Consider the following 65519-nt stretch of genomic DNA (forward strand, 5'->3'; position numbering starts at 1 on the left):
TTAAATTGTTCAATAGCATGTTTATATAGTTACATATTGTTGTCTTTCATGCATTTTGGACATGGAAATGGAGAGAAAATGATGATCAAGGAAATGAACATAAGGTAGAAAACAGACTATTATAACATTAACTTACTAATGTAAGAAAATGATAGAAAACTACCAAGTCCTTTGCTATTCAACACTTGAATCTTCTTTCTTGGAATCTTAGTTCTTCAAGTGAACTTGAAGAATATTAAAATGTGATCCACACAAGTCAAGGAAGAGAGAGCTGTTAGGGCCAAAAATTGTCCTCGGCCCAAATAGGATAACGCGTCTGACAATGAGGAAAAGTCCAACCCCAATCCCGATGTGGCCCAGGCCAAAACTTCCCGAATAAGACCCATTCGGTACGAAGTACAGTCGATCAAAACCATCTGGACATAGACCTCCTAATCCCAGTACACTTCCTGGACCTATGGTCGAATTCAGAGCCCACGGTTACATACGGATTACATTCCTACTCGAACTCTGATAAGGTAGTCCACTACCTTACCAATTCCTCAAAGGTTCGTGTCAGAGTCATACTTGGACTCCTTTTCACGCCAGGATAAGGGGGCCAAAGGATGTATCCCTGGAGGAAACAGATTACTATGAGAACTCCCAATCCCACCAAGATTGGGAGACCAGACAATCACTATTTAAATAGAGGCCAGCCCTCTCACGTAGGGAGGAGATTACACCTTCAGACCCCAGAGTTCCCGCTTAAGAACTTCACATTGCAGCCGTAGTCACAGTCCCTAACTAGACTTCTGGTAACCTCTTTACTCCCTAGCCCTCACTAAATCAACCTCTTTCAACCTTGCTGAGTTAAGCGTTGGAGTACCTACGGCAAACACCACCCTAGTGTTTTTTGTCGCTTCACGTTTGTTTCTCTATGTGTGTAGGTACAGCAGATCGCTAGTGGCCCCAACCTCACGGGATCAGTCCCTCCTTCCGTATATGTAGATTTTTACGTCTACACATATCAACTCAAACCACCTTCACATCACAATCTCCAGCACACCTATCACAAAAGGCCTCACGCTCCCCGCTGTTTGCAAACTTTCCACTCCCCACTGCAACTCAGCACCATTAAACAACACGAGTAGTCCACTCAAGGATATTTGGGTCTGCACATACAATATCAATGTGTCCATTCGGTTCAGCCCAAAAGTGAATCACGTGCCCACTCAAGTTCAACTAGTTCAGCTTTGGCATGGAAAGTAACACGCCTTCTCCACTTGGTCCAGCAAGCATGGGTAGCAATACTTGAATGGGAAAGGTATGTGTCATTATCTCCTTTTAACTACCACTCTATTTAATTAAATCTTTCTCTATTCGGCCCATTACTTAAATACATGCAGCCCATTTTTCCATTTAACTCACTCTTTATTCAGTCCATAACACATGCACATCATGCATATTGCTCTCCATTCGGCTCTTTGCTTAAAACATTCATGCCATACATGTCACTGCTCCAACTTCAATCAAATGTTCTCAACTACAAAGTCGGTCATGCCGACTGGGCCACGTAGCCCTCAAAGGTTTCAACTACAAGTCGGTCACGCCGACTCAACTGCAAGCTCCATACAAGCTCCACTTAGCATACACCTTTAATCGTGGAAGACCAATTCACGACTTTACACCTTTGATCGGCCCAGCCCGATTCACGAGTTTACACCTTCGAATCGATCATAACCGATTCACGAGTTTACACCTTCGGATCGGCTTTGCCTGTCCGATTCACGACTATATACCTTCGAATCGGCCCTACTCGATTCATGAGTTTACACCTTCAATCGGCTCAGCCCCATTCAGGAGTTTACACCTTTAGATCGGCCTTGCCCGATTCACGAGTTACAACTTCGAATCAACCTTGCCCGATTCACGACTCTACACCTTCGAATCGGCCGTGCCCGATTCATGAGTTTACATCTTTGGATCGGCCCTACCTGATTCACGAGTTACAGCTTCGAATCGGCCCTGCCTGATTCACGAGTTTACACCTTCAAATCGGCCTTGTCCGATTCATAACTCTACACCTTCGAATCGGCCCTGCCTGATTCACGAGTTACACCTTCGAATCAGCCATGCCCAATTCACGGGTTTACACCTTCGGATCGGCTCTGCCCGATTCATGAGTTACACCTTCGAATCGGCCCTACTCGATTCATGAGTTTACACCTTCGTATCGGCCCTACTCGATTCACAACTCTACACCTTCGGATCGACCGTGCCCGATTCACAAGTTACATCTTCGAATCGGCCCTGCTCGATTCATGAGTTGCACCTTCGAATTGGCGATGCCCGATTTACGAGTTTACACCCTTCGATCGGCCCAGCCCGATTCATGAGTTTACACATTCGATTAAACCTACTTTCTAAGCTAAATACTCTTTAACTTAGAGAGTGGGGGGCTAACTGTTAGGGCCAAAAATCATCTTGGGCTTGACGAGACCCAATAACGAAATAAACATGTCGCAGCCCAAGGCCTCAACCCAATCCGGATCGGGCCTACGCTTAAAATCACCTTGTGAACTACCCACTCTACTAGTTGGGCTATCCTATAAGTTAAGCTAAATTGGGTTTTAGCCCATTAGCTTGCAACAGTCCATAAATAGGAAATCAGAATCTCATTCTATTTCCTCTTCTACTAAGATTCCAAATGTTACTTAAACTATTAAACTTAATCTGATAAAGCCAAGAAATCATATTTCTTTCTTGATAGGGATTATCTCCCAAAAAAGAGGACTCAATGTCCTACTAGGATTCCAGCCCCTTGGGTTCACTATAAAAACAGAGGTTTGCCCTCTCATTAGGCATGCAATCTCCCATAGTCAATCTACACTACTCAAAACCATCTATTTGCTCCTAAAGTTCTTGCTTCCAAGAACCCAACGCCTCCGTCGTAGTCCTAGCTTCCGACAAGACTCCTGGTAATTCTTCATCTCTTTAATTCTTATCAAATAATCTCTTTCAGCCTTGCTGACTTGAGCGTCAAAGTGCCTACGGCAAACACCACCACGGTTTTTTCCGGAAGCTTCACGCTTGCCCTTTCATATGTGCAAGTCCAACGAATTGTCAGTTGTCTCAACCTCACCGAATTAGACCCTATTTTTATGACAGCGGATTTTTTGTATCTGCAGTTTGGCGCCCATTGTGGGGTCCTGACAATCATCTGCCAACGACAATTTACAATATGGGAGGTGACACGGAACTCCTTTTGACTGACAATGTTAATCAGAAAATCCCATCACGATAAGAATTTTTTTCTTTATTTTTCTTTGTTTGTTTTATCTATTCACATTCCATATTATATCTATTCGGCATATCGTAATTTATTTTATATTATATCGATTCAACGGGTCGAGTATAAGACCTTGAAGCTCATATTATTGTTCTAAATTAATATCGTAATTTTTTTTAGGTATTCTAAGGTTACGTGCTAATCTTATTTTTATTACATTTTTATTCCTTATTAATAAAATTTTAGGACAGTAATGTCTTTATTATTAAAACAATTTACAAGAATTTTTATGGACAATTTTAGCCTTATACACAAGATTTGTAAGACATTATTACCCTTGTACTTCCACAAAATTACTCAAGACCACAACTGACCACCAACAACCACAGCTGTCGGCTGTCGCCAGAATGGCACACGACCGATCGGATTTAGCAGGCCGTGCATTGATCGTGCTAGATCTGGGCTATTTTTTGGTTAGATATGGGCTTTTTTTCCTCTATGCAGCCGCTGGTATTAAGCTTGATCTAGGCTGATTCCGACATCAACATCGGCCCAACCACCACCATCTTACTCCCCTCGTTTTCCTCTTCAAATCCCACTAGTCACCGAAGCTGCCTCAAATCGCCGGTGAAGCCCACTGCTTATTTGCGAGATTTCCCTTTTTCTCAATCCTTTTGTTATCCAACAATAGTTTAATTCATATTTTTGTAGATAAAGATTAGAATTTATATCTCTCTAATTTTCACTATTATATTTGAAAATACTGTGTTGTTTTCAAGATTTTTTTATAATATTTTGAATTATTTTACCGTCATCTTTGCTAGTACATCGATCAACTAAAAATTTAAAATTTGATTTTATCTTTGCAAGTACATCAAGGGAAAATATGAACTAAACTAGTGTTGGATAACAAAAAGTCGAATAGCAGATAATTAACATTGAATTCAAAAACTAAAACTTGATCTAACCTTCTTTAATTTTCTCTATACAATCTCAAGAGCACCAATATCAAACTTTACTCTACTCAAGCTAACCAAAATTTCAGTTTTTATATCCGAAAATGAAAAGAGTATTCATTGCCATCTTGTTTGTCGTTCCTGCCTTCTCTAGAGCCAATGCCCCTAGATTGAGTGCCGTTGATGCAGCCACTTCAACAAAAAGTCCAGTTTGGTGGTGGCCCCCCCACCCAATTGCGCCTTTCTCGTCCCGAGATCCTAACGTTCAGAAATGTTTGGGTGATCTTCTTGGTGTAAGATCATGTTTTCATCAAATTTATGAGTCATATGACACCAAACAATTTCTGTCAATTCAGAATGTTGCATGGCTGTGCAACAAGTGAGTGCTGATGGCTCTTCGATGCTTTCTTTCAAGCTCCAGAGTCTCTTTTTTCAATATGTATTAAAGCAATGTTCTACAACTACAACTTAATCTTGATAATATTTATGTTAAATATATATTTTTTAATGATTAGCAAAAAAATGTTTTCTTAGTTTCCTGGCAAGGCTCAACATCTTGTGTTTACAGATTTAATAAAATAATTAAAGATTTTTTTTTTTTTAATGTTGGTAGTGCCTAATTTTTTATGTTTTCTTTGATGTATTGTTCTCTTTTGTTATGCCTCAAAAGTTACGCGTATATCAGCCCAATAAATGTCTTTTTGTATTAGCTGTCAAACCCATATTTGCTTAAAGATATTCATACCATCCCTATCTCATTTCAAGAGATGAATGGACGATAGCCTTCGATATGTTAAGATAACTTGCAAAACACTCATTACATTGAGTTCAAAGGTGTATAAATTGGCACTTCTATTCCCGAAAAGGAAGGTTGGGCACATGAGAGCTAAAGCATAAATTTAAGCTCAATTCTTTCTCTCTTTAAACACTGTATTTCTTCATCTTTGTATGCCTTATGGGCAATATTATAGAAATAGTCAAGGATCAATAAAATAACAGTGGATGTAAGAGTCACTTGTTTGAGCATCCGAACCACTATAAAAATCTCTCTTATTAGCCTATTATTTATGTTTTCTGCAACATATATGATCTCAGCTCCATATTCAAATCTCATGGATCCATCACGTGCAATTTCTAAGGCTCTCTTAGCACTTTGCACGTGCGAGTCGTTGGCATCCAAAATCAAATGTCAACAGTTTGGTGGCCCATGTAGGTCTCAAATCTACATCCAAGTTCCCTGATGGCGTGCTTAGATCTCAAACCTACGTTAAAATTCTCTAATCACGTGGCCAAATCACAGATCGCACACATTAGAATTCCCCAATCGCGTGGCCAGATCATATGTATTAGAGTTCTCTGATCGCGTGGCCAGATCACAGATTGCACGGGTTAGAATTCCCCAATCGCGTGGCCAGATCGTAGATCGTACGAGTCAAAATTCTCCAATCGCGTGGCCAGATCGCAGGTCGCACGCGTTAGAGTTCTCCGATCGCATGGCCAGATCGCAGATCACACACTCAGGTCGTCCTGATCCTCAGCTTCAGATCGCTGATCTTTAGCTTCAAATCTTGTGTTCAGATCACTGATCACACGCTGAGATCACTGATCTTTTGTGCTCTTAGGTTGAGCTCGTTATGACCTCTCAGGTCGAGCTCGTTATGTCCTCTCAGGTCGAGCTCGTTATGACCTTTTAGCTAGAGCTCGTTATGACCTTTCAGGTCGAGCTCGTTATGCTCTGAGGTCGACCACGTTATGCTCAGGTAGAACTCTATATGACCTTTCAGTTAAAGCTCGTTATGACCTTTTAGGTCGAGCTCGTTATGCTTAGGTAGAGCTCCTTTTAACCTCTCAGGTTGAGCTCGTTTGCTCTGAGGTTGAGCTCATTATGCTCAAGTAGAGCTCGTCATGATCTATCAGGTAGAGCTCGTTATGCTCTAAGGTCGAGCTCGTTATGCTCAGGTAGAGCTCATTATGACCTTTCAAGTCGAGCTCGTTATGCTCAGATAGAGCTCGTTATGACCTCTCAAGTCGAGCTCGTTATGCTCAAGTAAGCTCGTTATGCTTTGAGGTCGAGCTCGTTATGCTCAAGTAGAGCTCGTTATGACCTCTCAGGTCCAATTCGTTATGACCTTTCAGGTTGAGCTCGTTATACTCAGGTAGGGCTCATTGTGACCTTTCAGGTCAAGCTCGTTATGACCTCTCAGGTTGAGCTCGTTATGACCTCTCAGGTAGAGCTTCTTTTGACCTTTTAGGTCGAGATCATTATGCTCTGAGGAAGAGCTTGTTATGCTCAGGTAGAACTCGTTATGACCTCTCAGGTAGAGCTTGTTATGACCTTTCAGGTAGAGCCCGTTATGCTTTCAGGTCGAGCTTCTAACAGATTGCAATCAGCTCCTAGCTCTCAACACTATATCGCACCAGGAATAGTTCGAGACTGCAGCCTATAGTACAATAGCCATTCAGATCAAAGATTTGAGTTTCTGAAAAGCGATTATGCCCTCCAAAATTGGGGGGCTTCTGTAATGCCTCAAAAGTCACGTTGATATCAGTACAATAAATGTCTTTTTGTACTAACTGCCAAGCCCATATCTGCTCAAAGATATTCATATCAACCCTATCTCATTTCAAGAGATGAATGGACGAGAGCCTTCCATGTGTCAAGACAACTTGCAAAACACTCATTACATTGAGTTCAAAGGTATATAAATTGACACTTCTCTTCCCGAAATGGAAGGCTGGGCACATGAGAGCTAAAACATAGATTTAAGCTTAATTCTTTCTCTCTGTAAACACTGTATTTCTTCATTTTTGTATGCCTTATGGGTAATATCATAGAAATAGTCAGAGATCAATAAAATAACAGTGGATGTAGAAGTCGCTTGTTTGAGCATCTAAACTACTATAAAAACCTCTCTTGTTAGCCTATTATTTATATTTTCTACAACATATATGATCTCAGATCTATATTCAAATCTCATGAATCCATCACGTGCAATTTCTAAGGCTTACTTAGCACTTTGCACGTGCGAGTCGCTGGCATCCAAAATCAAGCGTCAACATCTTTGATCGCTGAGAATGCTATCCAAAGTTTTATTTGACCATCCCCAATCAGTTTGCGGTTAAGTTGCTACATACGTAAAATTATTAATTTCATGGTTGAAGACATTGTCTGAGCTGCAAAGAGAGCATGCTACCATGGTTATAGTATGTTGCAAAAAAAAAGTATTAGATATAGCATTCAAGGCATATAAAATTATTAATGGAACTGGTTGTAGACTTATGAGAAAGATTATTTTGATTCATTGATAGAAATGTGACCAAATTAGGCAGTGTTTGTTTGAGCTTATTAGCTGGTTACACCAAACTAGCTTATAAGCTCTAAAATTAAGCTGATCTGTTTATTTATAGCTTTTTTAGACTTATAAATTGGACGTATAAGAAAAAAAAAGTTAGGGGTACCAACCTTTTTTTTTTTTTTTTTTTTTTTTTTTTTTTTTTGCTTATGAGCTACTTTGACTCAGTATATTACCACATTACCTTTATTTAATTTTAAAATTTCATCATATAACTTTATTTTTTATTTGATAAAATAATTTAGTATCATTTTTAGTTATTTTAATAATAAAATGTATTTATGAGTGATATTTTACCAACAACGTACGTCTAATTACTTATCAGTTACTTATAAGTACTTTAACCAAACATGTAACTGCTTAAATTTCAAATGCTTATGAACTCAAATTACCTTATAAGCGTAACTATTTATAAGTTAATTTTCATAAGCTCAACCAAACAGACTCTTAGTAAATATGTATTAGCTTACATCAAGACCTTTGATAAAAGATTTTTTTTATTATTATTATTTGACATTTTTTCAAGGGTTAAATTATAAACTACTCCACTTCTAAATGCGTTGCGATTTGTAAATTAAACCCTTCGGCCTTATTTACTCGGTCTTAGTTAAAATGCATTTAGGATTTTTTTTTTTTTTTTTTTTCATTTTGACCCCATGACAAGCGGTCAAATTTCAGGGTCAAATAAGGTTTTGGGTTTTGGGTAACCACTCTTGGGCTGTAGTGTTTATTCAGAGAACCCAGCTTTTATAAGATACAATAAGGCCCATTTTTAATTTTAGGCTTAAACAAGATCCAAAAACAAGATATACATAAAAATGAACCATCAATGAAAATTAAAAAAAAAAATTGCTTATAAGAAACAATAAGGCCCATTCTGGATCTTAGGCTTAAATACGAGCCGAAAACAAGATATACATAAAAATGAACTATCAAATGAAAATTTAAAAAAAAAAAAAAATTGCTTAAATTATTCAATAGCATGCTTATATATTTCTTAGAATCCTATATTAGTGCCTAAACATATCACTTTAAATTGATAAGAAAATAAAAGAGAAAGAAATTTGAAGGAGGATCGATTAAAAATGAAATAGATTACATCAACTTAACTTTGCGACTTATTTAAATTTTGACCTTTTGTTTTTATTTTTTACTTTTACTCTTTGATCCATTTCATTTCAACGTCTATACATAAAAGATAATTTATAAGAAATCATTATTCTTATACAGTTTTGAACAATTTTTAGACTATTAGATTGCAGTAAACTGATAGTTATGAACCCGTTAAAAATCTAGAGAGAATGTTATTTTCAATAAATGATAGTTTCATGGATTACTATAACATATATATATTTTTTGGTCCCCTGGTGAAAATAACCTCATTCCAATTGCCCATTTGGGAGAATATTGACTCCATTTGATCTTGTCTTTAGCTATGTCTACTCTCATTTGCTTTTGGAATCCACATTTGTTTCTGTTTCTCAATCCAAAACTTTGCCACCTCAATTAAATAAAATTTTCTTTTTAATACATAAACTAATTTTAAAAGTTACAAAAAGCCGGCATATACAATAAAAAAAATTCTTCTAATAGGTCATACAACATCCTTCTCAAAACAAGTCGGTGCAAGCAACGACTCTATTCTTCACTTTTTCTTTCACTCTCTTAAAAAAATGATAAATTCTTTTATTTTATTTTCTTTTTAAATTTCCCTACTTCGTTTTAATATAATTTATTCTTTTAAGATATAAAAGAACATAAGATAAGTATCAGATAATGAAAATAATAGAAATAAATATCTTTGAACAATTTAAATACTTAGGAAAATAGTCTATGAAGAACAAAATTCTTTTCTTTTTTTTTTATTAATAAAATTTCCTATAATATCAATTTCGTCATAGATAAATTAATTATTGCGCATGTATAATGCAAGTAGAATATTAAATGAATAATATTCCAAATCATTTTTTCAACAACAAACATTCTCAAACACTTTTTAAATCTACTTTGGTTCATTCGGGTCAAATTAATTTAATATTTCAACGTGCGAGGGCCTAATGACTAGGAAGCATCCTGAATAATGCATTGATGTTGATGACCCAATTCCATGAATAATTAAACAGAAAAAACAGTTCTGTATTTAAATTCCTAGCTCTGGACGGTGTGCCCTATAGTTTTCTATAGCTTTATGTATAACTTTGCCTCTTGGATATGTCCAAGGACGTGTGTCTAAAGGGGTGTTCTTCTGTTATTTCTTGTTCTTTTTCAATACAATTACTGGGCTTATCCGAAAAAAAAAAAAGGATGGTGACTTGCGTATAATTTATTAATTCAAAAGGAATTTTACCCAATAAAATATTTCAAAAATTTATTCGTAAACAAAATCAATGAAGCTAAGCTCGAGAAAGACTGCAATCTTTGATGAAGTCACGTACATAGCTTAATATAAGAGGCTGAAGCTGCAAAGAGAACCCAACAAGCTACAAAGGAGAAAAGATCAAACACTTTTGCGGATTTGCTTCAAATCAGCAACAAGAGACAGATACTCTCCAAGTAAGTAGTAATGCTGGCCTAGCTTGATTTATTTTCCGAAGAAAGTTTTGCATTATTAGTTTCTTAAGATTTTTATTCTTATCTACTTGTGCTATTTATGGGTCAGGAGTAACCAATATTAATGGATGTGCCATAGATTCAGCATGTGTAGTTTTCCAATAAGAATGGATATCGAAAAAAAAATTAACCAGGTATATTCCAAAAAGCCTAGTTAGTAAATATGGGTACGGCAAAGAAAGGGTACGGAAATTTTACGGGTATAATATAGTAAACGGTGAAAAATACGTTTATAAAAATTCGTTCATAAAATTCAGATACGAGAAAAATAAGGCACGGGTATATACGGATTTAATACGGTGTATTTTTAATAATATGTTTTGAAAAATACGGTCATATCAATCTTAGTTTTAGCACTTTTATGGACTACCTGTTTAAAATCAATATAGTATTTCAAATGCAAAGTATTCAATTAACTAATAACCACAAATACACAACATATAATTGATATTCAAATTATAATTTCTAGACTCAAACACAATATTTAGCCTAAATTCAACTATAGTATCAAACCAAACATATAAGTCATAACAAAACCAAAATTAAAAAAAGTTCTTAAACCGGTTTGGATGTAATATGTATAAGGAAATATTAGATAATTTCTTTTTATAATTTACTTTTTTAGACTTTTACGAAATTGATAAAATTAAAAAGTGATATGAAAATATATATCTGATCATCTCAAAACTTGATTAAATTCATATGATCTTGATATAATTATCTTTAATAATCATTAAGATTACACGTCATTAACTTAGATCCAAACATTGAACTTCATAAAATAGCCAAAGCCAATCGGTCCACTAAACACAAAAACGACACCGTTAGTCCGAAGTTAGAAACAAAAGCACCACTATAAAATATAAATTCCTGGCAAAGTATTTCTCTCTCCTCTCCCCTCCTTCGTGGCACACTCATCACAGCTTCAACCATCTTCTATCGGAGGATTCAGATCTGGTCCTTGTACAGCCTTCGTCCACTGTTCAATTTTTATTTTTCTGTTTCAACTTCCCAGTCAAAACATTTTCACAAACTCTAGCGAGTCATAAGACAGATCTGGTAATTAATAGCTGTGTTTTTAGTTATATTTCGTCATTAGTTTTTTCATCTTTATCTAGTACGCGTTTTGACTGTGTTTTTATCATCTTTAAATTCGAAATCTTATGGTGGATACATGTCGTTTTGGGGGTGAGATTGTGTTTTTTTTTTATCAATAATTTCCGAATTATTCACGAATTATATGGGAAGTCTTATTATACGCGAATTATACGACAAATTTTACAAAATATATATATGTTTTATACGCGAATTATATGACTGTCCGTACAATTTGCGTATAATATGCGTTTTTACTAACTAGGCCAAAAAGCAGAAAGAAGAGAAAATGTTCAGACGTTGTAAATTTCTTCATTTTGATTTCTGCACATGAATACGCACAATTAAAATTGTACTTGCACATAAATTGGCATCATTTTTTTTTTTTTTTTTTTTTTTTAAACTGGATTTGCAACTTTATGTAGAAGTTTCAAAACGCTTTTCAATATTCAATCTTATAGTGAATGCCCTTCTTGTTTCAAGTTAGTTTAGTCATAAACATTCATTCAACAGTAAGCTGTTACTTAACTTATGAATAATAGTTATGACTTACAGAAAAATAAGTTCTAAGAAAACTCTTCTTGTTTCAGGAAAAGCTCCAGGATAATTTCTTTTCCTTCTAAAAGATATAAGAATAAGAAAATGAGTAATATTACACATACAACATTATATGGATTGGGTGAAAGTTTATTTTTAATTTAAAATCTGTTAATCATCTTTTTCTACATCATGTTATGTAAGAAATATTGTATGTGAAGTATTATGTAAGAAAAATCTATCTAAAGATTCTTCCCATGGATCTAGAAGGAACCTTGGAAAAAAAAAAAAAAAATAGTCATCAAAAGTTTAGGTCTTTATCAGTAAAAGAATGAACAACAATTTAATCATAACCATATATATTTAAAAATATATACGTCATTAGATTTTTAAATGCTTAGGCGAGGATCTTAATGCTTTTTCGTAAGGGTTGATGGCATAAACTTAAAATCAGGTAGAAAGAGTGAGATTCTAGCAACACAATTGTATCGATAAAAAGGTGGATCTAATGGGACCATTCTACTCTTACTAATTCAATAAGCAAACTAGCAGGGAGAGAGAGAGAGAGAGAGAGAAATCAGGTTACAGAATATGAAAAATTAAAAGAGTATTTTACCCTTCTTTATTTAAGAGGGTTGGACGGAGTTAGAAATTTAGGGATTGGTTGATTCTTTCTCATCAACATCTTGGATTTTTTCCTTGATTAAAATTGGTATAATTCACACCCATCTAACACTTTTCCAACTGTACAGGGGCTGTTGGTAAAAGTCAGAATACCAACTTCAGCAAGTAATGCAAGCTTCAGCAAGTAATGCAAGTCTCATTTGAGGGAAGATGTTGGTAAAAGTCAGAATAACAACTTCAGCAAATAATGCAGTCTCGTTTAAGGGAAAGTGTTGAATAAAAGTTAGTGCTTGAATTAGTTTATTACTATAGTTAAGATCAGCAATTAGTTAGTTATAACTCCGGTAGCACTATATAAGTGTTTCTACTGTGTACTTTTCTCTCTCAAGCAAAATAAGCTCAATAACAATAATTCCCAGAATCGTCTTCTTCTTTCTTTTTCTTTATTTTCTCAGTTTTTGCTCAAATCTCTCATGGTATTAGAGCCATCGACTAGTGTCTAGTATGGTTGACCTGACACAATTCTCTTCTTCACAAGACAACTCAAACACCAAATTGATCACTGAATCAGTCAATTTTGTAAATCCACAGTCAATGTCATCTTCATCTCTCCCTGTTATTTCTCCCAAATTAACTAGGGATAACTATAGATTTTGGAAGTCTCAAATCCTCTTTGCGGTTGGATCTCATGATTTAGAGGAACATCTCATTGGATTGATTGCATGTCCAGCTCCAGTTGTCAAAATTCAAGCTGAAGGAGCTGATGGTTCAATGGAGAAGAAACCTAATCCGCAATACAATCAATGGAAGAAGACCGACAAATACTGGTAAGCTAGCTCCTGAGATCAATTTTCGAATCTATGTTCAGTGTAATCTCAAAATGTCAGTACTCTGCTGATATATGGTTGACTCTAGAAAAGGAATTTATCATAGAATCAAGAACAAGAATGTTGCATGTTAAAACCTTACTGCAAAACATAAAAAAGACAACCTCAGTATCCATGAATATTTTGTCAAAATGAAAAGCTTTGCTGAGAATTTGACAGCAAATGGGATAACAGTTACTCACGAAGAGTTGATAAACTATAATCTGGATGATCTCAATTCGGAATATGATGCTACAGTTGTAAATATCACCACACGTCTAAAGTCTAAACTTGTCCCCCTTACAGTACAAGAAGCTCAGATAACTTTACAAAAATTTGAGCTCCGGTTGGAAAAAGCAAATCTTCTGATGAACTCAGTCATCAACAATGAATTTCATGGAAGTTCAGTTCATCTTGCAAATGTATCACCTGATCTGAACAACAAAAATTATTAGCATGACACAACTCAACTCAAAACTGGACAGCCTCCTACTGGACACTCTCCATTTGCTATACAGCCCCCTGAATTTTCAACCATAAGTTATGCTTCTCCATAGTCCATTACTGGACCACCTTAGTTTGCCTCACAAAATCAGTTTTATCTAGCTCAATATACTGGTGGCAGAGGAAGAGGCAGGAGAGTAGGTAAAGGAAAGTTCATTTGTCAAGTCTGTGGCAAGACTGGACACTTGGCATTGAACTGCTATCATAGATTTGATGTCAATTTTACCAGGGGAAGCACTTCATTTGGCAGAACCAACTTTGTGTAAAATTATCCTAGACCTCCAGCATCGTTTCAACCTCAAGCATCATTTCAAGGAACAAATTTCCCTTTTCAGTATTTCCCACAGATCTCTACTGACATATGAATTCCCCAAATAATGCACCAGGCTTTTCAACCTCGTCTTATTCTAATACTGGACCTCAGCATACTTCCCAGAATGTTTTCTCTACAACATTTGCTTCAACCTCGGGATAACCTCAGTCACATTTAGGAGCTCAAGGTGGTACATCTGGTGTTAACAATCAGGTGTTTCTGTCTCAGGCACAAACTCAAAATTATCCAACTCATAGAGCTAACTATACTGCCACACCATGGGGCAGTTTACTCAAAGGACATCTCAAGTTTGCATTTAATTAAAAGGCTATCAAGTTTTAAAGTGTTAACTAAATAGCCATATTAGTGATTAAGGGTAATTAGTGCTTAATTAGGATTAATGAAGTATTATGTAATCTTTTCAAAATTATACTATATTCCCACAAACCCGAAATTGTTGCAAACAAACCCAAACATCTTCCCGCCATTAACGCATCTCTACCTCTACATCTTCTTCTCTTCTTCTTAGCTTCGTCTACATCTTCTTCTTCCTCTGCATCTTCTTCTTCTTCCTCTTTCCTCTGCATCTTCTTCTTCTTCCTCATTCCTCTACATCTTCTTCTTCCTCATTCCTCTATATCTTCTTGTTCCTCCGCCATTAACACTTTATTCTTCCTCCACCATTAACATCTTCTTCGCCAAAGATCCCCCTCCTCCTCCTCCTCCTGACATTTCCTCTAAGTATGTTTATGTCATTTTTATATTTTATATTTAGATTTACAAAGATTTAATAATGGATGGGGTTTGGGTTATGATTTTGATTTAGTTGTTTAGGTTGTTGGGTTGTGTTTGATGTAATGCAAGTTGAAAGGAGTGAAATTTGTTGAAAATTTGTTCTGGGTATGTGTTCTGGGTATGATGGAATCGATTGTAGGTGGAGATGACTGAAAATGTGTTCTGGGTATGATGGATCGCTTAAGCGATCTGGTATATCGCTTAAGCGAGCTGGTAGGTCTGCTAATGCAGCAGATAGATCGCTTAAGCGATCAGGTATGCAGCAGATAGATCGCTTAAGCGATCTGGTAAAAATCTGGTGTATAGGAGCAGATCGCTTAAGCGATCAGTAAATGGCATAAGATCGCTTAAGCGATCATAGTTATTTATACTGGATCGCTTAAGCGATCAATTATATCGCTTAAGCGATCCAGTGTAAATAACCATGATCGCTTAAGCGATACAACATACCATATAAGCACTGTGCAGATTCTTTTTAAAATATTTGAACCCTTAGCACAACATTTAAGAATTTTTTTTTCTTGCATTACAGGTAGTTGGCTATTATTACACATGGGACAAGTTGTTTTGGGTGTTGAATATTTTGGTGAGTGGGTGGAGGAAGCGCGTAGCTGGCAATGGATTAGGAAGAGCATAGAAGCTATACCAATTGTTGTGAGCACAGAGGTTAGTTTTGATGAGTTGATTGATGAAATAATTAGAAGAGGTAATTTGAGTTGCTCGTTTAGTGATATAGTTGTGAAGTATCTTTTAAGCAGAGTTCCTGAAAATTATAAGGTACCTCCTGTTATATTAAAGTCAGATGAAAGTGTGAAGTTATATATGATTGATGTGGTCGATAATGGTTCGAGGCCAATTTTAAGGGCTTCTCTTATAGAGAAACTGTTCGAAGTTGGTTCAAAGGAGGGGATAACGATGAAGTAGGCGGAGATTTGCCTAGTTTTAATTTGAACTACGAGGTCAATGATTTGTTAGTTGAAAAATCAAGAGTAGACGGTCAATTGGGTGGTGAGGAGGACACTGTAGAAGAGGTTGGTGATGGGGGGAAAAATGAAAATGTTGAGGAGGAGGACCCCGTAGATGTTCCCACAGATATAGAGATTCCTTTAAATACAGATTATGCAGAAGGCGTAGATTGTGAGGAAGAGAACATTATGGTTGTTTATGCAGGTTCAGAAAGGGCAATTGGAGGTAATAGTGAATCAGCTCATGTTTTTACGGATGGATCGGAGTTGCACATAGGGTATTTATTTGACAACAAAGAGGAAGTGGTGAGGAAGTTAAAACTTGTTGCCATGAGAGGTAATTTTGAGTTCATCACCAAAAAGTCAAATTCATTGGCTGTGACGGTTGCATGTCGTGACCGAAAGTGCAAGTGACAGATTTATCGTAGAAGGTTGGCGGAGTCGAAAAAATTTATGCTTAGCACATATACCTGTGAGCACACTTGTGGTTTGGGACATATTTCAGGTGAGCATCGACAAGCGTCTGCTGATGTTATTGGACAATTTATCAAAAGTCGGTTCGTTGAAGGGAAAAGTCCATCTCCTAAAGACATTCAGAGACTTGTGCGCATAGAGTTGGGATGTGCTGTTAGTTACTGGAAATGCTGGAAAGGGAGACAACATGCACAAGATTTTGTTTATTTTTTTGAAACTGGATTGCAACTTTATGTAGAAGTTTCAAAACGCTTTTCAATATTCAATCTTATAGTGAATGCCCTTCTTGTTTCAAGTTAGTTTAGTCATAAACATTCATTCAACAGTAAGCTGTTACTTAACTTATGAATAATAGTTATGACTTACAGAAAAATAAGTTCTAAGAAAACTCTTCTTGTTTCAGGAAAAGCTCCAGGATAATTCTTTTCCTTCTAAAAGATATAAGAATAAGAAAATGAGTAATATTACACATACAACATTATATGGATTGGGTGAAAGTTTATTTAATTTAAAATCTGTTAATCATCTTTTTCTACATCATGTTATGTAAGAAATATGTATGTGAAGTATTATGTAAGAAAAATCTATCTAAAGATTCTTCCCATGGATCTAGAAGGAACCTTGGAAAAAAAAAAAAAAAAATAGTCATCAAAAGTTAGGTCTTTATCAGTAAAAGAATGAACAACAATTTAATCATAACCATATATATTTAAAAATATATACGTCATTAGATTTTTAAATGCTTAGGCGAGGATCTTAATGCTTTTCGTAAGGGTTGATGGCATAAACTTAAAATCAGGTAGAAGAGTGAGATTCTAGCAACACAATTGTATCGATAAAAAGGTGGATCTAATGGGACCATTCTACTCTTAATAATCAATAAGCAAACTAGCAGGGGAGAGAGAGAGAGAGAGAGAAATCAGGTTACAGAATATGAAAAATTAAAAGAGTATTTTACCCTTCTTTATTTAAGAGGGTTGGACGGAGGTAGAAATTTAGGGATGGTTGATTCTTTCTCATCAACATCTTGGATTTTTTCCTTGATTAAAATTGGTATAATTCACACCCATCTAACACTTTTCCAACTGTACAGGGGCTGTTGGTAAAAGTCAGAATACCCACTTCAGCAAGTAATGCAAGCTTCAGCAAGTAATGCAAGTCTCATTTGAGGGAAGATGTTGGTAAAAGTCAGAATAACAACTTCAGCAAATAATGCACTCGTTTAAGGGAAGTGTTGAATAAAAGTTAGTGCTTGAATTAGTTTATTACTATAGTTAAGATCAGCAATTAGGTAGTTATAACTCCGGTAGCACTATATAAGTGTTTCTACTGTGTACTTTCTCTCTCAAGCAAAATAAGCTCAATAACAATAATTCCCAGAATCGTTCTTTTCTTCTTTCTTTATTTTCTCAGTTTTTGCTCAAATCTCTCATGGTATTAGAGCCATCGACTAGTGTCTAGTATGGTTGCCTGACACAATCTCTTCTTCACAAGACAACTCAAACACCAAATTGATCACTGAATCAGTCAATTTTGTAAAACCACAGTCAATGTCATCTTCATCTCTCCCTGTTATTTCTCCAAATTAACTAGGGATAACTATGATTTTGGAAGTCTCAAATCCTCTTGCGGTTGGATCTCATGATTTAGAGGAACATCTCATTGGATTGATTGCTGTCCAGCTCCAGTTGTCAAAATTCAAGCTGAAGGAGCTGATGGGTCAATGGAGAAGAAACCTAATCCGCAATACAATCAATGGAAGAAGACCGACAAATACTGGAAGCTAGCTCTGAGATCAATTTTCGAATCTATGTTCAGTGTAATCTCAAAATGTCAGTACTCTGCTGATATATGGTTGACTCTAGAAAAGGAATTTATCATGAATCAAGAACAAGAAAGTTGCATGTTAAAACCTTACTGCAAACTAAAAAAAAAGACAACCTCAGTATCCATGAATATTTTGTCAAAATGAAAAGCTTTGCTGAGAATTTGACAGCAAATGGGATAACAGTTCTACGAAGAGTTGATAAACTATAATCTGGATGATCTCAATCGGAATATGATGCTACAGTTGTAAATATCACCACACGTCTAAAGTCTAAACTTGTCCCCCTTACAGTACAAGAAGCTCAGATAACTTTACAAAAATTTGAGCTCCGGTTGGAAAAAGCAAATCTCTGATGAACTCAGTCTCAACAATGAATTTCATGGAAGTTCAGTTCATCTTGCAAATGTATCACCTGATCTGAACAACAAAAATTATTAGCATGACACAACTCAACTCAAAACTGGACAGCCTCCTACTGGACACTCTCCATTTGATACAGCCCCCTGAATTTTCAACCATAAGTTATGCTTCTCCATAGTCCATTACTGGACCACCTTAGTTTGCCTCACAAAATCAGTTATCTAGCTCAATATACTGGTGGCAGAGGAAGAGGCAGGAGAGTAGGTAAAGGAAAGTTCATTGTCAAGTCTGTGGCAAGACTGGACACTTGGCATTGAACTGCTATCATAGATTTGATGTCAATTTACCAGGGGAAGCACTTCATTTGGGCAGGAAAACCAAACGCACTAAACACAAAAACGACACCGTTAGTCCGAAATCAGAAACAAAAGCAGCACTATAAAATATAAATTCCTGGCAAAGTAATTCGCTCTCCTCTCCCCTCCTTCGTGGCACACTCATCACAACTTCAACCATCTTCTCTCGGAGGATTCAGATATGGTCCTTGTACAGCCTTCGTCCACCGTTCAATTTTTATTTTTCTGTTTCAATTTCCCAGTCAAAACATTTTCACAAACCCTAGCGAGTCATAAGACAGATCTGGTAATTAATAGCTGTGTTTTCAGTTATATTTCGTCATTAGTTTTTTTTGATCTTTAATTATTACGCGTTTTGACTGTGTTTTTATCATCTTTAAATTCGAAATCTTATGGGGGATACATGTCGTTTTGGGGGTGAGATTTTGTTTTGTTTTTTTTTTTTTTTTTTTTCAATAATTTGTGAATAGTTCGCGAATTATACAGGAAGCCTTCTTATACGCGAATTATAAGATAGATTTTACAAAATATGTATACGTGCGTTTTATAAGCGAATTATACAGCTGTCCGTATAATTTGCGTGTAATATACGTTTTTACTAACTAGGCCTATACCTTCTTTGAGGTTTCAGTTTAGAGCAATGTTACAGTTACTGAAAAAATATATCGAATTCATTCATTGAATAGACGTGACATCATCCGTTTTTTTTTTTTTAAAACACAATTCATAATTAATCAATGGTCATGATGGTGTCACGTTTATCGATGCATGAATTTGATATCCCTTTGTGAGTGACTGCATCACTTACCTTCGGTTTAAGACTTTAAGTTATTCACACCCCAAAAGGTATGAAGAATTAACCATGACCTGCCCTCATATTTGAAGAATTATCCAATAACTCCCCTCAAGCCATTAGTTAACAGATTCTATTTTCAGGGTATTTCATTTACCCTCCTCTGAGATCAATTAGCTCATAGATTTGTGCCGAAAAGATTAAAAACACCCCTGTTTTTAGTGACATGTTGGTTTCATCCAATTTCAAAATTAAAAGTCTACTTTACCCCTTCCCATGACTTACCAACTTAACAAATTTCTTAAATTCTTCACTCAATAGATATCCCAATCCACAAAATGAACCTTGAACTTATAATTATACTATCCCAAGCAATGTTATACATTTAGTTGATTTTTAGATAAAAGAAAACATATGATAATTCCTCAAAGGGATAAAGTAACTAAATAATTAATGATAATTATAAAAAAAGAAGATTAATATGAATGAAATAATTTAAACCTGATTAAATAAATAAGAGATGTTGAAATACTGATTTATCAACTTTAAAAATAATTATATTTTAATCAAAACATTAAAAAGTTTATATGTTACTAAAACTAGCCATTTAAAAAGGGAAAATAATTAGATAGCCAACAATAATTATTTAAAATGATTTTTTATTTTAATCAAATGTTTTAAATTTATATTATGAGATAAACAAAGGCTAGATTATTTATAACTCATCTTAAAGTAATATTAATTGAGAAAAAAATCAAAATAATGGTATTGGTAAAACTAATGTTTTTTGTTAAAAAATAATTAAAATAAAATTATTTATAAAAATAATAAGGAATATAAAAAAAATATATTTTTAAGTTGGTAAGTCATGGGAAGGGGGAAAGAAGACTTCTGAAATTTGATGGAACCCTAACATATCACTAATGGTAATGGTGTTTTTAATATTTTCGAAACGAAGTGGATGACTTGGATATTAATTGATCTTAAGGGGGTAAATAATACTAGATGACTGAATCTGTCAAGTGTCAACCAACGGTTTAAAACTTAAAAGGGAGGTATTGGATAATTTTTCAAATGTGAGGGGACCTTAAGTAATTTTTCATACCTTTGGGGTGTGATCATTAAACTGAAACCTCAGGGGAGGTGTGGATAATCGTTCTTAAAATTTTAAAGTAAATAAAAGAGTTATTATCCCTCACTTCCCCTGAGGTTTGTGTTTTTCTTAAGTTTAAAATAGCATCACTTACCTCTCCTAAGATTTAAAAAATTCTTTCAAAACCTCCATTTTCCACCGCTTGCTAACAAAAACTGTTAGGCTTATTGTATTTTCTTAATGGAAAATTATCAAACCTCCTATGTATATCTATATACCAAAAAGCCTCTTAGATATTGGAAATTATTTTTAAACCCCTACCAATAAAACCAAGTTTCTCTCAACTCCAAAACCAGTTAAATACCTTATTATTGGTCTAATATATGTTGAACCTACTAGCTTAAGTTTTTAGGTGAGATTCAGATGATAGTTTAATATAGTATCAGAGTTAAAGGACTTAAGTTTGAAACCTCACATACAAACTGGATTAAAAAAAAAAAAAAATCCAAGTTGATGTGAGAGGGTCTATTAGTCTAATATATGTTGAGTCCTCACCTATAAGTTTAAGTTTTTAGGTTGGATGACAATTTAACATTTATTTATCCCTAATTCCATTAAAATAAAAAAAATTAATAAATACAACTTACTTTTAATTTTTATAAAGAAAAAAACAATGAACCTATATACTTGAGGTGTTTTTTAAATAATCTTTATACTTAGGGGGAGTTTAAAAACCGACTCCGTTAGTGAACGTTGAAGAGGGGAGGTTAGGGATGCTACTTTAAACTTGTGGGCTGTCACTAGGAAAAACGCAAACCTTAGCTTAGGTGAGGGTTAATAAGCTTCAATAAAACCAAATTTATCATCTCCGTTTTTGTTTATCAACCTAAATTCAATATCATTTCTTCACATTTAACAAACGCATATATTTAATCTTTGGATTGTATTGCATGCCTGATATGCTTTCTTCTCCGCAAATTAAACTATGAACCCTAAAACTACTTTGAAGAGTTGGAGTTGCTCTCTTTTGCCTGGCCATTATTTATTTTTTCCATGGAAATTGCATGCTCTCAATCTCTCCGAAAGTATCAACTTTTTCAGTAATTAATTCTTTTTCATGCATGTCTGTCCTCGTACACATTGGTGGTTCAACTGTCTCGCTAAAATCCGTCTACATTTCCTGTCTCACACATTTTTCACTAAAGAAATGTTTCCGAAGATGTCAATGTACTCTCATATTAATATTGGCCTCGATCAAAACGATTTTTCATTGGTGGGACTCACTCCAACTGTATTCTTTACCAATATGCATCGGTTTTCCTCATATTCTTTTACTTAATGGAATACTCTCGATTTCCATGTGTTTTTTAATTTTAATTCTTCGTTTTCAGATGAATAAAGTATCTCTGTAGATAAGACAACGTCCTTGTCTGGAGCTTCGCTACGTAAAAGAAGAAAAAAAATATGATCCTTAATTAAAAAATCTATGGGAAAGATAAGATTTATACTTGAATGCAAAGAGATTCAATTTTTGGGTTATTAAGAAACAGTTTAGGGTTTGTTATATTAAAACACAATAATTTATTTCTTAAGTTAATAATCTGTGTTTGGTACGTTTCAGTACTGGTGATGAAATGTGAAGTAGATTATGAAATAATACATTATTGAAGATACAGTCACTTATCACTTACAGCAGCAATATACTACAACTCAGCTCTCAGCTCAACTTAATCACTGCTCAACTTAATCAATTAGTGTTGTTTAGTTAAATGTAACTATGGTTAATCAAATTGTAATTGTGATTAACTGAATTAGTTGAGTTGGTTGAGTTATGTTTTTGTAGAACTTACTTACTTAGTTTATCTTTATACTTTATTAACTAACCTTGTGTTCATATGTGTTATTTATTTATTTTCTGTATGTTTGCTCTTGCAAATCTGTAGGTTTGATTACTTGATTAAACATGTTTGCACTTGATCTTATTTATGTTCTTTGTTCATAAGTTTGACAAAAGGGGAGAATGTGGAATATTCATATTTGTCAAACTTATGAGTGTTGTGTGTGTGCACAACAGTTATATGTACACACTTATTGTCAATCTTATGATTCGGCTTGTTTCCTTTGTTGTATGTGTGCACATAAGTTCTATGTACACACAAATTGCCAAACTTGAGTCTCGGCTTGTTTTGTTTAGAGTGTGTGTGCACACCAGTTTGTGCTTTCACTCTTGCTTCAGATATTTGCAACCCAACACGAGTTGCATGTCTAAAAAGGTGAAAAAGATATTGTTTATCTTTGTCTGTCACTTTTTAGGACCTTTCTACATGTTTCATAACACCCTTAAGTTGTCCTAAGGAATAAAGTTATTTTCTCGATTTGTTTTGTGGTCCAAACCAAAAGAAGGAAAACTTTCCTTATTTGGACAAATATTGGTTAGTCCCTTGTTTGCTGACTTGGCATTATATTGTTGAAAAAGAAATCCTTCATTATATAATACTCCTTCTTGCGTGTATGAATCTAACCTTTTGACACTTTGTTTCATTATACCCTGATTCTCTTAGAGTATTTTTCTATCTTAAGGTTCAAGGTTCATTTCCATATTTTGTGCCAAAACCTCACCATATCAAACATGTTATTGATGGCTTTTGGAATGTCCTTTGTTAATGTTGGTGTGTGGCGTTGGTGGTTGAAGCTTGGTGGTTCACAAGCTGTTCATGGGTGTGTTCCTAGTGTGAAGAAGATCCAAAAGAGTTGCTACACGTTAAGGATTTAGAGTGTGGTGCTAAGTGTAAAGTTGAACTGGGAGTTCTTTTTGCTGTAACTTAGATCAGTTTTGAACTATATCTTGTAATGTATTTTTAACTTAGTGGATTGCTTCGATCTAGACAAGGTCCCATGGATGTAGGCTAAAAGTGGATTAAGCCAAACCATGTATATGACTATGTTTTTTATTTTTTGCACTTGTGTTTGATGTGTTCAAATTGGAAATGTTTAATCTACTAGGTAAATATTCCACTACACTTAAAATGGGTAACCACACTCTCTAATGTGAGTTAAATCTCCAATCCTCTCCCCAACACGATACAATGATGGCTGATCAAACAAATAATTATCATGTTGGAACTAAGTTAGTATTAACAATATGGGCGTATCACAAGCTTTGACATTATTCATAAGAGCTTTAACAAGCAAATCAATAAGATATTTTTGCTGAGTCAAATTTATACCAGTAGCTGTTCTTTTGGCTTCAAAGCTAAGGAAATAACTCACAGATCCTAGAGTTTTGAGAGAAAAATCTTATTTATATTAGTAATAACTTGTTGCACACTAGAGACGTTACAACCAGTGATGAGAATATCATTAACACAGACTAACAAGTAAACTTGAACAACATCTTAATTGAAAACGAACAAACTACTATCAAAAGCAGAATTAGTGAAAACCCATTTTAGTAAAGCACACTTAAGCTTGTCATACCAGGCCTTTAGAGCCTGTTTGAGGCCATAGAGAGCTTTTAGAAGCTTGCAAACATGTGATGGAAATTTGGAATCAACAAAACCTTTTGGTTGTTGCATAAAATCTTGTTCTTGAAGATCCCCATTAAGAAAAACATTGTTGATATCGATAAGTTGTATCCCATCATTTTGAAACTGCAATTAACAAAATACTCTAATTGTACACGCCTTCACCACAGGACTGAAGCTGTCAAAGTAATCTAGGCCAAGGGTTTTCTAAAACCCTTTAGCAACCAACTTGACCTTGTATTGTTGCAAAGTGTCATCTGTATGAAATTTAACTCTGAAAACCCACTTATTCTCAACAATATTCATAGATTCTTTATACGAAACTAACTGCCAAGCGTGATTCTTTTACAAAGCTTCAAATTTAGCTTGCATAACTTGATACCAACTAGGATCACCACAAGACTGAAGCTATCAAAGTAATCTAGGCCAAGGGTTTTCTAAAACCCTTTAGCAACCAACTTGACCTTGTATTTTTGCAAAGTGTCATCTGTATGAAATTTAACTCTGAAAACCCACTTATTCTCAACAATATTCATAGATTCTTTATACGAGACTAATTGCCAAGCGTGATTCTTTTAAAAGCTTCAAATTTAGCTTGCATAACTTGATACCAATTAGGATCATGCAAAGGTCGAGAAACTGATTTTGGTTCTCATGATCAAACCTATGGTAACACTGCAATGATTAGTGACCTCCTTTATGACACACTTGACATATCAATTTTGGTCGAAAATAACCTCTGCCTCTTCTTATACTACACACCATTTGAGAGTACACTTAATACTGATTAAATGGAGTAAAGCCATCACTAGTGGCTAGATACTGTGAGTATTTTTGTTATTGTAGGGACTAAAATCAGGTCTAGAGAATCCTGGTTTGCATTATTTCCAGGAAACTGATGAATGATAGAACTCTGTTGTGGAGTAACATATTGATTTTGTTGAGTAATGTTGGGAATTGATTATGGATGAGCAGTTTGAGTGTAGGTTTTGGGATTATTGACATCAAACATGTGAGGATTAATTTGGTGTGAAGTAGTCGAAGAGTCATTCTGACCTTGCTTTGAGACCATAAGAGCTTCATGAAAATTAGTAAAGGAAATATGCTATCTTTCTAGTCTAATTTCATGTTTATGGAGTAAGAATTAAGCCTCCTGCAGTGTAGTTTGACTACTATTTGAGGTCAAGTTAGCTACTACTGCATCATATTCAGGCCCAAGGCCACCTAAAATATACAATAAGAGCTCCTCACCAATTATGTTGACACCGCTAGCAATTAATTCATCCGCTAATTCTTTCATCCTCAACACATATTCACTAACAATACTAGCATCTTTCTTGGTGGTTGCAACAAATTCCTTAGGTGTAAGGTTTTAACTTTAGAAACAAAATGAAAATAAAGTTCTCAAGTGTTTTAAATCTCATAGACAGTGATACATTTAGCTACATGATGAAACATTGTTTCTGAGGTAGTAGAGTAAAGCCAACTAACCACAAATTGATCAATTTTCTTCCAAGCAAAATAGTTAGGGTTTGGCTTCTTAACTGTCTATCCAAGACCATCTGACTACTCAAGTACAAACATCGGGGGACACATTCTTTCTCCAATCATGAACACTTCAATTCCATACGAGGTTAGTGTTGGTAGAATTTGTGACCTACAAAACCAGTAATTTCTTTCCAACAATTTCACAGAAATGGTGGGCAAAGTAGGTGGATTGCTCAGGATAGTGAAATTCGTACTTTCAGTATTCATTTCTACTGATTTTGAGTTAGAATTTTATGACTCAAAGCTAAGGATTACCATAGACGTTTGTCTAGGGCTCTGATACCATGAAGATTTTAGACAAGATAAAGAAAAATGAAGAATTGACTTTGAGATAGTTCTAGAATTCTTATTAACTGAACTGTAACAAAAATGGGCGGCTACTTTATACTTGGCCATTTTACATATTGGTTGCTTTTTACATATTGCACTCACGACATAATAGTTGTAAACATTACAAACTAAACCAAGCATCATACTTGTAAACATTACAAACTAAACCCAACATATACAAATTACTCAACATCTTCCCTTAATCTAAAACACCTTACTTCTTCCATCAGCAACTATTTACTTTACTCAATAAGTAGAAACTAGAGCTTCAAATTGAGCTATGAGAGCATGAGGTTTAGTTTGAGATTTAGTAGCCATGCGATGGAGTCTAATTAGAGGGATAAAACTAGGAGGATCCATAGACTTATGTGAAGAAATAAGTAAATAAACATAAATGTCGATACCAGAGATATAAGAGTTTATAGTTGGTAGAGAAGAAAAACTTTGAAGACCTATTTTGGTAGCTATTGTGGAAGCTAAACCGATGGTTCCTTGAAATTTGGAACCTGAATCGTTCCGGTTCCTAGGTACCCAGGGTTCTGGTTCCGGTTCCTAGGTACCCAGAACTGGAAGCTGTAACAACGGTTCTAGTTTTGGTTCTAGGTAATCTATATTACCCCCCAAAGGTTTTTAAAATGGCAAAAAAACCCTTAAAAACTTACAAATATAAAATTATAAATTATAAATTATAAATTACAAATTACAAACTCCATTACTTTGTAAAGGTAGATTCTCAAAAGTCAAACCAACTTACTTTAAATTTTATGAAATATAAATATAAATGTACTCACATTACTTTTTTTACAAAAGTTTTTATTAACCCCCGTACTCTTTAATTTTATTTTATATTAGTCTCGGTTCCCGCTTTCGGTTCCAAAAAATTGGAACTAGAACCTACCCGTTGATGGCCGGTTCCGGGTAGGAACCTTAACCAAACCCTGGGTACCCGTCGATTCCGGTTCTGGTTCCAATCGGTTATTTTGAACACCCCTAGTGGAAGCTGTTTTAGAACTAGTAGCAATATTTTTAGAACTTGTAGAAGATGGTAATAAGAAAGTATTCGCATGGTTATCAGTTGAAGAGGATAATTTGACAAGAAGTATTAGCATGGTTATAAGTTGAAGAGGATAATTTGACAAGATATTGAGCAACATCAGATAGTATGACAAGAGGAGAGCAAGGAACCAAAAATGAAGAAGTACAAGTAGAATTAATAGGATCATTTTTAGGGATAGAAAGTTGTGTGGAAAAAAGCAAACTCATGTTCATTAAAAATGACACCTTTGGCAATATAAACTCTGCCAGTAAAACTCAAGCACAAATATCCCTAGTAACAAAAACTATAACCAATGTAGGTACACTTAATAGTGTGAAAATTAAACTTAGCATGATCATAGGGCCTAATATAAGGAAAAAAGGCACAACTAAACACTTTAAGCATAGTGAAATCTGTTGCAGCATGAAATAAGGCTTTAAAATGAGAAATATTATGCAAAAGAGGTATAGGTAACCTATTGATGAAAAAGCACTAGTGTAAAAGCATTCCATCAGTATTTTAAGGGCTTGGAGGCTTAAGACAAAAGAGTTAAGCCAACCTCCACAATGTATCTATGCTTCCTCAATAGTGCCATTTTGAGCAAGAGTGTATGGACAAGAAAATCTAGAAACAATGCTTCGCTATTCTAGATAAGGAATAATAACTTTGAACTCACCTCCATTAATTATTTGTTTGTAAAGCCTTAATTGTGGTGGAAAATTGATTTTCAACTAAGGCAACAAACTTTGGGAAACAATCTTAACTTCACTTTTATTCTTGACAGGATAAATCCAAGTGTATTGAGTGAAGCCATCCACAAAATGCACATAATATACGTAACCATCAATTGAACTACTAGAGAAATGGGTGTAGGACCCCATATCTGAATGAAAAATTTGGAAAGGTACAATAGTTTTATTTAGAGAACTAGGAAATGAAACTTGGCAAAGTTTTCCAAATCGACAATCATCACAAAAATTCAGCTTGGAAACTAATCCACTGTTACAACTAGGAACAGTTTTTAACACTTTCACAAGTACTTGTTGATGGGGATGTCCAAGTCTTTTGTGCCATAAGTCAGATGAAACTTTTGAACCACTGGTTGTGATAGAATAAACATATTTCTTTTTTGTTATGATCATTAGAGAGTGAAGAATGTGAAACTTGTAGCTGATACAAGCCTTCTTTGAGTGTGCCTTTCAAGAGAATCTCTTGAGTAACTATGTCCTTTATAAAACAAGAGTTATCATAAAATTCTGCCACAACACTGTTATTTTTAGTGAACTCAGAGATAGTAACAAGATTTTTGGTGATAGATGGAACATGTAGTTCTTTATTAAGATGTAGAGATCTATTATTTAGAGGAGAAACAAAACTAATAAGAACTTCAATATAATCAGTAATTCAAATGAACCAAACACTCACAATCACTCAAACATAGCAACTAGGAAATTATAAGTAGTATATTGAGATGGATTATATTGATAAAAGACTAACAAAAGCAAGAACATTCAAAGGAAAAAGTAATAAGTAGGAAAAGAAAACATAGAAACTAGCATTTTGAGGAGCTGGTAGCCTCCCGACAGTATTCTCTTTAGAAAACAACCTAACCCTTTTTCACGATATTGGTTCACTTTATATGCACACTTAATTGCCCACTAATAATCTCTAAATCCAGGTGTTAGGGCCAAAAATTGTCCTTGGCCCAACTACGAAAACGGCCCGATAGTGAGGAAAAAGCCAAGCCCAATCTGGATTAGGCCTATTTGGTACAAGATACAGCCGGCCCAAACCATCCAGGCACAAGCCTCATAATCCCAGTTCACTTCCTGGATCCATGAGCGAATCCAGAGCCCACGGCCCCCCTCAGATCACTTTTCTATTCCTGATCAATCTCCTATTTGAGGCCACTTTCCTGTTCAGATCACTTTCTTACTCGAAGTTACTTTCCTGATCGAGATCACCTTCCTATCCAGACACTGATAAGACAGCTCACCACTGCCCTAACTCTTATAGGGTTTGCATCAAAGTCACGCTAGGACTCCTACTCCCACCAGGATTGGGAGATCAGACAGTCACTATATAAGCAGAGGCCAGCCCTCTCATAAGGCAGATGACATTACACCTTCACACTTGAAGCTCCTACTTGAGAGCTTCACTTCACTTCACTGCTGTAGTCACAGTCTCCGACTAGACTTCCAGTAACCTCTCTACTCTCTAGCCCTCACTATACTAGCCTTTTTCAGCCTTGCTGACTTAAGCGTCGGAGTGCCTATGGCAAACACCACCCCGGTGTTTTTTGTTCGCTTCACGCTTGTTTCTCTATGTGTGCAGGTGCAGCGGATCGCTAGTGGCCTCAACCTCATGGGATCAGACCCCCCTTCCGTACAGGTAGATTTTTACATCTACAGTTTGACACCCACTGTGGGGCCTCTAGCAATCATTCGGCTCAACGAACCTTGTTACGTAGAGGAACTTTCCATGGCTGACAACTCCGACAATGCTAACCCCGGCCTCGAGGCCAAATTGGAGGCTCTGACTGCCCTCATGCAGCAGAACTCGGACAATGTAGTTGCACTGGAAGCCGAGAACAATGCAATCCGGACTGAAAACGCATCCATCAGGGTAGAAAACCAGTCTCTTAAAGAGAAGGTGAGTCAATTCTATGATCTAGAGTTTATGCCTGGCCAGGTACCTCCCAATTGGTTCCGCACCCCTGTTCCATCCACGCAACCTCTCCACACACCAGAGCACCAACCCTCGGTCTTCGGTAAAAGGCCGCATCCATTAAGCTCATCGGCGGTCGACGATACTGTCCTGACTCATGGAGGAAAAGATATGCCAATAGAACCCCATTCAACTGACCCATCTCAGTCTCGAGATCAAGAAGCCCTAGTGAGAGAGCCCGCACTTGCAAGACCCGTCCCTTCTTGTCATCCAGCCTCACCTCCAATCAACCATCTCAACACAAGCGCCATTCGACTCCGCTCACCCTCACGGGTTGAATGGCCAAACCAAAAAAACCACAACACTCGAGCCCATCCATCCTGATGGTCTGAGTGACTATCAGACGACTCTCCTGACTATTCGTGTAGGGCGAAACACCAGAACAGTCATCATGGGAGTCATCCAACCGGAAGGAATGACCGAAGATCCATGCTACCAGGGAGTGCAAGAAGGAATGACCCATCAGATTACCCCACGAGGGATGACCGAACGGAATGTGTCGAAGACGAATGCAAGGGCAAACCTAGTCAGACTGGATGACTTAGTAGTATCCCCCTCTCCTATGGAATAGATACTGGCTAAGAGGTTGGCCAATGTGGAGGCAGTGATGAGACGCATCCCAAGAATGTCAGTCCTAACCAAGAAGAGTAGGCTCCACTGCTATGCGGATTCACCCTTTATGGATGAGATCGCCCTAGCCGACATGCCCCAGAAGTTTACCATCCCCAACATGATACTGTACAACGGCATAACTGATCTGGACAATCACATAGCCTCGTACAAGCAGCGGATGTTCATTGTCTCAATACCCTAACCGCTAAGGGAAGCCTGCATGTGCAAAAGTTTCGGTTCGAGTTTATTCAGCCCGACACTCCAATGGTACATGAATCTCCCGAACGGATGCATCGACTCATTCGCTCAGCTCACCGACACCTTCGTGGAACAGTTCGCCAGCAGTAAGAAGCTCGAGAAGTTGTTGGCCGACCTATACAGTGTATACCAGAGAAAAGGAGAGCCACTGAGAGAGTATGTCAGCAGGTTCAACAAAAAGAAGACCTGCATCCCTTCATGGAACCCCGAGATAGCAGTAGATGCCTTCAGGAAGGGTCTCCTCCCAAATGGAGAACTATACAAAGAACTGATGAAGCTGAGTTGTACCACGATAGAAGACGTTTTGGCCCAAGTAGTGATCCAGATAAGGTGGGAGGAAGATGAGATAAACCGAGCAACTCACGCCAGATATGACTGAATGCAAAATGACAGGAGGCCAAAGCTCAGATCGATTGTAGGCCCTACAAGATCACCAAAGCAGGGAAAGGCGCCTACCGACTCCAAACTCCCAAAGGCAAAGACATCAGCAATAGTTAGAATGCAATCCATCCCACATGCTACTACTTTTAGATGAAGTCAATCTAAATATTTGTTGTCTTTTCATTTTTTATTTAAAAAGGATGAGTGAGCCCATCCACCTCCTTTATAGACAGTCGGTCTCATGGCCTGAATTCAATGAAGCATTATTCAACAACACCTTCGAATCAGCCTTGACCGATTCATGGGTTTTCACACTTCGAATCGACCTTGCTCGATCAAATGTTTGTTACACCTACGGATTGACCCTACTCGATCCACGGAATTACACCTTCAGGTCGACCCTGCTCGATCCACGGATATACATCTTCAAAATCAACCCTACTCTATCAAAAGTTAATTACACCTTCGGATCGACCTTGCTCGATCCACGGATTTACACCTTCAGATCAACCCTACTCGATCCACGGATTTGCATCTTCAGATCGACCCTACTCGATCAAATGTTAATTATACCTTCGAATCAGTCCTACCCGATCCACGAACTTACACCATCATACTCGATCCACGAAATCACACGACCTTGGTCGATCCGCGGAGTTACACCTTTGGATCGGTCCCACTCAATCTAAGAATCCACACCATCGGGTCGACCCCGCTCAGTCCGCGAAGCCACATACTCAGTCAACCAGACCGAGCGAAAGGCTCTTGTACCTTCGATCAGGAAATATAACCAACAGAGCCCAACAAAAGGCACACATGCCTTAGTCACTAGGCCACATTAAAGCCACAAACTCTACACAGAACATCAACAAGTAGAGAAGCAATCAACAACTCATCCATCTATCAAGAAAGCATCAAAAGTAAGAACAGCAAGTATAATACATACAGCCTCAAACGGCCCAGTTCAGAGTATAATAAAAGGCACACATGCCAAGAAAAAGGGCATCGCAAGCCCCAAAATACATGAACAAACAGAAATAAAGCTAAGTGTCGTCGATACAAGTCGTCCCTCCTATCTCCGACTCGGTCGCTTCATCACTAGCACCAGCACCCATCCCTACAGCCTAGTTGCTCGCATCCCTAATAACTGACGACCCCGACAGACTAGCAAAATCGAGCATCTACTCATCAATTTGTTCCTCCGTATGCTCAACTCCCTCCTCCAACATCTCCTGCATGAGTTGGATGTCTTCATCTAGATTCCAGTGGGAAGTATTCCCAGCTTTATACTTGAGCATGAGCTCTCACCGGGCCCTGATAATGGCATCATCTACAATAAAGAGGCACTACTCCTTGAGGGACTCGACCTCTGTGATCTTCTCGGCCAACTCACCCCTCAGTCTCTCCAACTAGCGCTCAATGTCCCTCAGACGCTGTTGACTCTCTTGCTCGACCTTCTGGGCAGCTGCCTCTCTCTGGCACAAACTAGTGTTCGCCTTGGACACATCTTGTATTCTCTTCTTCTGTGCCACCATAGACTTCCTCAGATGAAGACTGTTAGTGAACACCTGTATAACAAAATATTGTCATCAAAATGAAATTCAGGAACAAAGATAATGAAAACTACTACCATACCTGAAAGGCGCAGGCTACCCCCCTATCAGCCGTAGCAACTGCCCCCATCTGATTCAAACGTGCCTCGTCCGCTGGGAACAAAAATGAGTCAGTCAGCTTGCTCATGGAAGTCACGTCAGAGTAGGTCAACGTGGTAGCTGGAATCTGGAATGTAATCGTCCTGGTATCCTCATCCACAACCACGGTCTGGGGTGACCCAAATCCCATCACAGGCTGTTAACTCGACAACGTTTCTAACACGTCCTCCACTCTCCTATCTTCCCTAGCCAAGGATTTCCTCATTCTCTTTTCCCAACGCTGGGCGATGGACTCGCTCGCGCTGGGGACGGTCAATTTCTTCATCAGTGTCTCTGCAAGCGCAAACTCTCTAACAATTAGTGAATTCACCCTGGACTCAACAAAAATGATATGATTGGAGTACCGACTCAGAAGCATATCCCAAGTCTGCTTCAGCAAGGGGAAGGGAGTAGGCCTAGAGAATGCTGGCCCTCAAGTTGGACTCTGCTAGCACCACTCGCCAATCCCTCTGCTCCGACGGGATGGCTAACACCTTCTGCGTCGCAACGTCCAAGCCGTCTCCGCTCTGCCCAACCCGATTGCACTCAAGCTCTGCAAACAAAAAACACAATCAAGATTTAGTAATCAAAGTACAAAAGAAACAACAAAGTTCTCACCGGTAGCTCGCCAGCCGCTCGGGATCTCGCCCTGTCCCCTCTCTCCAAAGATAGCCTAACTCCTAATGAAGAAGTATCAGTCCTTCTAATTTTTGTCGCTGGACCGCAGGTCGGTCACCAGGTGAGACTGATCATGCCTCAAGTTTATCAGATACCAACCCTTCTCCTTGTCATTCTCCTTTAGGAAGTACAAGTATAATAGCTCGTGCAGCCCAAACCTCACCTGATTTCGAACACAGAGGTCCCCCAGAGCCATCGACAATCTCTTACCATTCGACATGAGTTGAGACGGGGTAATCATGAAGTGGTTCAACACCTCCCAGACGAGGCAAGGAACGGGTAGCCTCAATCCATCATGAAACCATTTCTCGTAAACACTAACCCAGCCATGTGCCTCCCAGTTGACCCGCTCGTATGACCGTAGTGCCCAGATCTCAACTGAATTCGGAATATGATACAGAGTCTGGATACGCCACACATTATTTTCCTTCAGCACGGGCGGATAATCCCTGGTCAAAATCCCACTGTTCTGTTGGCTCGGCTCTTCCTCAAAGCTTCTACTAGACGAGGATGGACTACCGGCCCCTTCGGAGTCTTCCCCACTTCTCCCATGCCTGCCCGAACCACTCGGGCTAGCCGCACTCGTCCTTGGGGTATCACTCTAACTCCAGTCGGTACGCCCATCGGAAGGCCCCCTTCGTGCATCATCACTATGGTGGGGGCACGCTCATACTCATCCCCAGCGTCTACCGCAATTCTGCTTGAACTAGCTAATTCAGAGTTTGACATGTTGGCCCAATCGTCCAGCCCGACTGACTGGAACTCACGACCTGGGCTCCCAAAAATCCAAGTGTCAAATAGCCACTCGCCCTACCTAACCGACCCAATGAACCTCACTACTTGGGCACCCAAAAGTCTAAGTGTTAAGTGACCGTTCACCCCGATCGACCTACCCGGCAACAACTTGTCAAAGCCTAAGCTCCGATCGACCCTCTCAGCCGATTGACCCAATCCAAAGTCAACAACCTCTCCTCGCTCGCCCCAAGCAACTGACTTACCTTCAAGCTCACCCCTTTGAGCCTACTCGCCCATGGCCACTGACTCACTAGTCCAAACACTCACTCACCGATCCACCCATTCGGTCTAGACGACCGATCCCTTACTCGATTTCACCCTTCTCACAATCCACTCACACTCGGTCGGACAGACCAAACGACCTATCTATCCCACTTACCTACCACTTAAAGCCCAGGAGATCATCCCTACTGGTCGACCAACCTGGAATGGCCAGATCCAAACTCTCCAGATAAAAAGGCAAGAGGCCTCGCCCGTTTATCCTTCCATAGCGGACGAATGGGCAACCAGTGGTCGAAGTTCAAATATTTCTTCCACTCGATCACCCGAACATCCCGACCAAACGAACATTCAGTTTAATGTAATCCCTAACTTAGTCGACCCGGCATGTCAAGCGGACACCCCGGCTATAGAATTGTAGCTCACCTCTAGTCGGTCGGATGTATCGAACGAGCGCGTGAGCCCCCGAAGCCTAGTTCTCATTCCCTTCGGCCCTTCACACTGATCAGGCACACCACTTTGCGATGATGGCATACTCCGGATCAGTAATTGATACCAAACGACATCCAACCAAGAGTCACCTGCAACGATCGAATCATCCACGCCAACAATCGGTCATACTGGAAGGGAGACCGATCGTGCCTCAATCGCATCCTACTCTCTGACTTAAGAAAATCTTAACTCAGAGAGTGGGGGGCAAACTGTTAGGGCCAAAAATCGTCCTTGACCCAAATAGGAAAACGGGCCCGACAGTGAGGAAGAAGCCAAGCCCAATCCCGATGCAACCCAATCTGGATTAGGCCCATTTGGTACAAGATACAGCTGGCCCAAACCATCCGGGCACAAGCCTTATAATCCCAGTTCACTTCTTGGATCCATGAGCGAATCCAGAGCCCACGGCCCCCCTCAGATCACTTTCCTATTCCTGATCAATCTCCTGTTCGAGGTCACCTTCCTGTTCAGATCACTTTCCTACTTGAAGTTACTTTCCTAATCGAGATCACCTTCCTATCCGGACACTGGTAAGACAGCTCACCACCGCCCTAACTCTTATAGGGTTTGCAACAAAGTCACACTAGGACTCCTACTCCCACCAGGATTGGGAGAACAGACAGTCACTATATAAGCAGAGGCCAGCCCTCTCATAAGGTAGATGACATTACACCTTCACACCCGAAGCTCCTACTTGAGAGCTTCACTTCACTATCATAGTCACAGTCCTCGATTAGACTTCCGGTAACCTCTCTACTCCCTAGTCCTTACTATACTAGCCTCTTTCAGCCTTACTGACTTCAGCGTCGGAGTGCCTATGGCAAACACCAGCGCAATGTTTTCCGTTCGCTTCACGCTTGTTTCTCTACGTGTGTAGGTGTAGTGGCCTCAACCTCACGGGATCAGACCCCCCTTCTGTACAGGTAGATTTTTACGTCTACACTAGGGCACGTGTATTATTCCCCTAACCAATTCTTATTGCCCTTCTACCCACTAATGCCCTTTCTACTCTTCTTTAGATACATCTTAGTAATGGGTGGTCTATAAAAAACTTGTAGTACCAATATGCTTAATAGAAAGAGAGTTGCAATTACTTATAGTAAGGCTTTCATTACCTTGATAATTGAACTATAATGAAAGATTTTGTATATTAGAGCTAATATGATCAATGGTGCCGCAATCGATTTACCATGTTAGGTCCTAAATAGTAACTGGAGTTGCTACAAATGCTTGTGAACCAGAGGAACCATTAGTAGAAGCAGTGGCATAATTTGAGCTAGCAGGATTAATTAGTAGTGTTGTTTTGAGAAAAGTAGACAAAAGTAAAGTTTTAGTAAAAGATGAATAAACCAAAGGTAAGGTAACAGGGTTTTGTGACATATTTGGTGCTAATCCAAAAGGAAAACGTTGAGGTTGCACATATCCAGCGAAATGTTGATTTCCAACACTACCAAAAGGTTGTTGCTAATTAGAATGACCAAAATTCTGAGAGCTAGAACAACCAATATTCCCAATATTCTGACTAACACTTGGCAGTGATTATGCATATATTGGTTACCAAATTGGTCTAAGAAGATGAATTACCACATTGACCATTAGAGTTAGAACCACCTTGAAAATTCACATTGAAACATGATAGCACTGTAGGGCTATGTGACCTGCCTTATTACAAACTTGACATATAGGTTTACCTCTTCCATAAGACCTTCCTCGACCTCTTCCTTGATTATGATTGTTAAAATCCCCTGTAGCAGAAAATTGTGCTAGGAATGCCTCAAGAAAAGAAACAAACTCAAAAAATTTGGTGCACACGATTGAGAGCTCACACCAATACTTCCTACTGTCACCAAATTTTCCAAAGGAGGAGTACCAGTGTGTGCATCAATATTGCTAATACGACTGGCTTTTTCTAGTTGAGATTCATAGCTTTGCAACAGAAACTGTGTTTTTTGGAAGGAAATTGTATCAATTTGAGATTCTAAATTCATTATGGTTGGATCAAAATAAGAACTTAATCCTCCCAAAATTGACAAAATAAGTTCTCCAATCGTAACTATGTGAATGTGACCAGCAGTACCAAGTGAATCAACTATATCTTTCATCCTGAGAATATATTCACCAATTTTCCATCTTTGACGTTGGTCAAAGCCTCTGATACCAACTTGGACAGAGAGAAAAACTTTGAGAATTGTTTCTACTGAATTAGAAACTTAGTTACAAGAATAGGTAGTTAGCTCCTTTATATACTTAATTAACCTGAGCTACTTTAACTAACAACAAAACTAACTACAAAATTCAACCAAGTCTGGGAACATTTGAGCTGGAGCAACATATTAGATGTCTCTTAAGGGGTTTAACGTATCCTAGATTCTATAGATCCCAGATTCTCTGTAAGAGAACTCTCAATGCAATCTCATTAAAAAGCGAGAATGTGTGTATAGCTTGAAGAACAAGGAAACAGATTAATTATATAATTTTGTTTTTTTATTTATAGACACGCAACTGATCTATGTTCATTTTTTAAATTTTATTTGTAATATCTTTTTCATCGTAGCTTCCTTCTGATGAAATATGAATGCCACATTTGTGGCTAATCACTAAGATTATGCCAATCATCCAAAACCACTCAATCAATCAATTCTCTAATTGAGTGTAGTTACATTATTGTGATTGGCAATCACCCAAAATCAATCAATCAATTAATTCCCTGATTGAGTGTAATTACATTATTTTGTTTCCTTATAGCCTCCTTAGACATTTATCATATTGTTGACATAATTTTCCTAGACATGCATATATCCATATAAATAGCTACTCACTATCCTAAACTTGGAGGCTTTGATACAGGGACAGAATTGAGAGTGCAAGAGAGGCAATTTGAAAAAATCCAGAGTATGCTTGAGATATATCTTTAGATGAAAATTCAATTGTATCGTATGGAATTGTATTGAGTTGTTGTTAATTGTATGTGAATACACAACCTATTTATACGAAAGTGTGATGGCTATGTAAGGATAGAACATATTTCAATAATAATGCAGTCTCTCGATAAAGGAAAGAGAATAACATCTAAAATACAATAGGAATGAGAATAATGTCATATATTCTCATTCCAAATACGCATGTGGACACTTTCTCATTAGCTATATCTTTTTCTTTATTCTTCTTAATTTACTAAAAGAGTTAATTCTTCACAGTTAGGTTTGATAGCAAGAGCCGGAAAATTTTATCTGAGGGGGCAAAGTGTAGTTTTCAACTGACAGGGTTAGAGTACAAAAAATAAATTTGGAAAGTTGCATTACGGGTTAAAATGTCAAGTTCAGCAAACGATGGNACCATTAGAGTTAGAACCACCTTGAAAATTCACATTGAAACATGATAGCACTGTAGGGCTATGTGACCTGCCTTATTACAAACTTGACATATAGGTTTACCTCTTCCATAAGACCTTCCTCGACCTCTTCCTTGATTATGATTGTTAAAATCCCCTGTAGCAGAAAATTGTGCTAGGAATGCCTCAAGAAAAGAAACAAACTCAAAAAATTTGGTGCACACGATTGAGAGCTCACACCAATACTTCCTACTGTCACCAAATTTTCCAAAGGAGGAGTACCAGTGTGTGCATCAATATTGCTAATACGACTGGCTTTTTCTAGTTGAGATTCATAGCTTTGCAACAGAAACTGTGTTTTTTGGAAGGAAATTGTATCAATTTGAGATTCTAAATTCATTATGGTTGGATCAAAATAAGAACTTAATCCTCCCAAAATTGACAAAATAAGTTCTCCAATCGTAACTATGTGAATGTGACCAGCAGTACCAAGTGAATCAACTATATCTTTCATCCTGAGAATATATTCACCAATTTTCCATCTTTGACGTTGGTCAAAGCCTCTGATACCAACTTGGACAGAGAGAAAAACTTTGAGAATTGTTTCTACTGAATTAGAAACTTAGTTACAAGAATAGGTAGTTAGCTCCTTTATATACTTAATTAACCTGAGCTACTTTAACTAACAACAAAACTAACTACAAAATTCAACCAAGTCTGGGAACATTTGAGCTGGAGCAACATATTAGATGTCTCTTAAGGGGTTTAACGTATCCTAGATTCTATAGATCCCAGATTCTCTGTAAGAGAACTCTCAATGCAATCTCATTAAAAAGCGAGAATGTGTGTATAGCTTGAAGAACAAGGAAACAGATTAATTATATAATTTTGTTTTTTTATTTATAGACACGCAACTGATCTATGTTCATTTTTTAAATTTTATTTGTAATATCTTTTTCATCGTAGCTTCCTTCTGATGAAATATGAATGCCACATTTGTGGCTAATCACTAAGATTATGCCAATCATCCAAAACCACTCAATCAATCAATTCTCTAATTGAGTGTAGTTACATTATTGTGATTGGCAATCACCCAAAATCAATCAATCAATTAATTCCCTGATTGAGTGTAATTACATTATTTTGTTTCCTTATAGCCTCCTTAGACATTTATCATATTGTTGACATAATTTTCCTAGACATGCATATATCCATATAAATAGCTACTCACTATCCTAAACTTGGAGGCTTTGATACAGGGACAGAATTGAGAGTGCAAGAGAGGCAATTTGAAAAAATCCAGAGTATGCTTGAGATATATCTTTAGATGAAAATTCAATTGTATCGTATGGAATTGTATTGAGTTGTTGTTAATTGTATGTGAATACACAACCTATTTATACGAAAGTGTGATGGCTATGTAAGGATAGAACATATTTCAATAATAATGCAGTCTCTCGATAAAGGAAAGAGAATAACATCTAAAATACAATAGGAATGAGAATAATGTCATATATTCTCATTCCAAATACGCATGTGGACACTTTCTCATTAGCTATATCTTTTTCTTTATTCTTCTTAATTTACTAAAAGAGTTAATTCTTCACAGTTAGGTTTGATAGCAAGAGCCGGAAAATTTTATCTGAGGGGGCAAAGTGTAGTTTTCAACTGACAGGGTTAGAGTACAAAAAATAAATTTGGAAAGTTGCATTACGGGTTAAAATGTCAAGTTCAGCAAACGATGGGCCCAACAAACGGCTGAATATTTAGGAGTAAAAAAAGTTATTCTTCAATGTAAAAATTAAAAAAAAAAATTGTGGGACCTGCGGTGGCCATGGCCAGCCCAGGCCAATGGAGCGCCCATGGTAGTACAAATCTTAATCTCTTCATCAAGGATTAGATTTTTTGGAAACCATCAAAGTTTCGAAAAACCCCCAAAAATTATTAAAATTACCCTTGAGATGTGCATGGAGGATTTTTAATGGTTTCCGAAAATCTTGAATGCGTTAAAATTAAACATTCCTACAACAGGTATGTGACATATACCGTAAAAAAGTTACTAAACTATGCTAAATCAACATTTAGAAGCATCTATGACCCCAAACGGACCCTCTATGACGATTGACCGGTAATGGTTAAATAATAGACTGAGATCAAGTTAATCGACATAAATGAATAATTAATCAAGTTCTTTTTAGCTCATATTAAACGTGGTACTTTGATGCTATGAACAATTAATTAATTGTTTGTAGCTGTCAAATCTCGAAAATGGTTTATGATCTCTATAAATCATTGTCGTAGTGTCCCACCCAAGACAAACATATCTATTAAACAAAATATTTCCACGCATTATTGGTTTCACAATCCTGAATTAATTAAGTCTACAAGCTAACAATTTCTGACCAAAACAAATGTTTGCCTTAATTTTTTATGTTGCTTAAATCTAGAGAAGATATTTCACGTGTAGGCTTAATCGTAGTACTTATCTTAATCTCTTCATCAACTATATTATTAGTGGTAGACTTGCTGATAATTCTCATCAGTAGCAAAATCTTTAGTATTGTCTCATTTTCTTGGTGCTCAAACTGAAGATGGGTGCTAAACAAGTTTCTTCAAGCTTGGTACTTCTGGCTTTGATCTCTATACTAGTTGTTTCCGTATCAGCTAAAATACGAGACAGTACCCTGAAGAAAATCAAAGAAATAAACTCCAACGGGCCGTATCTTGGCCTCCTCACTGTGTATCCACCTGAAGAGGCAGCTTTTAATGCAAGTAAAATTTTTGTGGAAAAATCTCACGTGGATCTGTCAAGTAATTATCCATTATATCTCCAGGAATATTAATTTCTTGTCTAGTAATCTTAGATCCATGGTGATTGTTTTTCTTGCAAGCTAAAATGCCCCGGTAAAATGTTGCAGGCAGACGATTTCGGGTGGGAACGGTGAATGACGTGAAAAGTACTCTATGTTAGGTGTGGAGTTGGAATGGTGAGTTGTTTTTTTTTTTTTTTTTGTTTAAATCTCTATTAAAGAAATGATAATAATTTTATATATTTCTTGACAAAACTTATTTGGTGTGGTGTTGGTTGATTAGGTGAACGCGGCGGCTCAGCCACACAACAACTGGCAGATTTTTTAACGTTAGGGGAATTGTCCATTTGGCATTGCTGGAAGTTTGGACCCCAATAAGCTATGGAGATGTTGCTGTAATAAACGAGTTGCTAACACGGCCGTTTACGATATGCTGGTATATATATATAAGCTCCATAAATTTTAACTTTTATTTAGTAGTGTCTTTTGTTACTCACCTTCCAAGGAATTTTCATAATTGGCAGAACCCAAATGCCACAAACAACCCATTCCCATGTAACTAAGGATGATTGATCATCGGGGAATACCATAACCCAAAGCAGAGAATGAGAGCTCCAATAGATTGGGACGTGTCGCATTCCGTGGTGAAAGATTTTTCCCCCCGAAGGGGGAGCCAAACGTTGATATTCAGAAACATGGTTTAATTCCACCAAGAAGTGGGTTGACCCGCTTTTCAATTAGTGGATAAGGTTAGATACCTACCTAATTATGCTGATAATTCATTAATTGTTCTAGTACTTCTTGTCAAGTTGCATTTATTGGATGAGGAGTCAAGCCCACCTCAAATTTTAACAAAAATAATTACCTATCCTAATCTACTTGAGCTGATTAAATAAGTATTAGGATGGTCGTTGGAATTTTTGTGATATTTTGTAACTAAAAATCGATAGCTTTATTTATTCAGGTAAAAGTTCGTATCGGGAGAAGATATACTACTTTTTGAGTATTCCCTGTAAATGTTAAAAACTTTATATAGTTTCTCTCTCATTTATTCTGAGATCAGTGTTTTTTTTTTTTTTCACTTAATGTTTTAGGTGGAATTGAATGAAACGGGACTCCCACAAAAGCCGAAGGTAGTAGTCGGAGTTAACGGCTCCACGGCCGATATATCTCTGGAGAATTTAGCTTACAGGACCTTCCTGTATGACGAATTTAAAGTTTCAGTCCACGACGCGGAGAGTTCAGCTGTTGTAATGGTAAGGTTTCAATCTAATAATATTCTGCAGTCTGTTCCATTTCTCCACAGGTTTAAACTATATCAATGTCCTCAATTAAATATTTATCTGCTAAAGAAACTGATTAATATTATTAAATTTTATAGACAAGCTCGTCAAATGGGTACAAAGTAATTGCCATCCGCGGGCTATCAGATTTATCTGGAGCTGATAAAGCAGGTACTCCGAGTTATCGGGACATTACAGCTAACAATACTGTCGCAGTTCTTCGCGATTTTATCCAAATTCTACATGAGAATAACGAAGCTTAAGTTGAATGCTTTTAAGTAATTGGATTAGAGCCAAAATAAGTTGATAATAGAGGACACGTTTTGTACTATGGTTATGCAATAATATTTATAGTAAAAAAGTGCTCCTTGTTCTATTTTACAAAATTGAACTGCATATAGATGTTGAAGGTCATTAATTTTTTACTAATTGCCACTATATTTTTCATGTGTTCAAGTATAATATTTTGCATGTTATTTACACATAAGTTTATATTACAAAAAAATTCCACTGACGTTACTCTTTCAAACGAGTTGATTACATATAGCATATTGTGATCAGAGAGCGACTATTAAAATGAATTAAATATATGATGAAAGTACAACCGATGTGATGACAAATCAAATTTGTTGAAGATATATTCTTTAGCAAACAAGTTGGTCGTTAAGAAGACGACAGATATGGTGACAAATCAAGAAACAACCGAGGTGGATCTAGATCTAAATCTAGGGTGATGAAAGGTAAACTAAATCTAGTCGGATATGTAAACCAAATTCAATTAGGATATTAAATCATAATCCTATATCAAAGTTTTTTTTTTTTTTTTTTTTTTTTCTAATAGGAAATTAAATTCCTTAAACTAAAAAGGAATTGGTGATTTGTAATTTAAGTCACACTTAAAACAACAAATGAGACGAAACAACAAATGAACATAGGAGACGAAATGGAAGAGAAATACAATTAAGAATATGAATATTATTTGTATTAAGAATTAAAATAAAAGTTTTATTTGGATAAGAAATTTGAATCTTATTACGAATAGTATCTCATGTATGAGAAATGCTATGCCCATAACCTTTTTTTCACAAATTTCTATTACAACCCCGACGTAGTAGCTAAGTTGGAGTTGTCACATCAAAATGATTTTAACCAGACTAAAGAAACAATTTTTCCTTCATAGGAACAGTCATTCCTTATGAATGAATGGTCGTTCCTCACGGAATGAATGGTCGTTCCTCACGGAATGAATGATCATTCTTTATGAAGGAACAATCAAATGAATGATCGTTCATAAATAAGGAATAGTCATTCCTAATGGCCGTCCATAATAAGGAATAGTCATTCCTTATGAAAGAAATGATTGTTCCTTAAGGAAAGAAATGGTTGCTCCTTTAGGAATAGTTATTCCTTAGAAACGAACGGTCGTTCCTTCATAAGGAACGACTTTTTCTTCTGAAGGAATGACCGTTCATTTCTAGTAATGCCTTTGATGTCTTGGGTGCAGTGGGAGTTGACGTGACAGTGCTAATTTGCTATCGCGTTAAGGTTGTGAGATTGGGTTGTATATGTAGCATTTTCCTCATGTATTACCTATAGAAGGGGTTAAATGCTAAAAATATGTACAATGGAAGGAAAAATCCCAATTAGAGAGCAAGAGCCACCAAAGAGAAGTTTAGTGAGAGAGCTAATTTGTGAGGTTTATGAAGAAGAGAGCACAATGTTGTGTTGTTTTATATAGCTTTAAGTTAACAGTCAACTAACAAAAATTGTAACTAACAAACAGGCAGTAAATGTAACACCCACATCAAGGTACGTACTTTTATTTATGCCCTAATACCCTTAGTTCGATTTCTTTGAAGTTACCTTAAACAAATGTGAAGAAAACTCCTTAAAACTTCATTAGGGCTAAAATGGTATTTTTACTCATAATTAGATGAAAAAGTGGAGAGTGAAAGGAAGCAAAATAATGTGAAGATAATAGAAATGAGGGTATTTTGGTAATTGACTAAAGGATATAGATGGGATTTCTTAGAAAGTGCAAGGGCAAAATGGGAATACTCGTATATATTATTAGTTATAAGGATTCATTAGAATAAACCCTAACCATTTTTTTTAGCCCTTGTATCCCCACCCCTTTTTCTCTCAAATTTCTTCACCAAATCTCAAAGAGAATTCATAGGATTGGCTTAGATTTTTGTAGATTTTCAATCATAAAGCATCCAAAGGTAAGATTCTAGCAAAAGGTGTGTGATTAAACTTTAAATTTTTAAATTCTTATGTTTTATATGATCTAGGTCCAAGAGGAAGAGAACTTTAGCAAAGGGAGGTTATATCACTAGTGTTGTACAATTTCAAGGTAAGTAAACCCAATTTTAGCTTTGATTTGAGCAATAATTGTGTAGAATGATTCTAGCATGTTTGTATGTGATTGTATGGTGGGAATTGTTGGCTGTTTTGATGTTGAATGATGTATAAATTTCCAACCATGAGAAGTAGTGTATGAGTATGTGGTGATTCGATGGAATTATGGAAGAATTATTGTTGAAACTTTGAAGTGTTGAAGAATTGTTGAAACCGGCCAAGTTTAAGCTAAAGTTAGTGAGTTTTTGCTCAAATTTTGGTGGATTTAGAGAGATGTGGAAGTGTGGGCAACTAAGTATTTGCATGTGCATATGAATTGTTTGATGAAAATCCAAAGAGAAATGCATGCATGAGTTGGTTAAATCCTATTGAAGAAATGGTTAGAGAAAGGCAAGAATTAGAGTAGAAAGATTATGTTGGGCTTAACCAAGTGTAAATTTTAGTATTCAAAAGTGCATTTTGTTATGCCAAAATTTTAGAATATCACTTGGTCATGTTAGTTCAATGAGATAAATGGTTTTTAGTACATGGTTCAAGTTACTTGACCCTTTAGTATTTCTTGAAATTGTGAAACTTATTACTTTAGGAAAGTGTTAAAAAGGAATTGTATGTTAAATTGTTACTTTGATATGACATTGTTGACAGTAGAGAATGGTAGAATATGTCATGACATATCAATATGCCATAATGAATTCTCAAGTTTGTGTATTTGAACTTGGAAAGAACGTCAAAGAATAGGCTTGGCCATACATATATTGTGCATATTATTTGTACATACTTGATTTGGTAAGTGAGAATATTAAGGAAAATGTTAGCAAAGAGTGAGAGAAAGAAAGAAAAGAAAATGACTTGTAGTTTCTTTTTAAGCTAACATGTAAATTTATATATTTTCCTATTTATTAAAGAATACAATTGTAGAACTCCCATAGCTTGGAAACTTATTTAGAAATGAGTATAGAATCTTTTTCAAAAATATAGAATGTTATGTTAGAAGGTTGTTGCGATGGGGAACCCGTGAGTGACAGAGATGCAGAAAATTCCTACATGCACGCCGCCATCAGTGAGCAGCCTCAGAATAGACAAACATAATTTGTATAGTCCGTTAGAAGTGCATGTGGATGAGGACTGTACCCAGAAATAATTTTAGAATACATTCACACGGCTAGAGTTCCAAATCCATGCCTCAGCCTAGTCCGATCGGAAAACCAGAGTAGAATAAAGAAAGAGAAATAAAATAAGAGACAGAAAACAGAAGAAAAGAAAATTTATTTCCTAGAAAAAGTCATTATGCTACTTGCATTAATTAGAATTTCTTTTGTGCTCGACGATGTATATTTTTATTAATTGTTCTTGCTCGTCGGTAAGTAGCAAATTAGAATATTAGAAAAGAATGAAGAATAATAGAAAAGATTGAAGTGAGAAAAGGAAAGCCAAAATGTGAGTAACGGAAGGAAAACAATAGGGTGAGCAATTAGTGCTCACTCCGTTATTTTACTGTTTTGCAGGTATTAGATGAATTACGATCGGGTGGGACGTCAATAAGCGGAGAAGTTTGGCAGCACTGTCCAAGGATATTTTGTACTTATTAAAGTATATTAGTTATTTTGTGTATATATTTATATGAATTAAAATTAGAGTTTTTGGATTTTACATTATATACATATATGTATATATGTTTTCAAAAGTTATTTAGTGGATTTTATCATATACCTCTCAAAGAATTACTAGCTAGAGACAACATTACAGTAAACGACAAGTTATTTGACTTAACCAGTTTGGCTTATAACACAAACATCCTCCCTTAAGCTAAACTGTGATAAGTCTTCCTAACATCCTCCCTTAAACATAACTTATGGTTTTAATCCTGTTATGAGTAGCCATAACCAATTTCAGCTGCTTGAAATATCAGCAACAACTTAATAAATTCAACAGTAATTCTTCTTCAGTAGCATAGATAATCAGTAGTAAACTTAGAATGGAAATTCAATAGTAACACAATTCAGTAGCTTTAAAAAATCCCCAAAATTCTGCAACTTTGAAAAATCACCACAACAGTAACACAATTCTATTCAACAGTAACATAATTCAAAAGCTTTGAAAAATCACCAAAATTCAGTAACTTTAAAAATTCACCAAAGCAGTCACATAATTCAGCAGCTTTGAAAAATACCAAAATTCAGCAGCTTTGAAAATCACCAATAGATAAATTCAACAGCATAGATAATCAGCAAATTAAAAAATTACCAGCAACGGTAACTAAAACATCAATAACTCTGCTTGAATATCATTTAAAAAATCACCAATAACATTAACTAAAACATCAGTATCTTTGCTTGAACGTCATCAGTGACTACACCAGCAATAACTTTACTTCAATAGGCATCTTTAACATCATCTATAACTAAACTAGCAGTAACTCATGAATTCAATAGGCAACTTCAACATCATCTGTGATTGAACCAATAGTAAAGTTACTTCAATAGGAAGTTTGAAAATCATCTATAGCTAAACCAGCACTAACTCTACCTCAATAGGTAGCTTGAAAAAAATAGTAACTAAACCAACAACAACTTTGTTTAATAGTTCTCTAAGCAACAATAATTTTCATGCAATAACAACTTTCTCAACCAAGAAATAATGGAAATTCTTCTGAGTTCTACTCATCATTAACTAGACATTTATTAGACAATTCAGAAAATTAATCAAGCAGCTTTTCAAAATTAACCTGATCTGTTTACAATTTACTTAACATAACCTTCAACTATAAGCTTCTCTCTTATGGATGGGCCTTTTACCCGCCCCGAATGGTTTAAGGATTCCCTAGAAAATCAGGGACAGGGATAGACTTCTCCCCATCCCAACCCAGGTCCAACAAAGATATATTTAAATAATTACATAATTGTCCTCCGTATGTATACCCTCTTTTTCCACGCACCTAACCCTAATTACATTTTCGGCCGCCCAAGTATCCTCTCCACATCTAGATCTCATTTTCTTCGCACCACACAACCTCCAACAAGCCAGCGCACTTTGCCATCAGCCACCCCGACCACCATTGAAGCCCCCTCACCATTCCCCAGCCCCATTCATAGCCCACAATTGCAGGAAGAACAACAACCGAGCGTGCGCTTGCGCAAACCACCTACTGCATCGCGCGTGACTGTTTCCACCAACACCGCTTTCTTTCACCATTACATCCCAACTTTGACTTCACCCCGCAACCTTCCCCCAACCTTAATCGTCGCCACCCATCCCTCACAATCGCACGACAACTATTGTTGTGCGACTGCCCTTGGTTGAAGAGTGGGTTTGTGTTGTAGCTTGGTTGTTGTTTGTTTGAAGTTGTGTTGATTGTTTTTGGAGTTGTGTTGGTTTCTTAGACTGCTTATTGAAGTCTCCCTATACCACCGGTTACCATCTGTAACCCTCTGTAATTGCATTCCCCCAAACCCAGCTAGCCAACCACTTATTCAAAGAAAGTCCCCACCCACCCACCACATCAGCAACCAATTGCCCATCCAAGGCCAACCCAACAGGCCCCACATAACTCAAGTATACATGTTTCAGAATTTAGGTGTTAGTGGGATAGGGAATGAGGCGAGGGAAAATCCCCACGTAGATTTTTCCTCGCAAAATCTAGTCTGACTAAAAGAGTGGACAAATGCATTTGTGGTTGAATGAGGTGAAGTTGATGGAACTTGAAGTTGATACAAGCTAGCTTTAAGCTCTCTTTGAAGAACAATTGTTTTGGAATACTAGTCATTTACCACACAATGATCAACAAAAAATTCAACAATGACATTATTATCTCTAGTGAACATAGAAATGCTTAATAAATTCTTTGTGATATGAGGGACACATAGTACATTTTTAAGATACAGTGACCAAGAGTGATTTGTGCAAGGCAAAAAAGTAAAACCAGTATAAGAGATAGGAAACAACTCACCTTTTCCAACCTAAAGTTGTTCATCACCTGTATAGTTGGAGTTCATTATCAGCTGAGATGAGTTTGAAGTGACATGATTTGTGGCTCAAAAGTCCATATACCAAGTTGTATCATGAACAGTTGAAAAGGAAGCAATGTTACTAATAGTTGAGTTAGAATGACTTTGTGGTTGTTCTTGAGCTATGAATACTTGATTGTGCATGCTAGAAGAGGTTGGAGAAGCTAATTGTGATCCATTATTAGGAGAAAAACCAGGTGGTGAACTAATCTAAGAAGAGAATCCAACTTGTGAAGACAATTGTGGACCAGAATTGGTAGAGCCATGAGAATAATACTGAGTAGTAAAGCCAACTTGTGAAGTCACTTGAGGGCCAAAATTAGAAGGACCATGATAAAAATGCTAAGGAGTAGTAGAATAGTATTGTGATCCTTGAAAAAACTCGTTTGGTCTAGAAAATCCTGGTACCACAAAGTTACTATTGACCAAAGGTTGATTTCCTCTATAATTCACATCAAACTTGTGATAGCAATTCAAAGCTAAATGACCTGTTTTACCACAAACTTGGAATATAAACTTGCCTTTGCCTATTCATCTACCTCTTAATTTGCTACAAGAGAAATATTGAGGATAAAATTGATTTTGAGAAACTAAATTCATGAATTGATTTTGACCAATAGCATGAGACTGAGTACCAAAATGTTGACAAGTAAAGTTGTGAGGTTGTAGTGCAGGAGTTTGCAGAGTAGCATTATTATACTAAAGTTGACCAGAAAGTTGCTTCCTGCTTGCAATATCTAATAAAGGTTGAGCAATATTTGGAGAACTTTCATGGAATTCAGCATTTACAATTGAATTCATTATTGAGTTTGCTCTTTCCAAAAGAAGTTTATACTTCTGCAGTATAAATTGTGCTTCTTGCACAGATATAACATCTAATTTGGACTCTAATCCAGATGTTATATTCACAATAGCATCATCATATTCAGAAACAAGACCATCTAGAATGTAATTCAAAAGCTCCTCACTAGAAACCACAATACCACTTGCAAGACAAATTCTCAGCAAATCCTTTCATTTTGACAACATAATCTTGAATATTAAGATTGTGCTTTTTATTGGTATGTAACTGATTTCTAACATGCAAGGTCTTTGCCTTAAATTCAGTAAGAAATTCTTTTCTTAAAGTGAGCCAAATATCAGCCAAATATTGACATTTAGAGTGTAAACATTTATTCAACGATAGAAGCAAGTAACTAGCTTACTAGGAGTTTGTCGATCTTCTTCCAAAGCGCATGTTCTAGAATAGGTTTCTTCACCATTATTGATTCCCAAGCTTATTTATAAGAAATTTTGTTGGCTGAATCAGGTGAATGTTGTTGAAACCACACAACAAATGATAGACTTTTTTCATATCGGGAGTTGTCCATTTTGACATTATTGTTGGCAATGTAAATAATTCAATGTCAATTGGAGATGTTACTATACCGAAATAGTTTGTTCAAACTGGCATATGGGATAGGCTAGTATAACTAACCTCCATTTTAGCTTTTGATTTCTTTCCACAATCTGTTATTGTTATTGTCATTCAACTGAATTGCAGCTTAAAGCTTGTACATTTTCATCATTGATAGATCCCAAATGCAACATTGGCCCCTAACTACATTGTTCATTTGAACTTGGGGAGCTACAATGTACCCAAAGAGTGGCATGATTCCAATCTTTTGGGGCATATCGAATATAGTATTGAGCAATTCTTTTCTAAGTCGTGGCAAATTGACACTACCCAATCACTAATGTGGATGCAGCACTGGCTTCAGCTTTGCTTCTTAATTAAAGGTTAGATAGCCTTTTAAATGTATTGCCTTATTTTTACATTTTCAAGTATAAGATATTGATTTCCGAAGATTGGATAAGTTGGAAAGCTTACTTATTAGCACTGACTAAAAATCTCAGGACCTTATAGTATAGAACTGAATAATCACTTTGTTGATGAGTGATTTTGACACCAACTAATCAACACGTGCGTACTGTTGGTTGGCCAAGAGACACACGTGAGTATGGATAAGGTGCGCAGTAAATGTAGTAGTGAGAGATTTTTAAAGTGGTTCGGATGCTAAGGTAGCAAGTCTTACGTCCACTGATAGTTGTATTAATATGGTGGGTCAGGTCGCAACAGCGGGCTGACTTACAAATGATTAGCGAAAAGTAAATGCAAAGATACAAGAGAGAGAGGGATAACTAATTCAGAGTGTAAAATGGCCAAATCCCTTCAATGAAGGGGTCGTCTCCTTTTTATAGTGAGATGAGTTCAAGTAATCATCATTAAATCTGTGGGTTGGTGTGAATGTCAGGACGAAATCCAGCTTTATGTCACATTGCCCACCTTCCAAACCGATTTCACGCGATTAGGAGCAGGGAATGGACACGTGGGGTCTCCACAGCGTCTGGTAGGTCTGGCGCTCGCGTACCATTCTGACAGGAGCAGGTCACACTCCATCACGTGATTTCCTACGTCAGCCCTTGATTTCCCAGGCATAACACACTTGTATATTCAATATTGAGAAAATTGTGCAATATAAAGACTCAAGATAATTTGTACAAAGAAATACAATCATCATAATAATGATAAAAAACATATATACTAGGAAACACAATATACATAATAATCATGAAAATAAAGAAAGAAAATATGAATGATTTTATTCCTTAATACTCCACTGCAATTGAAGCGGTAGATCTAGGAGCTGCAATTAGAGACAGGGCGACTAAAATTGCTCATGACACAAGTTGAGCGGTAAGAACATGTCAAAGACGAATAGCCCCGCAGGCTACCAACTTACGAATGAAGTGCATATCAATATCGATATGTCGAGTACGAGCATGAAAGATAGAATTGGCAACCATATGTGGTGTAGATTAATTGTCATTGAGAAGCAAGGGAGAAGAATACAAAGGAATGCCCAACTCACGCAGAAAATAACAAAACCACCGAACATCAACAGTAACATGTGCAAGAGCACGATACTCAAATTCAGCACTAGAGCGAGACACAGTGGATTGCTTCTTAGTAGTCTAAGATATCAGATTGTGACCAAGAAAAACACAACCACCAGAGATAGAGTGGCAAGTAACTACATCAATAGCCCAATCAGCATTAGAATAGGCAAGAAGATGAAGGCCAATGTCTCGATGAAAAGTGAGACCACGAAATAAAGTGCCCTTAAGATACTAAAAAATACACTTAGCAACATGTATATCGCATTGAGTAAGAGCAGACAGTCGTTGAGCAACTTGATTCACAGCAAAAGCAATGCCAGGCCTAGTGAGAGTGAGATATTGAAGACCATCAACCATACTGCGACAAAGAGTAGTATTTGAAAAAAGATCATCATCAAAGGACTGTGACGCTTTGTAAGATCCAAAGGGTGTGGCACATGGAGCACATGATTCAAGTTGGAAGCGTTGAAGTAAGTCCACCACATAATGTCATTGAGACAAGTACAGGACAATATTGTCCCGGACAACTTCCATGCCAAGAAAGAAACCAAGGGACCCGAAGTCTCAGCAGGCAAATGCAGAGCATAAAGTAGAGACACAGTTAGCAACAACAAATGGGTCCAAACCAGTAACAACCAGATCATCCACATAGACAAAAAGAATCACAACATAAGTGGAGGTGCGGTGGATGAAGAGAGAAGAGTCAGATCAGCAATTAGTAAATCCATTATCAACCAAAAAGGAGTATAGACGATGGTACCACGCACATGGTGTCTGCTTAAGACCATAGATAGCCTTAATGAGACGACATACATGGGATGGTCATTGTGAATCAATGAAATCGGGAGGTTGCTCCATGAAGAGTTCTTCAATTAGNAAATAAGTAATTTCATCTGTGAGGAATAGCACATATAAAACAGATAACTTGATGTAAAACTGGGCCTAAAGTATCACACAAAAGAAAATTTAGATGACAGATTACTGATACCTGTGGCTGCATTAGTGGAATAGGTTGCTGTGCTTGTGGCAGGGGCCCAGCTCCAGATCGTCTGCCTCCAGGCCGCTGATTCTGCTGACCTGGCTGGACCATTGGCACAAAAAAGTTTGGCCTCATTCCAGGGACAAGTTGCTGCTGATATCCAAATCCAGGCTGACATAAATCACAGAAAGGAAAATAAGAGACCAGCTGTTAGCATCCGAATATAAACTATCAACGTCAGTATAACTAGAAAATGGTTTATCGTATTCCAGGAATGATATAAAAGATAAAGCTTCCCGAGACCACCAGCAATAAATTTAAATTGCATCACCAGTTCTGAAATTCGAAAGAGGAAAGCATAATATCAATGCCATCATAGATAGATTACCACTACAATTGACAACTAGGCATGAGAATTGGTTGCTTGAAATTTCTAAATAGACAAAACAAGCTTAACTATAAATAGAAATGGAACCTAGGAGATGAGACATCCAAAAGTCAAGTCACAATAATGAATTCAAAGCCTCCAAGGAGCCGGTATTCATATTGCTATTACATTCCCTCGTGTTAATTTCCTTTGGTTCGTAACTTTTACATCCTCCCCAATAAGGGGATAGCGTAAACAAAGATTCAATAACAATAATTATATTATGAAAACTTAAAATGGAGTAAAACTATAACTGAGCTAACTTCAGTCATGCAAAGCAAAATAATATCCAGTGGACACAGAGCCATCCAGTGTGCAAAATAACTGAAATAGACTAGAACGATGAGATAATCAATTAATAGCAGAGAACCAATTACTTGGGGAGGAATGATAGGAGGCCCTTGACCATAAAATAGTTGCTGTCCAAGACCTGGAGCACCAGGTGGATACATGGGCATACGAGGGGCAACTGCAGGACCAATAGCAGCAGGACGCATTTGTGAGAACTGTGCCTGTGCAAAAGGCCCATGCAAACTCTTAGTACCGTATGCTACACTTCTATCAATAAAATAAATATGTATCATGAGTTGATTTGCACTTAAAATCTGTAAGCCTCCATGAAATAGCTTTTTCAAAAGAAACAAGAACAACAGATATAGTAATATACTTCTGCAGTAGGACAGGGAACAACCACCTTTTAATTTAGTCACAAAAGTTTAATTCAAAGATTCCATAGTTTCCTTGAATATTTTCACCTATAGGAATCAATGGGAAATAGGGCAATAAATTTATCAGTTGATATACCTGCAACCTTGCTCTTCTTTCTTCTTTTCGCTGTGCAAGAGCAACATAAAGTGGTTTGCTAACTACCATTTTACCATTCATCTCCATGAGCTATAGGGGAAAAAAAGAGACAAGAAAAAGTTGGAGGGAAAGTTAAGGAAAGATGTAAAACAATCAATGAAAAAATAAATAAAGAAAAAAATTAAAAAATCTCAACTTACAGCTAGAGATGCTTCCTCAGCAGTTGAAAAGGCAACAAATCCTGATCCTCTACTTAAACCATTAGGATCACGCATAACCTGTTAAGGCAAATAGCGAGAGAGAGAGATTAGATATAAGTTCACAACTTACCGCATTATGTAAATCAGTAAGCTCCAAAATACCTTGCACGACGTAATTGTGCCAAATTCTGTGAATAATTCCTTTAGTTTATCATCAGTGATGCTATCATCTAGATTTTTAACATATAAATTAAGTCCTTCAAATTTATCCACAGCCTCCTTCAAGCTCTGCTCAAACCGCCCTTTCAATTCAACTTCTCTTTCATGCTTCTTCTGTGCTTTCCCTACATACCACTCCTTATCATCAAACTTCTTTCCATTAAGAGCCTCAACAGCTTGAGCTGCATCATCTGGATCTTCAAAATTGACAAATCCAAAACATTTGGATTTTCCATCTGCATCTCTCATAACTACAGAGCTAGTAATAGTTCCATATTCACCAAAAAATTTCTTTAGATCGTCCTCAGTTGTTGATTCTGAAAGATTCTTAACATAAACATTGTTAAATTTTATCTTCTCCGTAGAAGAATCTCTTTCCTGCTTACGCAGGAAGGGCCCAACAAATACTTGCTTGTCATTCAGTAGCATGCCATTCAGCTTGTCAATTGCATTTTTAGCGGATTCCTCGTTATCAAATTGTACAAAACCATACCCTTTTGATTGACCAGAAAGGTCAGTAGCCACCTTGCAAGATAAAATATTCCCAAATGTCGAAAAGGTATCATGTAGAGCTTTATTGTCGATTGACTTGTCCAAATTCTTCCATGACAAAGAAGCCAAAAACCAAACAACAAAATTAGTAAAAGTGGTATAATGAAGAAAATAGGCATATAAACTGCCAACTTAACAGTTTACATAATGATACTCGTGCAAAATACCTTGATAAATATATTTCCAGACCCACTTTTACGAATAGTAGGGTCACGATAAGAGTACATTATCCTAATTGGCTTGCCATTCAGAGGAGTAAAATTCAAAACATCCAAAGCCCTTGCCGCTGTCATCGATAAAAAAAATAAACAAAATTATTTCCAGCAAAACTTCCGAAGACTAATAGCAACAATAGAACAGGAGTTACAATATATTTTCAAAATACATTCAGCTGTTTGCTGCAACCAAAAAAACACAAGGAGAGTCGGCATCAATCACAGCAATTTCATTTTTTACCATTCCCAAAGTTTGCATACGCATTCTTATCATAACAATCCTAGTTGTTCATTTATAAGTTTTTTGCAATATTGTACAGCAGTTGTAGGCATTTAGTATGCATAACAATCCTAGATGTTCATTTAGTAGGCACTTGTTATATTTTAAGACTTATCAAGTAATCAAGAAAACAATAACTCGATTGCTTTCACCTCCAGTAAATCATATGCAATCTCCATCTAATTCAATTTTAATAGTTGTTTTCACTTCTAGATGATGTAAATGATAGCATAAAATGTTAAAACTGTTCAAGTATCTTGCGATATAAAACTAAAACCAAACCAATCCGATAAGTCTCACCATAACAAAAATCGATTACAAGCTTCTGTACAATGAACTGCAATATTGCTATTGATAAAACTCATGCTCCTGTAAATGTTGAACATATTTAGCCAATGAGTTAGATTTGTCTTAGCTGTATTCTTTATTCATTGGCTAATTAAATTTCATTTTATGTCATTAATTCATATTCAATACATTTGTTTACAAAAGCAAGACCACAGACAAACATTATGCATTAAAACAAACAGTGCATATGCATTACAATTTAAACTCAATTCCATAAAAAACAAAGCGTTTAAAGGGACTAAACTAACCATCATGGGGGTTACTATAATTAACGTAGCCGTAACCGAGAGAGCGGCGGGTGCTCAAGTCTCTACAGACCCGAACAGACATGACTTGACCCACCTGATTAAAGAAATCATAAAGTTGCGAATCGTTGACATTGGGGTCAAGATCTCCAATGTAAAGAGCTGTTGACACAAACTGTTGCACTCCAACACCGTGGCCTGCAACTCCATTTGCAGCAGCAGTCACTGGAGCTTGTGGTTGGACCTGAACCTGAGCCATTGTTTCCAACAATTAAAGGAACCAAAAAAATAACTGAATAAATGAATAAATAATCTTTGTTTTTCTTTTTGAGGAAAGTTTGTAGAGGAGGAGAAGAGAATAGGGATGTGGGCAGCACGGGCGGCACCGCATCGGCTGAGTTAGAGATGGATGGCTTATATAGTTGTAGTGGGAAGTGACGACTGACAAGACAAACCCTAATTCAAAATTTTTTATGATCATAATCTAACGGTTTCATGCTTTGTTTGGTCCCACGTTTTTCACTTTCACAGTTTCACCTAATATTATGTCTTACATCAGGTCGCTCCTTGTTTATTTTTTTATTTTTTTATAAAAAAATCCATTTATAATTACTTGGGTAAAAGCAAACTTTAACATGTTAAATTTAATAAAATTATAATAGAAAATAAAAGATTGATTATTTTTCTTCACATGACGGAGGTTATCTTTTATTTTAACAAATTAAAAAAGATAAAACCTTGAAAATTATTTTTCAATTATATCTAATAAATTAGATTTTAAATTTTCAAATAAATATACTTAAAATATGTCTGATTAATCTTTCCAAATTTTGTAAAATTTTTAAATATGACATGAGATAACAATAAACGCTGATATTCACAAAATAGAATTAAATGAAAGTTTGAAATATTTATCCATACCATTTGTATTGTGACTTAATTTAAACCAAGGATAATCATTTTTGTGAGTAAACGACTCTTTCCCACCCAAGGTTTGCCTTAATAACCCTTTTCCAACCAAAAAGTTTCAAAATACAACTTTCCCCCCCAAGTTTATATTCCATTAATACTTAAAGCTGATTCCGACGGTGAAAATTATCTCCGTCACCATCATTTGAACCTCTGGTCTCTTCTCTACAAAACCCCTCTCATCTGGCACCTGATTTTTCGTCGATTGTCAGCCATCGTAAAACTAGAGTTTCTTATTCTTAGCTGATTTCCAATAGATTCCAGTGGCAAGTATTCAATCGATCATCACCATTCAATCTACCGACCTCCACTTTACAATACCCCTCTTACCTTGTCTCCTGGTAACTCGCCAAACGCCGGCTGAGAAACTGATGTGTATTTTAGGTATTAACGGAGTATAAATTTCAGGTGTGAAAATGATATTTTTAAACTTTTTGGTTGGAAAAGTGGCATTAAGGCAAACCTTGGGTGGGGAAAAGTCGTTTACTCTTATTTTTGTGTATATAATATGAGTAATACTACACTTACAAAATTTTTTACAAAGATCTCTATACAAAGTGATGTGGCAAAAAATGAATGGAAGAGTGAATTTAATGAGTTTGACTTTTTATTTCACAATTCCATTCATTTTTTGCCACCTCGCTTTATATGAAAATCTTTGTAAGTATAGTATTATTGATATAATATTTGTTGATGTCCAACAATCGCTCCTTCAACACCAGCAGTAGAGGTGAAGTAAGGAACTTAGAGTTTTGAGTCTGATGCAGCAGACCCTCTCCTTCTTCTCTTTATTCTCCAAATTTCTTGAATAAATTTTCCATGTGCTACAATTTCAAGAAAGCTCCAATAGTGGCTATAATGGCTGAAACATGAGAACAAGAGGTTAGTAGCATAAGTCGGGTTTTGCCGGAGTGGGTTTTCTAATGCTCAAGTCAGCATGATACTCAAGGAGAAACTCATACGAATAGCGTAAAAAGAAGAATCAATGATGTCTAAAATTAGTAATTCCAAAAATGGAGGTGTTCATTGAAATTCTAAATAATGTTTAAGTGAAGAGGAAGAAGATGGGCTTTCTCAAAGTTTGGAAACCTAAACATTACTTGTTTTCATTTCACCTACCTTGCAAGACAAACCATTTTCTTTATATATGACCATGGTTTTGGTGGTTGGTGCCAAGTGGCTCCTTAGATCAGTTTCAAGTGGCACTTTAGGGTAGGATTACCAAATATTTTCTAATAACCCAACATTTATAATCAAACAATAAAAAAGAAAAAATAAACAGATCAATCAAACTCATATATTTAAACATATTTAACAATCAAGTCCATTCACGGTTCAATGATCTGACCAAACAATCGTGGTTAGGCTGCGGCCAATACCATAATATGACCAACTCATCACAGTCAAGTTGCTATCAAGGAAAATTACTTAAAGGTTTTTTTTAATAAATTGCGGTGATCTTTTTTTAAGATTGATGCTAAATAACCCCCACCAATTATCTATCAAACCTCCTCTTTCTAATTTTTCACGTTATTAGACTATAATACCCTTATTTCCATATGTAGTACAGTGTTTTATATTAGAACTCAATCTGTAGATATGCTCGTTTTACATAATTTTTATATTAGAACTCAATAACATCTCCACAACTCAAAACCCAATTTAGAGCATTCAAAAGATTGGTCAAGCAACTTTGGTGCATGTATGATACTGAAAACTAATAAGCAATAAAGGAATTGTTTTACTTTTTTTTTTTGGTAATCGAGGTGTCCAAGTCAGTTTATGTGCACCTCAACTAATCATCAGGGTCCATTAAACACTCTATAAGCCCAAAAGACCAAGTAACATTGTGATAGGTGATTCCAAAGTTTGAACCCAAAAACTCAAGGAAGGAAACAAACCTCCTTAACCGTCATACCAATCCCTTGGGATTAGGAATTGTTTTATTTGGCATTTGCGGTAGACATTAGTTTTTGCTATACCTTTATCTATCCTTAGCATCTCCATTTCAAAATGAGACTACACTCTGCCAATTTCTATTACCTGTATAACATGATTACTGGATCACATTGACTCTTTGATTAAACTTCATAATATATATGCAAAGTGAAATAATGAAAAGTTACTTCAGCTTACCAAACTACGGTAAATAATAATAATAAAAAAAAAAATCTACATAAAGGGTAATTTGAGAATTAATGTGAATATAATATAAAATGGGGGTTGAATAGTGAATTGGCGGATTATATAACATCTCTCTTTCTTAATTGGTTGAGTAGATAAAACCTTGTTGAGTCATTAGAGTTTGTTTTAATAAATCCTATTTATTAGGAAAGTAGATATTAGTTTGATTGTTTCTTCTCCATGATCCACGATCTGTTAGAGCTAAAAGTGGAAGATTTGTTTTTCAGTTTTCTTTTGTAAGGCTATATAAGCCAAATGATTTGCTTCTGAGTAAATAAGAATTATTCTACAATTCTTGCAGAGTTGAGTGCTAAGTTTCTTTCACCCAACATATTTGGTATCAGAGCCTAAGGAATTGCAGCTTCCTTAGTGAGATTAAGATTAAAGAAGAGTGATACACGAGTGAGATTGAGATAAAAAGTGTGAAACACAAGTGCGAGTGTCAAGAGAATATTCTGAAAGAGTTTTTTTGTTTTTGCTATGGCAACAGAGAGCAACTTTATTCAACCTGCCATACCTCGATTTGATGGTTTTTATGACCATTAGTCAATGTTGATGGAGAACTTTCTGAGATCGAAGGAATATTGGAGCTTGACTGAAACTGGCATTCCCACAATTACAGATGGAGTTCAATATACAGCAGTAGAACGGAAAGCCATTGAAGAGGCAAAACTCAAGGATTTAAAAGTGAAGAATTATTTGTTTCAAGCTATTGACAGAACCATTATTGAAACCATCCTCAATAAGGAGACATCCAAGAGCATTTGGGAGTCAATGAAGCAGAAGTATCAAGGATCTACAAAGGTGAAACGAGCTCAATTGCAAGCACTTCGCTGAGAACCGTTCGTGCCCCATACCCTTTATCAAATCGGAGAAAGGCGGGGCGCAGGGACAGGAAGGCCCAACCTATACAAGGGGCTAGCGCGCAATGGCTTTCTCTGATAGGGGCTCGCTTATTCAAGCAGAGCTTGGCTGGGAGAGTAGCCGCCTCTTCACTCTCCTTCAGCCGATTTAGATACCGAATCGTATCTCTTGGAGAGAGGTCCCGCAATAAAGGTTTGAAGATTCTCCCCCAATAGGGAAAGGAATTGAACCCACTATAGAAGTGTCTAGCCCTTCGCCGAAGGAAGGGATTCTTTAAAAAAGTCTTCGCCTAAGACTACCGCCCTTCTGAAAGAAAGAAGAAGACAGAAGAGAAATGTCATCCGCAACTGACAACGTTAATCTACGAGCGGGAGAAAGGAGAAATTCAATCGTTTTTGGAAGGAAAGAACCGAGGGAAGCCTGAAATGAATCCCTTTTCTACTTGGAGTGCCTCTCCATGATCCGTTAGGAAAGCGAAAGTATGGGTTGAAATCGATTAGTCTAGTCTCAAGATAGGAAGGCTGGCCGAGGTTGTGTCCTTCCGAGTTCTACCCCCGCTACCATCGATCGACAGAGCGGAACGACCAGAAAAAGAAGTGAAGTTAGAAAGCCGTATGATAGGTGGTAACTATCTTGTACGGTTTGGGAGTCAGATTTCAAATAGCCATGAGATACTGCAGATGAAGGGAGGAGAAACTGTAGATCAATACTTTTCTCGGACATTAACCATTGCTAATAAGATGAAAGCTCAGGGTGAAAACATGGAGCCAATTGTGATTATCGAGAAGATTTTGACATCAATGACTTCAAAATTCAATTATGTAGTCTGCTCTATCGAAGAATCTCACAATCTCACCACCATGAGCATTGATGAGCTTCAAAGTAGTTTGCTTGTTCATGAGCAAAGAATGCAAACTCCTTTGGTAGAAGAGCAGGTTTTTAAGGTGACACATGAAGACAGAAGTGGAGCAAGGGATAGAGGAAAATGAGGCTTTCGAGGTAGAGGAAGAGGAAGAGGTAGACAACCATTCAACAAAGCTTTGGTGGAATGTTACAATTGTCACAAATTAGGAAATTTTCAATATGAATGTCCTGAATGGGAACGAGGTGTCAATTATGCAGAACTAGTTGATAGTGAAGAAATGCTCTTGATGGCACATGTTGACTTCAATAATGACAAGAGAAAGGAAGCTTGGTTTCTCGACTCTGGATGCAGTAATCACATAAGTGGAAAAAAGGAATGGTTCACTAATATTGATGATCAATTTTGTCATTCAGTGAAGCTCGGAAATGACACAAAGATGGCCATAATTGGTAGGGGCAATGTCAAATTTCATGTCAATGGAATTACACAAGTCATCACAGATGTGTATTATGTGCCAAAATTAAAAAATAATCTCCTGAGCATCGGACAGTTGCAAGAAAAGGGAGCTGCCATATTAATTAAAGATGGGGTGTGTGGAGTTTATCATCCAAGGAAAGGGCTGATCATGCAAACTACTATGTCCACCAACAGAATGTTTGTCATTCTAGTGACCAAGATGCCTACAATCTCAACTTGTTTTCAAACCGTTTCTGAAGATAATACACATTTGTGGCATTGTCACTATGGGCATCTCAGTTTCAAGGGATTGAAGACCTTGCAACAAAAAGAGATAGTGAAGGGGTTACCTACAATGACATTGCCAAGTAAGCTATGCAAAGATTGCATGATAGGTAAGCAACATAGGAAACCAATACCAAAGAAGAGCTTGTGGCAAGCTACACACAAGCTACAATTGGTACATTCAGATCTCTGTGGACCTATCACACCGACTTCAAGTAATGGAAAGAGGTATGTAATCACTTTCATTGATGATTATAGTCGAAAAATGTGGGTTTCTTTTCTGTCCGAGAAGTCTCAAGCACTTGAAGCTTTCAAAATCTTCAAAAACTTTGTTGAAAAAGAAACAGGTTGCTCCATTCAAGGTCTTCGAACAGATAGGGGAGGAGAATTTACCTCGCATGAGTTTACTGCATTTTGTAGTGAACGTGACATAAATAGACAATTAATAGCAGCCTATACCCCTCAACAAAATGGAGTGGCCGAGAGAAAAAATCGAACCATCATGAATATGGTTCAAGCATGTTGTCCGAGAAGAGTGTTCCAAAATGTTTTTGGCCTGAAGCAGTTAATTGGACAGTCCATGTTCTTAATCGAAGTCCAACATTAGCAGTCAAAGACAAGACACCTAAGGAAGCCTGGAGCAGCCACAAACCAACAGTTCACTATTTCAGAGTTTTTGGTTGTGTTGCTTATGTCTATGTACCCAACGCAAAGAGGAAGAAACTTGATGATAAAAGCATCAAGTGTGTCATGTTGGGAATGAGTGCAGAATCCAAAGCTTATCGTCTCTATGATCCTTCAACAAACCGAGTTATAATCAGTAGAGATGTTGAATTTGAAGAAGACAAATGCTAGGATTGGGGAAGAAGTGCTGAAGTAGTAAAACTAGATGTGTTAGATTGGGGAGAAAGTGAAGAAGAAAGAAGTGATGATGCCTCTCAAAGTGACGAAGAAGAAAGTGTTGAAACAACAGAAAATGATGAGGGAGAAGCTGCCGTTGCCCCAAATAATTCATTAGGTTCAAGTCAGTCTTTGGTAGAAGATCAAGAAGCAGGGAGGACAAGAAATCAATCTGACATTCAACAAACAGTAGGGAGGACAAGGAGCCAACCTGTTTGGATGGAAGACTTTGTGAGTGGAGAAGGTTTGTCTGAAGAGGAAGAACTAACTAATTTTGTGCTATTTGTTGATGTAGCTGATCCAACCACATTTGAAGAAGCAAACAAAAGTGCTCATTGGAGAAAAGCAATGGATCAAGAGATGGCAGCAATCGAAAAAAATAACACTTGGGAATTGGCCACCTTACCTGTTGGGGCAAAAACCATTGGAGTAAAATGGATTTTCAAGACAAAATTAAATGAAAATGGAGCTGTTGAGAAGTACACAGCCAGGCTTGTCGCTAAAGGCTATGCTCAACAATATGGGATTGATTACAAGGAAGTTTTTGCTCCAGAGGCTTGTTGGGATACCATTCGAATGGTTATTGCTCTTGCTGCTCAAAGAGGCTGGAATGTGTATCAATTAGATGTGAAGAGTGCATTCTTGCACGGGGAACTCACTGAGGCAGTCTATGTTGATCAACCACAAGGGTATGTGAAGAAAGGAGATGAGTTGAAGGTTTGTAAATTGAAGAAAGCTTTGCACGGGCTCAAACAGGCTCCCCGAGCATGGTATAGTCGAATTGAAGCTTACTTCTTCAAGCAAGGTTTTGAAAGATGTCCGCATGAACATACTTTGTCTGTGAAACAAAGTGAAGGAGGTAATATTCTCATCATTAGTTTGTATGTTGATGATCTCATATTTACTGGTAATAATGTGAATATGTTTGAAGAATTTAAAGAATCCATGAAAAAGGAGTTTGATATGTCTAATTTAGGAAAGATGCGTTACTTTCTTGGAGTTGAGGTAGTTCAAAATAAAAATGGAATTTATCTTAGTCAGAAAAAATATGCAAAGGAGGTGTTGGACAGGTTTGGAATGAGAGAGAGCAATCTTTCTAAAAATCCTATTGTTCTTGGGTGCAAGTTAACTAAGGATGAGAATGGAGTTAAAGTTGATGAAACTGAGTATAAACAGGTAGTTGGTTGCTTGATGTATTTGGCAGCCACACGACCTGATCTTATGTATGTTATAAGCTTGGTAAGCCGCTACACGGGGTGTCCAATAAAGTTGCATATGCAAGCAGTAAAAAAGGTGCTCAGATATCTCAAGGGAACAGTTAATTTGCGGCTGCTATACAAGAGGAATGGAACGGAGAAGCTGGAAGCATTCACTGATAGTGATTATGCAGGGGACTTAGATGATTGAAGGAGTACATTAGGGTATGTTTTTATGCTCAGTTCTTGTGCAGTTTCAAGGTCCTCTAAGAAGCAACTAGTGGTCACATTGTCTACAACTGAAGCAGAATTTATAGCCGCTGCCTCTTGTGCTTGTCAACGAGTTTGGATGCGAAGAGTTCTTGAACAACTTGGTCATGCTCAACATGAAAGCACTGTCATTTACTGTGATAACAGTTCGACCATTAAGCTATCCAAAAATCCAGTACTTCATGGCCAAAGTAAGCATATAGATATTCGTTTTCATTTTCTTCGTGATCTTACCAAAGATGGAACAGTGGAGCTTGTGTATTGCAACACTCAAAATTAGATAGCGGACATCATGACAAAACCATTAAAGCTTGAAGCTTTTGAAACACTTCGTGAAGGACTTGGGATGTGCAGAGTACTAGAATAAACTAATTGCAACTGTGCAATCAGTTTAAGGGAGGATATATTGAGTCATTAGAGTTTGTTTTAATAAATCCTATTTATTAGGAAAGTAGATATTAGTTTGATTGTTTCTTCTCCATGATCCACGATCTGTTAGAGCTAAAAGTGAAAGATTTGTTTTTCAGTTTTCTTTTGTAAGGCTATATAAGCCAACTGATTTGCTTCTGAGTAAATAAAAATTATTCTACAATTCTTGCAGAGTTGAGTGCTAAGTTTCTTTCACCCAACAAACCTTTCATCTATTATTTTTTATTTTCCATTTTTACCTCTTTACAACTTTTATGCCTTTCGCTCTCGTAGATCACTCTAGCGCTAGTGTGACTCCACTTGAGCACTTTATATTTTTTTAATTATTCTCCAAATTAACATTGAAAATTAAATATTAAAAATTATTTGAACTAACAAATAAATAATTATATATTATAAAAAATACGAAAGAATAATAAAAATAAGAAAAGTAATAAACAAATAAAAATTTGTTTACTAAAATGCTAGAGTCCACTCTTAACATTAGAATGAACTGTGACCACTTAAGTAGTAAACTGACTGTATTTAGTTAAGAGTGGAAAGAATAAAAGTGGAAAAGAAAATTGGATAAAATATCTTGTCTAGGAAGAGAGAGATTTTAATTTGTACTTTCAAAAAAAGGGTTTTTTTTTTTTTTTTTTTTTTTTTTAGTTGCACGCTGTTCCCACCCAAAAAATGCTCTTTAACATTTTCCACCCTCACACTTTTAAATACAATTTTACCACCCAAAAATTATATTCCTTTAACAACCTTAAATCCATGTGAACGAAAAAACCGCACCAAAGATTAACCCCCAATTGTCGGCGATCAACACAACGCCTCAGCCAAATCCAACACCAAAATCAACGCCACTTCCCATCCTCCCCCACCTGACCACAAAGTACACCAATCGCGCTAAGTCGCGGATTCTCTTGTCAGATTCTGGCGATTTTCGGTACCAAACAAAATTGACACCACCCCTAGACTCATCACAACCCCTTAACAAACCCCCAACCTTTGGGCGATTGACATCACCGTTCGCC

General features: G+C 36.8%; 1 protein-coding gene and 1 pseudogene across 1 annotated transcript; one reads left to right on the forward strand and one right to left on the reverse strand.

Moving 5' to 3' along the window:
* Nucleotides 1–40881: 40881 nt before the first annotated feature.
* LOC116128684 lies at nucleotides 40882–42881 on the forward strand (annotated as a pseudogene).
* A 9818-nt stretch (nucleotides 42882–52699) lies between these two features.
* Nucleotides 52700–56504, reverse strand: LOC116128685 (polyadenylate-binding protein 2-like). Its single transcript, XM_031414440.1, has 7 exons — nucleotides 56083–56504; nucleotides 55159–55277; nucleotides 54383–55039; nucleotides 54221–54298; nucleotides 54021–54110; nucleotides 53594–53728; nucleotides 52700–52960 (listed from the first exon to the last, which is right to left on the reverse strand). Exons 1-7 carry the CDS (start codon nucleotides 56336–56338, stop codon nucleotides 52700–52702), a joined length of 1596 nt encoding a protein of 531 aa, XP_031270300.1. The 5' UTR covers nucleotides 56339–56504.
* Between the last annotated feature and the right edge of the window lie 9015 nt (nucleotides 56505–65519).

Source organism: Pistacia vera, unplaced genomic scaffold, assembly GCF_008641045.1.
Source record: "Pistacia vera cultivar Batoury unplaced genomic scaffold, PisVer_v2 Contig201, whole genome shotgun sequence".
NCBI lineage: Eukaryota > Viridiplantae > Streptophyta > Magnoliopsida > Sapindales > Anacardiaceae > Pistacia > Pistacia vera.

Bases quoted from the DNA above. Each gene is read 5' to 3' on its own strand.
- LOC116128685 (XM_031414440.1), bottom strand. From the start codon at position 56,338: ATGGCTCAGGTTCAGGTCCAACCACAAGCTCCAGTGACTGCTGCTGCA. The intron at 54,299-54,382 runs GTATTTTGGAGC...TTGCCTTAACAG, and splicing joins GCACAATTACGTCGTGCAAG to GTTATGCGTGATCCTAATGG. The intron at 54,111-54,220 runs GTAAGTTGAGAT...TTTCCCCTATAG, and splicing joins CTGAGGAAGCATCTCTAGCT to CTCATGGAGATGAATGGTAA.